We start from the raw sequence: 70,576 nt of genomic DNA on the forward strand, positions 1-70,576 counted from the left end.
GACACCGCCCTAGGGCCTCTCCATGATCCCCACCTCTCGAAGGTTTCCGCTGTGCCCTCTCCCGTGGGCACCCTGCGTGTGGCCTCTGTCCTCATTTCACCCCGTGGACTTCCGCCCCAGAGTCCTACGTCATCCTCCCCAGTCTTCTACCTCCTCCACGACCACATGCCCTTCTTCATATCTGAGACCGTGAAGTGGGCGGCGGGCAGGGCACTGCCACTCAAGCCCCTGGGCTTCCGTGGGCACTCTGTGGCTCAGGACCCGTCCTGCTGGTCCTGTGGAGGGCCACAGTGTAGACCCCGACTCCGTAGCCAGCTTTGAGGTGGTCGGGGAGCCCTGAGGGGGGTCAGGCAACACTGTGCGGGTCTGAAGTCACTTGGAAATCGGAAGTTAAACAAAAGTCACCACAGGGGCTTTGTATTGTTCAGTTTTGTCCACAAAAGGGGGCCACAGAGATCTGACATCTCATTTTCTTTCCAAGTCAGTTCTGTATCAAATGTGACTTCACACACCTACAGAGACACAGGAGCCACTGTGTGTGACAGGCAGTTGGCTAAGGGGACAGTTTCAGGGCAGTCCCCAGGCCCTGTGTGTCCAAAGGGCGGGTTTCTAAAGAGCCAGGCAGGGGCTCGTGGCGGCGACCAGGCTCATCAGCGAGCGGAGCTCCCCCCACCCAGCACCCAGCACCGGGGCTGGCCACCCCAGGCAGCCTCACCCACCCAGGGGACCACATCTGCTTCGCACCAGCGGGAATGAAAGAAACAGCGGCAGCCCTGGTTCAGGTGCATTAAGCAAAGAAATGGGAGGCACCAAATCCAAGTTCTTTAGAAAAAGGTTTTATTATTGCAACTAAAATGCAAACCCATCATTTATATGGCAAGTTGGAAAACTGTACAGTTTAACAGTTCTGTGAGGTCACAGAAGACCCTGAGACACGCCCTCCCCCCACCCGGTCATGCAGCCACGTATACACACCTGAAAAGGTATTGTAACCAAACACCTCGCTTTTTTTTTTGTTTTGTTTTTAGTTTTGTAAAAATGGTTTATTCCACAGCCATTGTCAAAAATAATGGCCTGATGAGTAAATGTTGGCTTAAGGCAAATAGCAGAGCAGCTCACTACCTCCCTAACCTACACTAACAGACGGAGGAGGCCAGCTGTCCTCCGCGGACGGAGGCCAGCCAGTCCACCGTCGGCAACGGCTACTGTACATACACACCCAGCTACACACAGACGCGGACTGTGCGACAAGCCCAGCCGAGCACGCGCAGCCTGGCCCTCAGCCTCACCCACGCCCCACAAGGCTCTGCGGCCGCGCCTTAGTGTCCCTCAGGATCGCTCTGCGCCGGTTTCTCCCCCGTGAAAGGCAAAACGTGAAAATGCTGGCGAGAGCAGCTCAGAGCCACAGCTGCCTTTTTTCTTATTAAAAAAGCCACCAAATATGGAGGTCTCAGTCCCCCTTGCAGGAAGAGTCGTGAGCACCATCAGTCCCAAGGGGCTCCGGGGGGGCGGGGGCAGATGCCCCCTTCAGCAGGGTGCCCCAGGATGGAGATGCAGCAGGCAGCTGGCTCCAAGGGCCGTCGCTGGGCTGCTCCAAGGAGGCGGCTCCTGCGGCTGCCTTGCTTCCAGTCCCGATCTGCTCGTCCCACGGTGGGGGCCCTGATGCCTAAGCGTCCAGAGCGTGAGGTGTGAACAGGGCTGGCCATAGCCTTGGAATGTCTGAGTTACAGCGGGCCCAGCAGGACCAGGACAGGCCGGGCCTCACCAGGAAGTCATCAGAGAGTCATGCCAGGAATTAGGCCCACGTCGGCTCTTGGGAACATCATCGGAACATCATCGCTGTCTTGCTAAAGGCGGCTCCTTCAGCACCAGCCTTAGGAGCCACAGCCACGTAACGGTCAGGTCATGCAAGGGAGACTGCAGCGGACGGCACGTCAGGAAGCAGGAGTCTAAGGTTCTGTTCCCAGCCCGCGGTACTTCATGGGACACGGAAGCCCTTACATGCACTCTAATACGCACAGGGAAAGTGGTGACCGAGAACAAGGTCCTACCAGGTAACGGGGAGGAGAAGCATGGGGACTAGGTCATCTCCCACTGTGACTCTTACTAAATACCAAGTGCTCAGCATCTACCAGCTGAGCACCAGGGGGCCAGCGCTCCCCTCACTGACCCAGTCGCTGCACCCGCTGCTCACGGCCGTCCTCCCGCCAGCACTGGTCTGAGGCGGCAGGCCCAGGGCAGTGTCTCGCGCTCCCAGTACTACCTGAGGATTGATTTATTATTGTACTTTTTGATAAAGCCCTTGATGCAAGGCTGACATCAAAAGTTTTAATACATTATTGGTTTAAGAAAATGCTAGTGCAGTATGGACGCCTTTGGAAAAATTAAAATAAATATGGAGCAGAGAGACTACTCCACGGGGCTGCGTGGAGGCTTCTGGGGAGGATGGTGCATGTCGCTGGCCTGGGGTGCACCAAGAGGGAGCGCTCAGGTGGGGCGAGCCAGAGACGGGCACAGGCCGCCACCCCTCCCTGCCACCAGCATGGTCCCCTGCTTTGCTCTCTTCAGAAGTGGGTTGGGATGTGGTACTCACAGGAAGGAGGGCAGGGAAGGAAGAAAGAGGAGCAGGGTGCAGGGCACAGGGCACAGGGCGCAGGGCGAGGCGCGGCCCGGGCTCTCCAACAGAATAGCGCCCCCTGCACGCGCTCCACGCTGCCCGTGGCCCTCACCCACCAGGCGCCTAAAGTCGTGGTGGGGGCGCTGAGAGCAGAGGTGGACAGTGGGCGGAGGAGGCCCAGGGAGGTCGGGCCATGCGCTGCTGCTGAACGGGAACTGGAATGAAGCCAAATAGGCAGAGGAGCCCCGGGCACAGCCAGAGCTGTCTGACCCGTGCACGCCCCCCGCCACCCCACCTCAGAGGGCACCATGATTCAAGGGGGCCTGGGGCTTTTGTTTTTAATGACAGGGCCCTCCCACAAATCACCCCCAAGGAAAAGATATTTGTATTTTGCTAATGCAACATGCACTCAAAGACGGTCACCTGGAAAGAGGTAAAATATTTAAAAGGATAAGAAGGTCACGTGGGGCAGTTTCCAGGGTCTCTGCGCCCCCCTCTGACCAGGGTGGGCCTCCCGCAGCACCTCCTCCCACGTGAGCGGGAGCCAGGGCTGAAGTGCCAGCAGTTACCCTGCCGTGCGGCCGACCCAAGGCAGAGGCTGCGGGAAACCCATGTACAGGGACGGGGTGACGAGGGCCAGCAAGTTAGCCAGATGACGGCCACACAGAGGAGCAATGGGGAAACGAGCTGCGGAAAACCAGCAGGGACACCCTGAGCAAGAGCAGAGGCGGGCTTGCTTTCTGGAGACGGCCTTGTGTTGTCTCCTCTCAACACAGGGAGGCTGGTGGGCACTGGCGGGCACTGGTGGGCGCCGGCGGCCCAGAGCGCCCACACCACAGCGCCCGGCCCTCTCCTCCAAGGGCATCTACATTCGTAAAAGTCTGGGATTTTTTCCCTGGGAAACCAAATATAAATTGTGAATCTGATTATACCGCCCAAGGGTATGAGGAAGTTTTTTAAGTGCCTAGTCTTCTTTCTTCCAGAAATAACCAAAAGCTGCTTTTTATAAAGGTTAAAAACAACAATGTGTTGTAATTCTATTTTTTTCAAAAATAAATGAACCAAAAAATAAAAAATAAAATAAAATTAAAAAAAATAAAGACAGAGAAAGAGAGAGAGAAAGACGTATTTGGCATTTTCTCTACTTACTCCTGAATAGTTGAGGCCCTGAGATTAGACTCTATGTCCTTGGGACCACAGGGCTCCTGAAGACCCCAGTGCACAACCCTGCCCTCTTCTCCTCAGCCCTTGGCAGTTCCAGCCTGAACCAACCCTCATCTGCTTCTTCTGAGACTGGCTCAGACGCTCCACAGAACGGAATCCCACACTGGGCTGGTGGCCAGTGCTTCCCGCCACGCGCTTGTCGCCAGCACCTCCGTCAATGAAAACATACCCTGTAGCAGAGGTACGCGCCGGCCGTGAGGACCGTGGCCATGCACATGTTGACCAGGAAGGGCTTCCAGTGGGTCAGCGTGGGCACCGGCGCTTCCTCCTCCTTCCTGGGTGGTGCCGGCTCTGCCTGGGCAGGGAAGGCCGCCTGGGTGCCCCTCGGGCCTCGGCCACGGATCCGACTTCTGACTTCAGTGTCTTGACTCGTGCTGAGGAGCAGGAGGGACAGGAGTGGTTACTGCCTCCAGGGAACGGGTGGCTGGACACCATGTTAGGGAGAGATTTTAGACAGAAACAGGCTCCCTCTTCAGAACCCAAACCAGCTTCCTGCCGCTTGGCTGGAGGGCCGTTAGAGCAGGCATTGGCCTGAAGCCCCCTGTCCCTCCCACCCAAGTGCCTCAGACAGCGCCTGCGTCAGGGAGGCCCCGTAGGGTGGGGCGGGGGGTTATGCCTGCTGCGTGTGCACCCTGCTTTCTCAGGCACTGGAACTTCTGTGCCTGGCCACATCAGGGCACCCAGCTCTCCTTCCTCAACAGCTGCAGAATACCCACCCCGCCCCTGCACAGCGAAGGAGCACGATGGCCCTGATCCCCAGACAGGTTGTGGCCACCTCCAATTCTACTGCCACAAATGATGCGATGTACCCAGTGACCTCACCTGTCCGCGCACCTTTCTAGACGCCCCACTGCTGGTTAAAGTAGCCACACATCTTAGCATCTACCTCCAGGAAGCAGGCACCCGGGCACTGCCACCGGTGTCCCAGGAGGGGGTACTCCCGCTCACTGTGCAGCTTCCTGCAGGGCAGTGCCAGCTCCTGGGCGGCTTCCCTGGCACCTCAGCTTCCCTGGGTTTTCCTTTCCAAACAAGATGGCCTGCAATGCAGCCCAGGGGCCACCATCTGGCTTTGGCTCAGTCAGCCACCACGTCAACAGTGCTCACGATGCTGGGGTCGACCGACATAGGAAGCAAAACGCTCCAGTGAATTTCAATGAATTGAGCCGAGATGCCACCAAAAGATCAGGTTCCCCGGAGCTGCACCCTGGGGACACCAAGCTGGACACCGCCTTTCAGGACCTGCCAGAAGCCTGGGGGTGGACATGGGGTGGACACTGTCCTCACAGGGCAGAAAGGCCCTCCCTACTCATTCCACTGAGCCCGCTGCCAGTGAGTACCACCAGGTGGTGCCAGAACCCTGTGAATCTCCTGTTCCCAGGGCCATTCCGGGCCCAGAGAGGCCTCCTCCATCCAGGAGAGGGCAGCTTGCAGGTCCCGCAGCCCCCTGCCCAGAGCCAGCGCAGCCACAGGTTTCAGTACGTGCCTGTCCCAGGAACGGCAGGGCCCGCGGCTGCCCACGCCAGCCTCTCACATTACCTGTCCGTGTTGTGGGAGGCCCTCAAGGGGGTCCTGGTCTCCTCCTTGATGGGGCCATCTTCATCCTCCTCAGCTTCGTCCTTCACCCACTGGTGGTTCGAGAAGAACTCCTTGCGTTTCCCGTTGTGGGGCTCCAGGATTCGCTTGGGCGGCCGGGGAGGTGGGGGCACGTGCTCAGGTGGGGGCTCCAGGTCCTCGTGGGACAGCTCCTTCCACTGGTCCTTCAAAGAGCAGCAGGAGGAAGGCCCGTCAGCCTCGCTCTGCTGCTGTGTCAGGAAGCCCGCCCGCCGTAGTAAGCAGAGGCGCTGGCCTGGCACGGGGCTCGGGCTCCCTGGCCCGCAGCCAGGCCCTTGGAAGGTGAAACCGTTTGAAAATCCAGCCCGTTCTTCCTGCCCTGGCTCTCTGGGGGAGCACCTCAAAGGCAGAGATTGGAACTCGGCAAAACCTCAACAACTTTCTAGCTATTTTAAACACAAAGGGCAGCTATTTCCTCTGACACCTGCCAGTGTTCGCACTTTATAGCTGACGACCTTCAAAGACAACCAGAGCGGGGGGCGCAGCTCAGTGGTGGGACACTGGCCTGCGTGCCCAGGGCCTGGTTCCGCCCCAGCACTGCCCACGCACGCGCACAGAGACAAACACTAAAGCGCAGCCGACCTGCACTGAAGAGTCTCCCATGATGAACTTGGCGCCTTCGATCACGGCCAGGTAGGAGAAGCGCAGCTGGTCGGCGGTCTGGATCAGCCCCATCCGGAACTTCCTCATTTCCAGCAGCACTTTCTTGATGTCCACAGAAGAAGGGTCTTTCCTCTTGTCCATCTGACCGTCAGAGGGGACACAGGATTCAGCCAGCCCCACTCCCCTGGGTGGGAGTGCTCTGGTTTGCCCCGGGGAAATCGCCGTGGGGCAGGCAGAGGAGTTCCAGGAAACAGGGAAAAATGGGGGAAATCTGGGCCCTCTGGACGGGGACTGGGGGGGTAGCGAACGAGGGGGAAGGGCTCTCCAGCTCCACCTGGGCCCACGGTGAGATGGGAACCCTCTGCGAACAGAGCCCTGAGGGACAAAGCCACCCCAGGGGTGTTACAAAGCCAAGCTGCCCTCACAGACAGTGGCCGGGAGCTGTGGCCGGGCTGGGGCGGGGTGGGCTGGGGCGTCCAGGGTGCCTTCCAAGACCTTCTCACCAGCAGGAGGCAGGTGTCGGCCAGGCAGAAGGTCCCCGACCTGCCGATGCCGGCGCTGCAGTGCACCACGATGGGGCCGTGCTCTGGGCTGAGCGAGCCCGACTCACGAACTTTGAAAAGGAAGTTCAGGAAGGAGGCTGGTGATTCGGGGACTCCGAAGTCAGGCCACGTGGTGTAGTGGAAATGTAAGATCTCCCGAGTCTCTTGATTCTGAAAGATAAAAAGACACACGACAGTGAGAAGAGTGTGGAGAAACCCAGCAAGCCCTCCGCAGCCTCCCGCCTGCTGACGAAGCGCAGAGCCCTGGGCCACCAGGCACCGGACGTAGACCTGCGGGCTGCCTCTGGGATGGCTCAGCCCCACCTGCTTCCCCCAAGGCCCCGCCTCCCCTGCCTACGTGGATACAGCCACCTTCTCTGGCCTCGCCAGCCACAGTGACGCGGCACTGCTCTGCCACCCGCAGTGACTTCATCAGAAAGCTTTTGTGCTTCCTGCAGAGGGTGAAGAAGCAACTGCACGTGTGGGCACCAGGCTGGGCCACCCGGGCCTCGAGGCTTCTGGGTGTGTCAAGGGATGGTGGGATCGTGGCCGTGTGGAGCCCAGCACCCAGCTCAAGAGATGCGCCCACTCTCCCCAGTTTCCAGAGTGGGCGGCTCAGGCTCTGAGGTGAGAGGCCCTGCTCAGAGCTGCTGCAGGAACCCGGGCCCTTGTCCCAAAGTGCTCCCCCTCCCTCCCCCAGCCTTCCAGTAACCACCAAAGGGTGCACAGCACACGCCACGTGCCAGCCCCGTGCAGGCACGATGGGCCCAAGACCCGGCTGCTCTCACAGAGATGCCAACTGTGACTGTGCCACAGGAAGCCATGGGGTCTCCGGCAGAGACACCTTCACATACGAGAGCCACGCGAGCCCGTCTACTCTCCTCCCGTGAAAAGCACCTCCATGTAACTAGAACAGGACTATTTTGGCAGATGAGAAAAGCACTTAAAATATACTTTAAAAATGAAGAAGAAAGCACGCCCAAGCCAGGCTTCCCTTAGTCCCTAAAGAGGTGTGGGCCCCCGGGGGCCTTCCTCCGCCCGCTGCTCTGCTGCAGGGACTCCATTCTCCTTCGGGGCCCCATTGGTCACCTAGTGCTAAGAAAGGGCTTTTAATTTTATTTTTTTACTTTTTGCTGCAGTGGGGAGGGGACCCGGGGCTGTGCACACGCTAAATAAGCGTTTGACCCGAGCCCCACCCCAACCCTTTAAATTTTTTATTTTGGGACAAGGTCTCACTAAGTTGCCAAGCCTGGCCTCATACTTAGGACGGTCCCGCCTCAGCCTCCTGAGCCGCTGGGACTGCAGGTGTGCCCGCCTGGCTTCTCAGGGCTCCTGAATAACACAGTGGGCGGGAGCGGACAGGTCCTCACACAAAACCCAGTCACAGCTGTGCACCCTGTGACTTCAGAATTCTGAGCTGCTCCCCTCAACCACCTCAGGCAGACACACAGGAAAAGGACTGGAAAGGTGGACTACTTCGCGAACAAGCACACGCCACCGCGGAGAAGTGACACGGCTCCTCCCTGGTGCACAGGGCAGAAAGGGCAGAAAGGGCAGGAAGTGCAGGCAGCTGTGCCGCAGCATCCAGGAGCCACACTGCTCCAACCTCTTCACTTCCCGGCCACCGGCACTCGCTCCAGATCTTACTTCAACTATTGATGCAGTAACAGGACCACGGGGCTGTGCTGCAGCACGTGAGCGCCATCACCAGGAGCAGGCCTGCTCCCCAGGCTCCCGTGGCCCCACCTTCCCTCACACTAACTGGACTGGCCTGGACAGCGCCACGGGACCACGGGCCTGCGTCCGCGTCACCTGCTGACCCTCCCTCCCATTCCTACCTCCCAGGGCCCTCCAGAGCCCAGTCTGACAGGATAGGAGGCACGGACACGGGGTGGTGCAGCCCCTGCCCCCAGAGTCACAGTCTGAAATGGCAGGGCTGGGACTCAAACACGGGCAGTTTGGCTCTAGAGGCGGTGGTGGCCACCGTGTTCAGTGTTGTCCCCGCTCTGTCTGGAGCCCCTCCCACTGTGCCCAGCACTGTACCCCTCCAGGTCATGATTCAGATTGCTCACAGGCAGGGCCCGCTGTGGTACTTCTTAACAGTGTCCTGCCACGTTCCAAGACAGTCTTTTAGTGACAGCAAGCAGCTGTGTTATGACTCTTCACAGAGCAGACACACCCGAGGCCTTGCCCAGGAGACCTGCACTGGCCAAGAGACCGGAGCAAGCCCGGGAGGCTCCTCGGAGGCCGCAGACCACAGAGGCGGCGGCACGCTGTGGCATTTAGCTTTCAGGTGGCCCAGGCAGGGACAGATCACTGGTAGATGAGAAGCCGTCTCTTCCCGGAACCGGAGGGCAGAGAGCTCCGTGGAGGGAAAGCACCTGACTCCCACCCTCCCGGGCGCCCCTGGCACTTGGTAGGTGCACGACGAGCTCTGCTCACCCCAAGACCATGTGCAGCGCAGGGCTCAGACACAGGGAAACGCTTCATTGGGTCAGGGAGAAGCAGCCCAACTAGCAAGTGTCCACGAGGTGCCTGAGTGCAGGTGGTCTTACCGCAAGGTTCTCCAGCTCCAACTGTCGCACTGTGTAGTAGGACTTGATGTCTTCAGAGATCAGCGTCAATTTCAAATTTGTGTCATCAAAGATCATCTCCTTTTCTTCTTTCTGCGGCCAATACTGTGCACATTTTAACTATGGAAGGAAATAAAGCTGAATCATTGTGAGCAACCAACTGTTTTCCCAAGACAAGAGGCTTGGAGACCATTCCTGAGCTTTATGACAATGTAAAGGCCTAGAATTTTCTGAGCCTGGAAGACACGGTCAGCGTAGCAGCCTGTTTCTTGGGCTTGGAGGGGCACTGGAGAGTGATGGGGTGGCCATGCGGACGGGGCTCAGCCTCACCACCCAGCAGCTCTGGGTCTCTGTAGCAAGGGGGTGCTCAGGGGTCTGACCCTTTCCCACCAGCTGTTCTGCCTCCTGCAAGGGCCTGTATGCAGCCGAACCTGACCCAGCTGCTGGTAGATGCCTCACCCCAAAGGAAACCTCACAGGAACTGAAAATGAGCCCCGAGGGACGTGAATAGGCCCTGGAAAGGCTGAGCCGCACAGGATGCACTGACCCAGAGAGGGCTGGAGGGCGGGCTCGGCTCACCCTTTCGTTCTGGTTTGGTTCAGTCCAAAAGACACTTCTTGAGTTCTATTTTGATAATTTCAGAAACTACTAGATGAGCTGAGGGTCAGTGGCCTCCGCTGCCCTTGGCTTCCTCCTCTCCCTGCTCGTGGTGGCGGGAGCCCACTCCGGCACAGGTGGCCTTGAACCACCAGGTCAGACTTTCCTGGGGTCCAGCTGTCACAGTGTGGGAGGGAACACGTTCTTGCCAGTTTGGTGTCAAAAGTAAGAAAACTTAACTCAGATTTAGTGGATACTTTGCTGGGACAAGTCCTATGTCAGTTAGTCAGGACGTCTCTGCTGGTGGGTGGCTGGGGTGCCCTGGACAGCAGTTGGGCAGGGCTGGGCGTGGGCCCAGCAGAAAGTCTGACAACCTGCCAAGGGACCCTGGGAGATCTTGCAATTCCCAACACAACACCAGTGTGTGCCAGTCACGCTCGGGATGCACACTGACCCCACTGGATGCTCCTCTGGGGCCAAGGATGATGGGAGCGCAGGAGCCAACTCAGGGCTGGCCTTGTCTGCTGGGAGAGACCACTTCTCCAGCAGTGACAAGGTGGACAGTGGGAAGGGCTGAGGGCAGAGCGCTGAGACTGTGTCCTGGCACTCAGAGGAGGAGATGTTTCAGGCCGGCTAAGGAAGAGCACAGAGGCAGCTCTGGAAGAGGAAGGTTCGGAGGGTGACCAGCACTCTCTGGGCAGTGACCTCCGAGATCCAGGCTAGGGGAGCAGCAGGAGAAGGGCAATGGGGGCCCAGAGCCCAGCTGGTGCTGACGTCAGGCCAAGAAAACCGCAGCCTCCCTGGGGTGGCAAAGGGCCAGCGGCTCCCGAGGAGGGAAGAGGGACGTCGACGGTCCTGCTCTGCTGAGGCTGGGAGCTCCCACAAACAAGACCAAAGCAAAGGCAAGAGACACCCATGAGACTGCCACCAACAGGGCTTTCTCCAGAGCCCGTCGTAAAGCTTGGGCCAGTCTCACCCACGTCATCCAGTCACCAGTGATGAGCTGCTGGAGATGAGACGAGACCTGGATGGGGCTGGGGGTCAGCACCAAGGCAATTCTGCCACACGGGACGTGGGCACGGGCCAGGAGGCAAGAGCCCGTGGAGCCCAAGGGCCAGAGGCGCGGGGAGCAAGACCTCCGCAGGCCTGGCCAGGACCGTTCCCTCCCACACTCTGACAGCTGGACCCCAGGAACAGACTGACCTGGTGGTTCAAGGCCACCTGTGCCGGAGTGGGCTCCCGCCACCACGAGCAGGGAGAGGAGGAAGCAGAGGGCAGCGAGCGCCCACTGACCCTCAGCTCGTCGGCTGGGCAGACAAGTTTTCCATCTCACCTCCATTTGGCAAGCACTCACTTTCAGAACTAAAAATAAAGCTTGATAAATCTTTATAATCTGGGCAAAAACTAAGATTACAGAGGATTTCTGGCACATGACCAAGCACCCGTCAACCAATATTTAATTTTAAGAACTCTTTAGGCTTCTACAGGAACATCTCTGTTGTTTTCTATAAAAGTTTTTGTTTTAAACACACAAAATAAGCACCCGATCACTACGGCAGATACCCTATTAAACACACCAACTTGAATGGGAGACTGACTTTTATGAGAAAATAGTTCGTCACTGGGGACTCAAAACTGAGGCCTAGCTGGGCACGGTGGCACACACCTGTAATCCCAGTAGTTCAGGAGGATCGCAAGTTCAAAGCCAGCCTCAGCAACTTAGCAAGGCTCTAAGCAATTCAGCAAGACTTTGTCTCTAAATAAAGTACAAAAAAAGGGCTGGGATGTGGCTCAGTGGTTAAGTGTCCCTGGGTTCAATCCCTGGTACCAAATCAAACCAAACCAAACTGAGGCCTATCTTGGTTGGCACCAGACAGAAAAGTGGTGGCATTGCGAGTAGCTGCCATTTCCACCATGAAGGCAGGTGTCAGTGAGGGTCCTCAGGCCTTCCTAAACAAGTGGCCAAGCCGTCGTAGGAACCACCTCTAGGAGCCAGTCCTGGACCCTGAGATGAGTGACGTGGTTTTCCCGAATATGAACAGAGAGCTGGTGCACAGAGCAGGAGGTGCATGGGCACAGGCCACACGACAAGATGCAGGTTCGTGTGCGTAGAAGCCCGGAGCCCAACCGTGGCTCCACAGGGTTTGGGAGAGAGACAGGCCAAGTTCCGGAAGGGCGCGAGAGACTCATGGAGCTCACTCCCTCTGGCTGAGCAACAAGCCAGCCCTCACACAGGCTTGCTCCATGTTGACGTGTCTAAAGTCAATTTTAAAATTGAACCAACAAGCACTTTGGCCATGTGCGTGACCCCATCCAACACACACAATTATCTTCTGCAAAACTGGCTTCCAGGAATGGAGGTCCCAGGAGGTCACAGTCAGGTCTGCCAACAGTAAGGGGGGAAATTCCTGGGCTATTGGTGAAAGAAGGAAAGCAGAAAGCAGATGGAAACTCTCTGTAAGCAGGTCACAGCACGAGGAGCATGGACGGGGACAGCCAGGTGAGAGCCATCCAGACCAAGCGGCTTCTCGGCAAGCCCCGACCCCAGCCAACCCTTCTGGAGTGATCCTGTTGATGCAGAACGGAAGACGCTGATCCCCAAGAAACATGCAGCGGTTTTTGTGCCAATCTGCATGCCTGAATAACCAGCCTGGACTGGACACTTACAGCAGACAAGGAGGAGCACTGCTACCTGTTCACAGAGAACCACCTCAGGCCACCAGCCACGGTTCTGACGGCCAATATTACTATATCTCAAGGGGGAACGACTGTTGCAGTGATCTGTGGTCTATTTATGGTCATTGCTGGGTAGGAAACAACAAGGCCCAGTGACGAGCATGTAACTATGGCACCCGACCCAGCTCCGTGTTGTAATATGACAACAGTTGCTAAAGCAAACTGTGAACTAATAGCAAAGAGGTTTTCCTGGAAATGAAAGCAACATTCAAATCAATCAATGAAAGGAAAATTTGATGTTTTTTGAATGAATATCTTGACTTAAAATCCCAACCCCCGGTATCACCCAGAGCAGTTCTAGCCAGCAGCAATCCTGCCCCCCAGGGACCCCGGACACCCGAGCCCGAGTGCCACATTTGGGAGATGGATGCTACTGGCACCTAGTGGGCGGGACCAGAAAAGCTGCTGATCATCCTAAAACACACAGGTCAGCTCATTCCAGCAGAGAATGGCCAGCCCAATGTCACTTGTGCTGAGAGGTTCCAAAGCTCTGGGTTCAATCACTGGCAGCTCCCCAGCAGAGCGCGCCCTGGGAACCTAGAGCTTGGTGTCCGGCACTGCTGACAGGAGTGTGGGAGGACAGGGCTAGAACCTCACCTGTAGTAATCAGGCCACAGAAGCAGAAAGGGAAGAGTGAAAAGCCACTTTCACCAAAAAAGCAGTCCTACGGGGAGAGGCGCAGGATGGTCTGAACCCGCGGGCTGGCCGCCTCTGGCACTGCGCAGACACTGAGCCTGTGTGATTCACAAGGGGGTCGCAGTGAACTCAGGCGAGGCCGCAGCGACTCCAGCCCAGGGCCTGTCTTTCAGGAGCTGCTGGGCTGCTTCCTCAGCAGGAGACGGTGGCACTGTGGCTGGTGCCAGGCACATGCTGCCCACTCCCTCTCTGATGCACGTCTTCTGTGCACTGAATTTTTACTCTTTGGAACATGACTGTGCTTTCTTTGCAGGGTGGCTTCTCTGTCCAAGGCAGCCAGGACAGCTATGAGAGCACCCAGCTGACCCCCAGGAGCACAGTGCCAGGCCGGGCAAGGCCCAGGGATACCCAGTTCTCTGGTCCCAGGCTGCACATCCCTACGATCCTCAGCTCATCTTCTCCGAGGGCCTCAACTTGACTCTGAAGCTGGGAAGCCCCAGAAGAGCTAGCAGAGTCAGGGAGGGGCGAGTGTGGGGAGCAAGGAGCCTGTGGCCCTGCTGAATGCCAGTCTTGGCCCTGCCTACGAAGCCACTCCTACAACAGAGAGACTTGAGGGGAAATTACAGCAGAGAGAAGGATGAAGAACGGCACAGTTACCACGTGACCTGGGGGCAGCAACCTGAGGATACCTGGACATGGGATGAGGGTGGCGCTGTGATTCAGACCCTTGGATCAAAGAACAGGGTTAAGAAACTGAAAGAGAAAATTTGTCCTGGCAGGAGTCTGGAGAGTGGGGACAGTGAGGTAAGCAGGCCTGAGTGCAGGGCTCTGTAAGTCAGCATGTGTCCTCCTGTGAGCAAGGAGAAACAGGGGTTTCAGCTGGGAAAAGGGGTGGTGAGCCTGAGTGAGGAAGAACATTCTGGAAGCATGGTACAGAATGGACTGAGGCAGCAGCTGAAGCAGGGGTGGCTGAGGGACAGACGTGGGAGGGGCAGGGCTTTAACAGGGGCACAGAACCCACGATGGCAGAGTGTGACGGTGCAGCGGGCGGCTCCCTGCTGGGCCTCTGGGCGTTTCTGGGCAACAAATCTAACCTCGAGGCCAGCGGCCTCCAGGGCTCCGCAGCCACCTCTGCATGTCCACAGGAGGCTCTCTGACCAGCCGGGAGGCAGGCTCCATGAACATGCACCGAAAGCTGCTTGTCAAGAACGGCGGCGCTCACCCGGCTCCACAGCAGGGGATGAGGAGCCCCGCATGGAGCGGGCAGCCCACCAGCGGGGGCCAGCTACGGCAGGCTGACTCCTCTCCCTTTCCGTTCAGGGAACTGATTGCTTACAACAAATGGGTCTTTATATATCACTTCTATGATTTTTTAAATGACAAATATGCTATGCAAAGGAACTACAAACGTAATTTAAAGTAAAAATAAATCAGGACCAATGGACCGACATCAAGAGGAAGCAGCGTGCGACTTACCGAGCCCTTCTCCATTACGCGGTTGAGCATGACCACGCCCCTGCTCTTCTGTTCCCACACCATCTCCCAGAAGTGCCCACACGTATTAGGCAAAGGACCCTGCAAGCACACAAGACCAGACACGGTGACGCGGGGACACCACAGCATGGGCTTACCTGTGACAGTCAGCAGTCGGGGGCACCCTCAGGTCTCCCAGCCCAGGCAGAATGGAGGCGAAGGCAGGAACAGGGCTGCCCTCCTAGCCTGGTGGGCAGCTGCCACAGTCCTGTGTCAACCACAGTGGCGCACCCCATGCAGGCTGCCAACGTGCTTCCTGGCTTGGGCTGGCTGAGGGGTTCCCGGGCTCCTCGCCAAGGGCAGGTGGGACGTGGGACAAAACTCTCGAGGCAGTGAGAGGCAGCAAGAATGTGACCAACTGTGACTCTTCCAATCATTTATCACCTTGTGACCTCAGGCAGGTGCCTGCGTCCCCCTCTATCTCCCTTGAGTGTAAACAGCTCCTCGTCCCAGGGCGTGTTCACAGCCGTCAAGGACTGAGCCCATGCTCAGGGGCACCCAGCAGAGGGAAGCCCCACTCTTACCATCACCCAGACCTGACCACACTCGGCCTTCACTCCTGGACCAAGGAACACAGGAATGTGGACACCCAGATGGTCATGCAGGTGGGCACGGGGACGCCTGCGGAGCAGCTGGCCTATCTGGCTGCAGCCCGCCGCCCAGTTGGCACCAGTGTTCCAGGATGTAGCACTGCCTGGGAGGAACGTCACCAGCGCCACCCACCAGGGCGAGCAGCTCCCTGGGGCCAGCACCACGTCTCCAAGAGTGCTCTGCCCGCCCGCTGGAGTCCCCGCAGCTGCCCCACTCCTCCGCCTGCCCTCCCTCCTGCAGCGGCCTGCCCTCAACAAGCTCCCTCCTTCCCCAGCTCAGCTCCAGCCAGCAGGGGCCTTCACACAGGCCACCCTCCCCCAGCTAACAAACATGCAGCTCCTGCAAGCACAGCCCTGGCTGGCCACTCTCTCATGCCCTGAGTCTGGCTCGGAGAAGGGCCCAGCCACACTGACTGGAAGGACCACTGTGCGGGAGGCTGTTTTGATTCCTTCTGAAAACCCCAGGGCAAGGGGACGCGTGAGCAGCTCACCGACATCAGTGGGCCCACCAACAGGACTGGCAGAATGTCACGGGTTCCAACAACTGCGAGGGCAGGGGGTGGGGGGAGGCACGGGAAACCCTTCAATGCTCAAGCTGACCCTACACGCCCTAGAATGGGGGACTAAAGTGCTTCCTGACCTCAGCAAGGCGACCTCTCACAGGAGAAGCCCTGGAGAGGTCCTGGGCCTCAACCCCGGCCCCCATTAGGCAGGCCCCACCTTCCCATTTCCCTGTTCCCAGAGGCCCAGCCCGACACCTAGAGGTGTGGGAGGAGCAGGGGCTGGGGCCTGGGGGCGGCTGGTGCACAAGCCAGGAACCCACTCCACGCCCTGCGGCCGCGCTGGCCAAGCTGAAGGGCCCCACGCTGACTGGGAGGCATGGGTCACGGGTGGGGACGAACAGGCGGGACAAGAAGGGAGGGAGAAGGGCCAGTGACACATACGCCCTGGCCCAGGTCCCTGTCCAAAGCACCTTTGTTCCCAAGGCTTCCGGCTTTGCCAGCACTTCCATTTTTACACAGCAAGCACAAGGTGCTCCGTCATCCCACAGAAGCCCGACGGCGAGAAGTGACCATCAGGAGAAAAACCAATGGGGAGCTTCAGACTCTTTAAGCCAGCCTCAGGTAACGGGCAGGACGGAGAACAGCGAATGACTCAATTAGCTGATTCATCAGTAAGAATAAAGAGTCGCTTTACCCAGTCTAGACACTTGTGGTCTTGGGGTCACAAACCATCAAGTGTTCACAGAGGCTCGGTTATCATTAAACCACCGCGCGCTCTTCTCCCCATGACGATGCCAAAGGCTGGTGGGAGTTTTCAGTGACTATTCGCGCCTGTCCCTGTTCTCTAATGACACTTTTCTCGGGGCCAAAAGAGGGGGCCGTGGTGAGGAGTTCCGCATGGCTCTTGGGACAGAGGTGACTGGCCTCCTGCCACCCTCTTGCAGAGGTGCTTGGCGCTGAGGCGAGTCCTAGAGAATCAGCATGGTACAGGCCCTTCTAGGCCGGGCGCCATTGCCCGTCCCCAGGCTGCTGCCAACCTACAGCCGCTTCTCTGTGCTTCCTTCCCGCCCTCTGTACCTTCCGGAACAGAGCAGAGTCACAACAGGCTGAATCTTCAAAGGAGGATGTTTTTCCTATTTTGCTCGTTGGTTTATTAAACACCTGAACTTCTAGACAACATGGCAGGCTTTGTTTAGGCACAGACAGTTAAACTCTTTTAAGTTAAGGTTAAAAAAATCCCAGACAACCTGTTTACCTGGGTGAGAATGTAACTCCTCTGGGCTTCCTCCATTGTTATCAAACTAGCGTTGATGTAGTCGTTCTCCTCCTGGTGCAGCTTGATCCGACTGTGGTCAACTGAAAGGCAAACAGAACCCAGTCCATCTGGGGGTGAGATGTCCACACAGCCCTGCACCCCACAGCAGAGAGGGGAGCCCAGGGCTGGCGGGCGCTGCCTGCCGTCTGTGTGGGCGACTGGCATCTGCAAAAGGCTTCTCTGAGCGTCTGCAGCTCCGAGGGAGCGGCGGCAGTGACGGGCCACACGAGGCCCTGCACAGGCCCCAGCCCAGGGTCTGCTCTAGTCCTCCCTCCTGTGACAGCATCACACTCCCCAAACTTGGAGGGCCACACTGGGCCACCAAAGGAGCCATTTTCTAATGCTTAACAAACTTTTACAGGGTAAAAAACACAGCAGCTTTAATCTTTTTTTTTTTAATAGATGGATACGATACCTTTGTTTTCTTTATTTATTTTCTGTGGTGCTGAAGATCAAACCCAGGGCCTCGCACGTGCCAGACAGTGCTCTGCCCCAGCCCCAGCCCCAGCCCCACGTGGCTTTAATCTTTGAAAGGGAACAAAATTTACCAAAAAATCCCACGCAGCCCTCCCAGCTGTCGCCGGCACAGTGAGCGACAGCAGCAGGAAGGCTGTGACCGCGCCTCCACCCAACTGTGTCCACAGGCAGGAGACTTGATGGCCCGTCACCCAGCGCCATGGAGGCGTACCTGGGATTCTTTTATGCAAGTTTTTTTTTTTTTTTTTTTTTTTAAAGTTCAAGTATAATTAACTTAAACAATTCAGGCCTTTCAAAGGTCATCATCAAAGACTTTAAAAAGAGAATTTGGCTGGGAAAAAAACTCCAAACCCAAAACACTACCAATATAGAAATGTAACTTTTAGATTAGTTTTTAAAAATAACCTCATTTGGAATTTCTACCCCAGGTTACTGGAAACCAACGCCACTTTCTTTCATCATGATTGTCACAAGAGCAGCGCCACCCTGAGGGCCACTCTCCTTATCATGCTGGTCCACGGGAGCAGGTGGGTACTTGCATTCCTGGCACAGCATAAGGGACAATGAACCCAGGTGACCCCCCCTAAATAGCACCTTCTCTCTGAGGCCAACAGGAGACGCAGAATTACAGGGAGGGTGAGTGGCTTGTGGCTTTTATTCTGAGAAGGGCTCCAGAGAGAGGGGAGCCTGAGCCCTGGCCACCGCTGCACCACAAGGGCAAGGGCTGGTACAAACTGCGACACCTGGGTAATTCTCAGTGGATCATGGAAATAAAAGATCTCAAAAGCAATCGTGTGACTGGCACTGCTGGGCTGGTGGACTCAGACCACACCAGGTGGCCCTGGGTGACAACTGGTCCCCTGGGCCTTGCATTCTCACTTGCCAAGTGCAAGGCTAACAGGAGTACTTCGGGAAGAGGTGGCCAGGGCATGTGAGTGCAGAGCTGAGCTCAGCTGCCGGCGCAGAAGAGTGCTCTTGACACCATCAGCGTCTTGAGTCAGGTGGCAGGTCCCCTTCCACCTGGACTCAGGCCCCCTTTCCCCCTAATGTGAACAGCAAATCACTTTTCCTACTGGAAGGTGAGGTGGGGGAGGAAAAGGAGGACAGGAGGAATGAGGTTGGGCGAAAAAGTTCAGGAATTACCTCCCAGGAAGAATGCGTTAAACATTGGAAAACTGGTTCTTAAACCATTTAGATAAGAGGTAAAAATGTAGCCAATGCATATCACAGACAACATCGCTCCCTGGTTCAGAGCAAGTACGGCAAAAGCTAGCGACCCAGGGTAACCTGGCACCATAGGAAAGAGGTACACCCTCACTGTGCCGTCCACTCAAATCAGCTCTCCAGAAGTTTCTGAGCAGGGCTTCACAGCGGCACCAACAAGGTTTATGGTTCTTATTCATTTTTTTAAAAAATAAATACTTATGCAGTGCCTCGGGCTAGACATGCTAAAACAAGAGCATCGGGTGCTCGGGCACCACCGTGGCACCTGAGGACCCAGGACTGCACTTCAGATGTCCCGGTGGTAGCGGTCTCCGCCTCGGCCGATGTTCACTGAGTGCTTTCTACGCCTGAGCAGGCCTGGGCTAAGCGGCTGGTGCGTTTCATTCCATCGTCACACACTCCCACAGGTAAGGGTGACCCCTGTCTCACTGGCAGTCAGAGAAGAAAGCCAGCTGCCGGAGCCACACAGTCCTCGGTGGCAGAGTGAGATGCAAAGCCAGCCGGGGAGCGTGCAGCGGCCAGGAGGCACGTGCTCCTCAGCAATTCTAGGTCCCGGAACCTGAGCACTGCCGAGACCCCGGCAGCCATCACCCTTCTGAGTCCCCTCCAGGGTCTGCAGACCCTGTGCAGGGTGATGGCTGCCGAGGTCAGCAAACAGTTCAAAGCACTTTTTTTTAGCTTGACTGTCTCCTCTAGGCCCAGGTCTTGAAATCAGCTCTGGTTTTTCTTGTTTTACACAAATTCTAACAAGTTCAGTTATTTATTTTCAAGATATTGGCATCCTGGGTGCTAGTCGCTCAGAAGGCAGGAGGGTGCCGAGGCCAGCAGGCGCACCCACACTGTACGAGGGAGCAGTAGTGGTGGCAGAGACGTGGCGGGGCTGGAGGGGTGCGATGCACAATTAGAGGCAGATCCACAGCCCCCACCCGACTGCCTGTGTGGGGCACCCTGTGGTTCAACATGAGGCTGGGCTAATAATACTGCTGCTGAGTCACCAGAAAGGTTCCATCAGGCCTGCTCCACTCTGCTTCAGCTGGTAGGGAAATGATTCATTACAAAACAGTCAAGCTAGAAAAAAGTGCTTTGAACTGTTTGCTGAATTTTCCAGAAATTGAAACCTTCCCTCTACAATGCTGGAAAAATGAGCCATTACTATAAGTCTCCAATGTCCCTGTTACAGCAAACAATCAAGTCTACAATCGATTTCTTGCAAGCCTCGGGGCGAACAGCGAGCTGACCCACAGGCCCTGCAGGAGGAGGGGAAGCGGCCTGCGGGTGGATACTTACAGGGACTGACATCTCGGTACCTGTTTCGGTTTTTGTTCTTAGGAAGCTTCGCCACTCTACAGGGGAAGTCACTGGCTTCATGTCGGATGTCCTACAAAAAAGGATAAAGAGCTCTCTTGAAATCTCTGGCACTGGGCATCCACCAGGACATCTACCTGCGGCCGGCGTGCCAGGCACAGACACTGCAGAGGGCCGGGCTGTGTGGGAAGGGCGGGGAGATAGCTCAGAGATGTGTTCAAGGTTCCAGGAGGTAAACAGGAGGACCGAGCCCAGGTCTGGGGTGGGAGGCAGTGACTTGGCTGGGAGCCACGGATGAGGACGGTGAGGACGGAGGCAGAGACAGAGGTGGGGGCGTCGTTCGCTTCACTCAGGAACACCCAGCGGGCAAAGGCTGCGGAGTCATCCTGTGCCAGGAACCGCGAGTGGGCAGTGGGAGGAACAACAGACGCTGGAGGACGCGGTGGGCAGGCAGACCTCCAGGAGCGTGGAATGCCAGGCCTCGAGTTCCACCGGAGCCTCTCCTAAAAGGACACGCACGCCAGCCAAATCCCTGCTCCCCCACTAAGGGGGGAGCCGCCTCCCTCCTCGATCCAAGAGACCCTCCTGGCCCTGCTCCAGGACGACACAGGCCACCCCGTTCCCTCCTCGTGCTCCCATCACAGGCGCATCTGCTCCAGAACTGCCCGAGACCCCCACACAGCCTGCTGCGCTCACGGCCACTCGCCTGCACCTGCAAGGATGGTTCAAGTGGTAGACTCTAAATTTTGTAGGTTTTACCACAATTCAAAAAACAAAAAAAAAAACCCACAGTGGACAGCAGCCAGTGAGACAATGGTGACAGGATTCTGGAAGCTGAAGTCAGGCCGTTAGGAGCGCCACTACCTGGGAGAGCCACCGACACATCAGCAGCCGGGCAGCCGGGGCTGTCCCCAGTCTGTTTTCTGTAAACGTAAACTGGAGCTGAACTGGCACAGTGAGGGGGAGATGCCCCGCCCAAGCCAGGGGGTGAGGGACACCCTGCAAGCTGCACACCAGAGCCGTCCTTCCCTCCAAAAACGCACAGCGCTGGCGGCCCCGCCCCTCCAGGCAGCGGGCTGGGACCAGACCCTCCCACAGCTGTGAAGCCCAGGCCTGGACGCGCCACCTGTGGGGCTCCCCATCTACCTGTACCCCCTCACAGGCAGACAGCACTGACGACAAGACGTGGCAGGACAGTTTCTAAGAAAAAGGCAAAAAGCCTCTTAAACAAACTGCGCGACCAAGGGCGGGGCGGGGCGGGGCGGGGCGGGGCGGGGCGGGGCGGGGCGGGCCCCTGCCTCAGCACCACAGGAACATAAAGGCTTTCTGTCCCTTTACAACCACAGGACGATTTTAGAATATGTTACCAATATGGTCAGAAAGATAAGAAAAGACCTATCTATAAATTCAGAACAGAATATTATAGAAACAAAATTTTCTCTTGGAATTAGAAACAAAATAACAAAATTGGTAAGTTCAGCTGAAGGCTCAGATAGAAGTAAAGAAAACACCTCTAAAAAGTAAAGCCAAAAACAAATCCTAGCTGCATGGCACCCTGAGTTTGATTCCTAGCCCCACAAACAAACAAATCTATAAAATAAACAAACCAAAGTGAAACTATAAGCATCAGAAAAATTTTGAAGGCAATTTCCCAGATTATCAAGTACTCACCATAAAGACAAAACAGACCCATCCTAAGGCACATTAATGAGCAACTCCAGAACATTCCGTGTTTCTGAGGAGAAAACAGCTCACTTTCAAAGGAGAAGGTGACCAGCATGGCTGTGGGCTGGCACGCGCACGCAGAGCTGGCCAGGAATGCCCGATGCCACCTAGAAATGCACCCCCAGCCCCACAGTCCACAAATGGGAAGGGACAACAAAATCACTCCCGACCCCTGCGACCCCTGCGTGTCTGCACGTCACCACCCACGCTCCTTCTCAGCACGTCCTTGGACCTGAGTGAAGATGGACAGACGGACACGGAACACCATCCAACCTCAGCACAGAGGCAAAGGGATTTCCACCCAACTCTGGAAATGGAGTTTCCTGCCAGTCTGACTCAGAGACAGCGGTGTCGGCAACACGCCTTCTGGCACCATCGTGACTGCCCCTAGCGAAACTACCAGAAGGACACAAGAAGATACAAAATTCAGGAAAAGGGGACTTTGGTGGAGAAAGCAAAGGAAGTCTTAAGATGACAGCTATGGGCAGCAGGTCCACAGACCAGACAGACGGACGAACCTCCAAAAGGAAGTCTCATGAAAACCCTGCAACAGAAAGCACAGAACCACTCTGTCCAGCACGGCAGCCGCTAGCCACACGGGCCAGTCTGCACAGAGAGGTTCTGCAAGTGCGAACTTCACTTCAGCATCTGAAGACTTAAAAAAAGCACAAAAAAACTGGGCTGGGATTGTGGCTCGGCGGTAGAGCACTCCCCTAGCACGGGCGGGACCCAGGTTCGATTCTCAGCACCACATAAAAAAATAAAGGCATTGTGTTAAAAAAAAAAAGCACAAAAAGCGAGTAAAAGCACCTCAGATATTTTAAATACTGATATTGATATTCGCAGAAATAATTTGGTAAAATTTGTTTAAGAAAAACATACCCTTAACTCCACCTAGAAAATTATTCTGAGATGCCATGAGAAGGTAGGGAACAATTAGTACAGGTACCAGGAAACCACGAAAAGAAAAGAGCAGCTATTAACAGAAATCCCAAACAGAAACAGCATGGTACAGCGCTATCTGAGCCTGCACGTGTCCCAAAACCAGGCATACAGCAAACATTGACTGAATCAAGAAGAGTCCTGGGAGGAGTGGGGGGGGAGTGGGTAGGAGAGCAGGGGAGGAGAGCAGAAGGGGGGAAGGGGAGAGTTGGGGGGAGCAGGGGGAGGAGAGCAGAAGGGGGGAGGGGGAGAGAAGGGGGAGGGGGAGAGCAGGGGAGGAGAGCAGGGAGGGGGGGAGGGGAAGGGGAAGGAGAGCATGAGGGGGAAGGAGAGCAGGGGAGAGAGAAGAGGGAGAGCAGGGTGGGGGAGGAGAGCAGGGGGGAGAGTGGTGGGGGGAGAGTAGTGGGGGGGAGAGCGTGGGGGTGATCTGGGGAGGAGAGCAGGGGGAGGAGGGCAGGGGGGAGGGAGAGCAGGGGGGAGGGGGGAGAGCAGGGGGAGAAAGGGATAAACAAAAGGGAAGGCTGGTGAAGAAAATGAAATCCAGGACTTCACAGGCGTCTTAATTAAGGAATCAAAGGTAGCAGTCCATCTAAAACTGGGACACAAACAAGCTGGAATCAGCACCTGCAGGAGTTGAAAGTTGCTCCCTGTGGGGAGAGACAGGGACTCCGCTGCGGAGGGGCACAGCAAACCGTGGGACCTCACTGCCAGCTCCTGGGACTGTTGCATGCTGGACCTTGGGCACATTCTACTTGGATTAAGGGAAGGAAAAAAAACTTGGGAGCACAGGCCGGTAACCCAGTTACTTGAGAGACTGAGGGAAGAGAATCACAAGTTCAAGGCCAGCCTGGGCAACTGAGTCCCCGTCAAAAAAGATAATAATAATGATAATTAATTGATTAATTTAAAGAGCTAGGGGTATAACTCAGTGGCTAAGCACCCCTGCTCAAACTCCAATACCAGGAAAAAGAGTGCTCATGTTCTGCTTCTCTATTTATTTACAAAACTATGAAAAGGCAGGAGGAGACTCTGACTCAGGAGGGACAAGCTAATGACCTCAATGCCTGGTGACAGATGTGAGCCTACCTGAGAACAAAGAAACGGACCCAGTTCCAACACGTCCATCCCTGTCATTTGTGGAAGAAGCTAAGCTTGTGGGGAAATGCTATCTGCAGAGCCCCAAATAAACCAAAGGGATAAAAACCCAAGTCTTCAGTTTGTTTTCTACCTATAATTGTAAGTGGAAGCCTTCAGCAATGGGGAGGAATTCTTGCGGTGAAATGGCCACATGGAAATGGAAGAAGCACTCACTGCGAGAAAGCAAATGGATATTAGTAAGTACTTTTCGTGTGTGTGTGTGTGTGTGTGTGTGTGTGTGTGTGAGAGAGAGAGAGAGAGAGAGAGAGAGAGAGAGAGAGAGAGAGAGAGAGAGGGAGGGAGGGAGGGAGGGAGGGAGAGAGGGAGAGAGGGGGAAGGAGGGAGGAAGACAGGCAGGCAGAAACAGAAACTTGGAGACGTCATTTAACAGGATGCTGGGAAACTTAACAGGGATCCACAAGATACTTTTTAAAAAATAGATCTTAAAATTAAGGTATGCTCAGAGCAAACTACACTGGTCTTAAGTTTTTCTAAGCATCTCTGAGGTAAAACTGACAAATAAAAAAATACCCATTTTATATGCTCAGTTCACTGAGTTTGAAGCAATGTCTTCAGCCGTGTAATTATCAATGTGACCTAGACAGAGGACATTTTCATCACTCCAGAAAGTTCATCTGTGCCCCCAGTCCCAGCCAGTGCAGACCTGCTTGGTAGCAACAAGTCTACTTTATTCCACAATTGACTGCTTCACCAGTTGCTAAGACAAGCGTGTTAAAATCCCAATTCTTTCTTTTCTCTCCTCCCTCCCTCCCTCTCCTCTTTTTGCAGCATGGGGAATTGGACCCAGGGTCTCAAACATGCTGGCCAATCATTGCACCACTGAGTTACATCTCCAGCCCTTCAAAAAAAAAAGATAAGGTCTTATAAATTGCCCAGGCTGATCTTGAATTTGAGGTCTTCCTGCCTCAGCCTCCTGAGTACCTGGGATTACAGGAGTGACCCACCACACCCAGCTTTGAAATCCATTTAATTATGAATGTCTCCCTCTCCTTTCAGTTCTTGGTTTCTGCTTCATTTATTTGGAAGCTGTTTTGAAGTACACTTGCATTTAGGACCAAATGTCCCTGACAAAGTGATTCCCTCATCATGAAACATCTATTTATCTCCAGTAACATCCCTTATTCTAAATTCTGATAATACAGTCACTCAGCTTTCTTCTGATTAGTGTGTGCATGGTATATCTTCATCTACTCCTAGCTTATTTATGTCTTCATTTTTAAAATGAATTATTGTATATACTATAGAGTAATTCTTGCATTTAAAATCTAATGTGATAATCTTCATCCTTTAACTCAGGTATTTAGACCATTTATATTTAATATAATCATTGATGTGGTTGATCAGAAGCTATCAGAAGCTGGATGTTTACTTGTTTTGCATTTGGCCCGTTTGATCTTTAGTCTTCTTTCCTCTTTTCCTGCCTTCTTTTGGTTTGTCCCCTTCTCCCTCTTTCCTGACATTCCATCTAATCTCCACAGCTGACGTCTCCCTTCAGTGTTTTGGTAGTTCTATGGGGTTTATAATATGCATTTAACATAGCGGTCTACCTTCTAATATGACACTTTACCAACAATGTGAGAAAGGAATATTTCTATTGCCCCTACTTATCCTCTGTGCTATTGTTATATTTTACTTCTGTTATAAATACTGCAAGGTCCCTTTATTTTTGCTTTGAACAATTATCTCTTTAATTTTCAAAATGAGAAGTATATTTCATATTAATCTAAACATAGGCCAGTTCTGATACTCCTTACTCATCTGTTAAGATCCTGTCTCCTCTTGTTTGGAGACTCTGATGTATCTCTGCTAGTCAGCTGGCAACAAATACTTCCATTTTTTCCCCTAGAAAAGTTCTTTATTTTGATTTCATTTCTGACAAAAATTTCACTGGATATACCTTGACAGTTTTTTCATTTAAAGTATTTGACAGAAAGCTCGTAGCTGTCTCCATCTTCCTGGTGTGTGGTGTGGGTGATGTACACACAGACACAAGCTCACCACCGCTGGTGCCTTTAAGCCTTTCTCTTCCTCGGTGGTGATTTCCGTGGGCCGCCCTGTCATTTTCTTTGTGTCTATTTGGCTTTAGCTTAAGGTTTACTGAAATTCTTGAATCTATGGTTTTATATTTTTCATTAAATTTGGAAAAAAATCTGGACACAATTCCATTAAATATTTTTTCAGGGAATGCAAACTACACTGATTTTGAGATTGTTCATTATTGTTCCACAGGAGACGCCTACACCCACCCCTCCTGTCTGTATTTCACTTGGATGTTCTGGTCAGTCTGTCTTCAAGTTCACAGATTCTTTTTTTTCTCTTATGGGGCCTTAACTGCTGTAAACCCCATTCAGTGAAAACTCCAGCTTAGATGCCACTTTTTTCCTTCTTTAGAAGTACTATTTGGATTCCATTTATCCTCTCATCATGTCACCGTTTTCTTTAAGCCTTTAAACAGGGAGTTATTCATAATAACCTTACGTCCTTACTTGCCAACGCAGCATCTGTCGAATTTGTGTTTGTGCCTGAGTTTTTTCCTAGCCATAAATTGCACTGTTTTGCCTTTTTTGTTTTATTTGCATATCTAATAATTTTTTGTTGGCTACTTCTACTGAATGACCCACACTTTACAGCGGTCTCTCCATCCTAGATGACATGAACCTGAATGAATGCTGGGAGCTGTCCCCACAGCTGTTCTTCATCCAGGCTCGGGGGCTCCAGCCGAGGTGTGCACTGTATTGAGCCAAGACTCACGCAGCCCTTCAGAGATGGGCGCACAGATCCTGCCCGCTCTCACCCCGGCATGCTCCACTCTGTAAATTCCAGTCATCCTGCTTCTGTGAGCTCCTAACTCCGTCTCCTGAACTCAGTGAGACCACCAGGCAGGAAATTAACCTCTGGGCCTAGCTATTTATATCCCTCTCCAGTTTATCCAGGTAATGTTTTAAATATCTAAGATTTTAGTATTAGTCACTAAAAAAAAAATTAGATTTTAGACTATGAGCATGTATTCAACAAGTATACAGGGTCCACCAAGTGCCAGCTGTTGTGCTGGGTTCAGCTATAATAAAGAACTGTTAAGTGGCCTTGTTTCACAGAACTTACCTTCTACAAGGGAAAAGAGGGGCCCAGAGTCTGTCAGAGGTCAGGCAAGGGCTAACTTGGAACTACAGCAGGGAAGGGGCGGCAAGGTGGGCGGACTGCTTGAGCACGGTGGTCACAGAGACACCAAGCAGACACAACAGTGTGGGAGGGACATGGTGGAGGCAGGAGCGAGCTGGGTGCTGGGGACCGGGGGCAGGCAGGAGAGCTTGGCCGTCTGAGGGGCGCGGAAGCCCTGGAGGCAGGCCGAGCGGAGGGAGCCGGGGAGAAGAGTGAGCTGAGGGAGCATGCCCGGCAGCGATTCTAAGCACTTTGGCTTTTATTTAGAGCCACCAAAGGAAGTCATGGAGGATCTCTGCGCACAGCAGTGACAGCATCCCTCTTGGCTGCTATTTGCAGGAGAGACTGCAGGGGTCGAGGTAGAAGGGAAGCCTTGGTCAGGAGGCTGCCGTAACCACCCAGGCAAAAGATGATGGTAGCCTGAAGCTCGGCCATGCTATCAGAGGTGGTGAGAAGGGGACAGTTCCTGCATGACTTATTAGGAATCTCTCTCTTGGGTGACTCTCTCTCACGGCCCTCTACTTTAGAGCGGCACAGGGGAAAATCATGCATGCTCTGAGTGCAAGTATTCCTTTGTTTAGTAAGATAAAATGCCATGGTTGGGGTCTCAGGACGGGATGCAACACACCTGGACAGTCCCAGGTGGACCTCGGTGGTCTGGAGTGGATTGCCCACTGGGAAGCTTCCAGATTTACAGCAAAACAAGGCTTCCGTGTTCTAGAACTCTACTGAAGGCAGCTAAGCTTCCAGCGGCTGTGGAAAAGGCAGATTCCCGACTGGTGAACAAGGCACCAGATTTGCATCCCAAGTATACAGTACCCCTAGAAGTGTTTTCTATTACGTCCACCCACGATCAAATAAATACTCCTAATCCACCAAGTGTCCAAAATCTTCATAAAGAAAACAAAATAAAGGCCCTAAAAGGGATGGGAAGATGAGTGCTGGGTAAATGCAGTGGCCAAACCCAAAATGAAATATCAAACTTGCTGTGGAGCCGGTTTCCACAGTGTCCCCTGAACCAGACTGACCACGTCAGGACCATCAGCCTGTGCTCCGCATTCCAGGGTGGAACACCCGAGCGAGCGCTCGCCAGTGGAGAGCGACACACCACTGTGACCACGGGATGCTCTGCCCCCCTTCCTTACAGCCCCTCCTTGCTCTTGCTACGTAGAATTCAGAAACGTGACAGACTCGAACGTCACCTGTGACAGGCGTCAAACGTGTGTGCTCTCTTAGACGGCACGCCTGATGCTGGGCCGCCGGAGCAGGTTTGTGTTTGGTCAAAGCTTCCAGGTCAAATGGCTCCAGTTTCACCAAATCATTTCATACGGGCATCGGACTCCAAGAGATGTGGACCAGCCCCATGAATCTAACCCAGTGAGAGAATGAAAGCAAGTTCTTCCTGAGTTATGCCTGAGGTGGGCCAGAAGGAGCCACCAGGACTCAATGGCATCTACACAGCGCTGCCGAACTGAGGTCTTCACAGAGGCAAGAGGGCGAAGGAGCAAAACCACGCGCCCTGAAGAACCCCGAGTGGCAGCTCCTGACTTCCTCCCTCCCTAAGGTGACTACAGACGACCTCCCGGGGGCAACTCAGTGACAAAATTCTAGTGACAGAGCAGTAGAGCAACTAATTTTTACATTTCTTTAAGTGTATACATTCATCATCCAAATTAACCCCCAAATCTAACCAGGCAAACAGCTGACACTTGCTGAGATTTCTGTTTCTCTAGAAAATGCACAGGCGTAACAGCCGGCTCAACCCCACAGGGAGGCTTCACTTTTGTGGAGCGCACCCCTCAGTGACGGACAGCAGCCTCCCGGGCTCGGACAGCCTCTCCGTGCCGCGGGCAGCTGCGTGTCCGCCACTGGCTCCGCAGTAGACTCCTCCTCCTTACAGGACTGCTTGCCCGGGAAGAGGCAGGGGCTGCTTGCCACCAGCCTCAGAAGTCTGATAGGACCTAGACCCTCACCTTTGTCACCTCCCAGCACAGGCCCGGGCCCAGAGTAAAAGCATCCCATGAGACTCTGGGCACTGAACTGGAGGATGGTCCCACAGGCTCCCGAAGCGTGGTCCTCGACTCGACACCAAGGCGCTCCACGTCACGGTCCACGTCACGGGGCTGCAATGCGCCCGAGAGTGTGCAGCAGATGCGGCCCCGAACTCGCCTTCTCCACTGTCCCCGAGGGAAGCTGGCGAGGGTCTGCTTCTGTTGGCAGCTGCCCCCGCAGCCTCCCGGCGAGAGGTCACAGACGGCTACCAAGACGTGGAGGCAAAGCAGACAGGTGATCCCCGCACCGTGACCGCGCTCTCCTGATTTAAGGCTAAAGGAAGAGGAAACTCCAGTGCACCTCTCATTCGCTGGAACTCGGAGAACTAGAGAGTCCCTTAGCAACTGTCACATGTTCTAAGGTCCCCCACCTCCCGAATGACCATCCAATTGAATCTGATCCATCTGAGTCACTGCCTAGTACTTGAGGGCAAGTGCTGGTCCTCAGACAGGGACAGGCCGAGCTGGACGGAAGGGAAACGAGAAGCACAGAGAAGGCGACGGCTTTAAATGCAACGAGGAAGGCCACAGGGTGCGCCCCTCCCGGAACTCCTGTGCCAGCCGGTGAATAAGGAGTTACATACACAGTGGGCATCTGTGTTGGGCTCGCCTGGCATTTTAGAAATGAGATCCTCGAAGTAATGTGTGTTGAACAAATTTAGTTAATTGTAAATCGCATTATAAACGGGAACATAAAACTTCTGTACAGCAAAGCATACTCTGAAAAACCATTAGAGGTTCAATGTCTTTCAGACGGAAAGCAACGCTACACCTTTATACTTGGGAGTTAGCAGGGAAGCATCATCCTGCAAAGCCTTGCAGGGTAGCTCCCTGGTACAGCCCGGCCTAGCACGCATGAGGCCCTGGCTCCATCCCCACCTCCGCATAAACACACACACCCCATTTAGAAACCCTAGGAGGGCTGGGTCGTGGCTCAGTGGCAGAGCGCTCACCTGGCATATGTGAGGCACTGGGACCGATCCTCAGCACCACATGCCAATAAATAAATTTTAAAAAACACCCAGGAAACAAGTAGTAATAGCGTTCATATTGTTAATTTTTCAGGTAAACTAAAATGCCTAAATAATAAAGCTTAAAATTTAGCTAATTAATATGAAGTCAGTTCTGATTTGACTTTTAAAGTGACTATGTATTTAATAAAAATAGATGCTAAAAAATAAACCAGGCACTTCGGAATCTCACATAGCAGTTGAAAGAGAAAGGAGGAGGAAGGGACAACACTGGTCAGGCAGCAGGATATGTCATCACCCCTGCCAGCTCGGGGTCACCTTGCACAGTGCCTGGGCCAAGGTTAGAAGATAATGGAATTACAAGTCACTAACAGAACAGTTGCACACATTTGTAAAACCGTATGGAAAAAGCAAGTCAGGGGAGGAGGGAGGGAGGGGACGCAGAATCCCTTCACAGGGTTGGCGCGGGAGTCTCGCTAAACTGCCCAGGGTGGCCTTGAACTTGTGTCTGCCCCCGCTCCTGGCAGTCACTGAGAACATAAACCCTAGACTGAACACAGGGAGAGGACATAGAAATGAAAGTGACCGTGAGGACTGCCCCAGGCTCGGCATGGGGGAGTAGGAGCAGGAGGGCCCGTCCAGGGCACGGCGCAGCGTGGCAGGGAGGGGAGCGCCCAAGCCCAGCCCATCAGCACCAGGGCCTGGGGGAGGGGAGGCTGCAGATGGGGGGCACACAACAGAGAAGCTTCAAAGTAAATCACAGCGCTGCCTGGAAACTTTTACCAGAGTTTTCAAAGTGGTAACTTACTTAATTTTCAAAACCTGTGGCCGGGCACAGTGGCACACACCTATAGTGCCCGTGACGTGGGAGGCTGAGATAGGACTCATAAATTTGAGGCTGGCCTTGGCAACTTAGTGAAACCCTGTCTCAAGACAAAAAATAAAAAGGGCTGGGGACATAGCTCAGTGGTGGAGTGCCCCTGGGTTCCCTCTCTAGTACCAAAAAACACTGGTTGTATAGCCCCTGAAAATAAAAATCCTTAAAAATATAAAAACAGGCCTGCAGTCACTGGTGGTGACCGGAAGTAACTTAGGAGAAAAGTCACTTTCCACATTGGTGCTAACAGCTACTCTGATCCCCTAAGCTCTGAGGCAGCTTTAGCTGAAAATGGTCCAGCTGCCACAGGGGACCCCTCTGGAAACACCGTGGCTGAGGCAGCGCAGGATGATGGTGGTCAGGACAGAACCCTAATGCGGGTAAGAGGGAAGTGCCTTAACCAGAACTTAGGAGCCCATTCTGAGCTCAGCACAGTAGGCTCTTAGAGCCTGCCTACGTGGAATTAGGAAAGAATCATTAACAAAGAAGTTTAAAAACTGCTTATTTAAGTGTCCCTGACTTTAAACCTTATTTTTACAGTCCTTCATATAAGTGTCTGTTTTTTAAAAAATCACTTATGTTTTCTGTTAAATGTCATGAATTTCACCTTGGGCAGAAATCAATAAGCAGAAAATGAATCAGACTTACAGTAACTGATGTCAATAAAACATATTGGAACCAGTATCTTTTTAAATGCTGAGAACCGCAAAACTATTCCTGTAAGAGAACAGTCTAAAAAAATTAAATCTACTTTCACTTCTGTTTTGTTTGCCTTCTGCTTTCCATAAGGACAGCTTCAGAACCTCAGGCCCTGGGGCTGGGCTGCTGCCAGAGGACACTGGTACAGCCCACTTAGGACACAGTGGCTGGCGACGTCTGAAAGTGGAACGTGCCCAGCTTCCCTTACTGGAACCTGACTAGCGACCCGGGTTTCCTCCCTCCAGATCCCAGGGAGGGACGCAGCACAGACCACGAGAAACACCACAGTGGCCCTGAGGTAGCAGAAGCAGTCCCTGTGAACCTGGCGCCACTTTGTGCACCATTTAGGAAGGTGACGGGGAGAAGACAGAACGCCGAGATAAGGTGGCTTTGGTTAAGAAAGTCTTGGGACTCCCCACTGATCACAGCCAGCCGACTCCACCAAGTGCTTTCTAGATGTGACACACTCCTCTATATGCCACCTGAGGGGACCCAGGATGAAGACGGAGCGAAGAGTAAGTCAGGACCAGCACCTGAAAGCATCTGAAGTGATCACTCGGGAAGCCACAAAATCAAACAACTGGGGGAAGCCCAGCCCCTCCTGTGGCTCGCCAAAGACTCTGTGGGTGAATGGATCAAGGTTTAGAGGTCACGTTCAAGTCCCTCGGACTCATCCAGGTATTGACTGAGCGCTGACGACAGGGCAGGCCCTGCGGATGTGACGATGGACAAAGGAGCCAAAAGTCCTGCCACCGTGGAATTCATGCTCCAGTGGGGACGGCGGCTCTGAACCAGGCACTGCTATAGGCAGCCCGCACAAGCAGATCCTCACGAGGCATCAAGGTCGCAGGGGACCAACAGTGGAACAGAACAACTTGTCCCAAGCAAGTGGACACATCACCTACAACCTCCCCTCCCTGCTCCCCAAGCACCAGGGAGCTGGTCACTCGCAGAGGCAGAGGTCAAAGGCCATGGCCTCTACCCGCACCCGTGCCTCTCTCCCGTCTCGCTCCTGGGGATCAGATGAGGGGCCCAGCACTGATGCAAGCAAGGGCCACGGGCAGCCCCAGGCGGCGTGCCTCGTGGGAAGTTAAGGACAACCTGGTCTGCACACAGATTTGTTTTCTTTTTTAGACCCTAATCCATGAATAAGATGCAGCTCCTCTAACAAAGCTAATTTAGGGTGTTGTTGAGAAAGCAGCAGAGATCTTGAGGGCTTTAGAAGAAAAGTGCACACGCGGCAGGCAGAGCACACCCCGCAGGTCCTGCTCAGCACCCAGTACACCAAGTCCTACGGGACGCCCCAAGACCAGACCAGCTCAGCCCACAGGCTGGAGTTTTCTAACTGTTCTCACCATTAGGAAGTCACACAACATTCAGGATATCTGAAATTCCTACTCAAAAAAGCCCTCAAGTGCACTCAAGCGAAAAGGCGTTATGGAAACACCCTCCCGGCCTCCCCTTTTTTGGCAGGGGCTGGGGGGGGGGTGTTATACGGACGGGGATTAAACTCAGGGGCACACGACCTCTGAGCCACATCCCCAGTCCTTTTTTGTATTTTATTTAGAGACAGGGTCTCACTGAGTTGCTGAGGCTGGCTTTGAACTGACAATTCTCCTGTCTCAGCCTCCTGAGCTGCCGGGATAATAGATGTGCGCCACGACCACTAAAATGGGCATTTTTAAGGGTTCTGTCCCTTTGCCCTCTAGTCACAGCCTTGGGGAACAGCTGCTCAACTTCTGGGGTCTGCCCTCTTAAAACTGAATACATAAAAAATACATTATCTGCCCAACAAAGGCAGGCGGTAAACCTCTGCTAACAACATATGATCAATTTGATCGAGTTATTTCAAGTAGCTGATTCACAACACTGGCATTTTAATACCATTAACAAGAAATGGCAGTGGCATACATTGTACCTGTCACAAAGCATCTGGACATAATGTCACTGCTACAGGCAACAGGAGCCCTTGGAGGGTTTGCATGAGGGGGTCACTCTGGTTCCACCCCCACTGGATTACACAGGACACCCCACTGCCTGCAGGAGCCCTGCTCCACCCATTCCACTGGAGACCACTGCTGCTCAAGGTCTCCAAGCTCTTGCCTTTTCCAGAAGCCACACAGCTGGAATCATACCATATGTAGCCTTTGCCCGTTTTTAAATTAGGTTGTCTGCATTTTTCTTAAGGGTGCCCAGTGCTTCTTATGTATTTTGGGCACAAGTCTTTTGACAGTCAGATGTATTACAAATATCTTTCCGGCTTAGCTTGTGGCGTGTATCTACTACCCGGAAACACAGCCACTCATAACTGCCACCCCGCATGCTCGTGACTGTGTCAGGGGCCGTCTGGGCTGTTTGGGCGGGGTGGCCTGGAGCTGGAATGTAATGCTAGTGGCCCAGTGGCCTCGCCCACATACCTGAGGTGGGGCTTGCCCACATACCTGGCTGTCAGCGAGGGCTCTAGTGGTGCCTGGGCCACAGGCTGCCCATCACCCAGCAGGCTCACTCACAAGGCAACTCCAGAGGAACAAGATAGGGCGGCCACACTATCCAGTGCCTTTCTGGGACTCTGCCTAGGTCATGACCCCAACAGAACATTGGCCAACCAAGTCACAGATTCCATGCAGAGAGAGACCGCACCTCTTCAAGGCACTCACACTCAAAGGAGCAGGCAGACAGGGTGGGAGGTCTGTGGCAACTGCTGCAAGCAACCTGACCCATGTGTCTTCTGATGACCAACCCCTCTTATTTAAATGTAGTTCACTGCATCCGTCTTTTTCTTGAGAGCTTTTTGGAGATATTTTATTTAACAGCACCTAGCCCAGGCTCATAAATACCTTCCCTTATACTGTCTTTTGAAAGTCTGTTCTTAAAAGAAAAATAATTTCTGCATGTTTTAATTTAAATCTTGATCATTCTACCTCGAAATATAGCAATCAAATAACAGATAACGATAAAAGAAAAGTCGGTCCCTTTTAACAGCTGATTCATGCACAGGAAGAGGCCCAACCTGGCTGGCTCACAGTGAGTTGTGACGTCTACGGGGTGGTGCACACGGAGCATCTGTCCCTGCTAGTCTTTTGGAATATTAGTGTTAGTCTTACTCAAATAAGATCTTTACATATTTTAAAGTCATCAGCTGTTTTTGTTGGAAACCACTTTCCTAAGTTACTTGCACATTAAAAACATCTCAGGTATGGGAAATTAAATTGCAGCGTGGGAGGAAAGAGAATCACAAAGCCGTGGATGACGCAGTGACGACAGAGCTGGGAGTGCTACCTGGGCGATTTTTATCTTCTATTATTGTTCAATTTTTTGCTTTGCCTGTGTAATAAAAAGTAATAAAAAGTTTAAAATGCGTATGGATTCCCACCCCCCGAGCCCCCCTCCTCAGGCTCCTGGACTGCACGGAGAGGTCGAAAGTCTTCCTCAGGAGGAAGAGGTCACCTTTTATTTCCTCACACACTGAACCTTACCTCCCGTGAGCTGTGTTCCTTCTGCAGCTCTCACTTCTGCCTAAACCACCACCGCCTTCAGGTCCTGCGCTGCTGCAGTGGGCAGCTGGGGAGCTCAGCTGAAGGCCTCCTCTCCCCCTGCCACCTTGGAGCCTGACCCTTATCACAGCTCACAAGGGGCCTCCTGCTTCTTCCCTAGGTTCAGATAGTAGCAGTGGGCGCCCGGCAGCTCTGCTCTTCCTAGAAGGCACAAATCGCTGTCGGAGATGCACAGACCTCACAATCAGAGAAGACAATGGTGCGTCTCAGTTCATGTCTGCAACCATTTAGCAAACTAAAGGTCAAGAGGAACCCAAGAGATTAAAAGGCAAGGAATTTTAAAAAGCTACAATAGCATTGCTGTTCTTAAAAATGAACATTGTTATTTTGTTCTTCTTCCTGTAAGGAAAAGAATGAGCAGAAAGAAGGCTCTGGAACAAATGAGGACCAAGTTTATCTGGCATATTTTACTCTGTGTATAGCTTGCAGGAAAATTCAAGAAAATATTAGAGACATTAAGTCATTTCTGTTCATCTTGTTCATAAGCAGATCTTGAAAAAAAAAAAAAGTAGAGTTTTCCATTACAGTTACCTTACCTTTGACCTCAAGTGAAGCAAATTTTATTAAGTAAATTTAATTGATATTATTTGAAGTAACTCCTTCAAATAACATCCAGCATAAAACAGCAAAATCTCAGCATGTTAGCACACCTCACCACCTCTGCAACATGTTTAATTAAATGGGGCGTCTTTTGGGCTAGAGTTGTAGCTCAGTGGTAGACGCTCAAGGCATGGGTTCGATCCTCAGCATCACATAAAAATTTAATTAATTAATTAAAGATATCATGTCCAACTTAAAACAAAATGGGCACCGTTTTTGACAGGGGCTGGGGGGCACGTTATATGGGGATTAAACTCAGGGGCACACGACCACTGAGCCACATCCCCAGTCCTTTTTTGTATTTTATTTAGAGACAGAGTCTCACTGAGTTGCTGAGGCTGGCTTTGAACTGACAATTCTCCTGTCTCAGCCTCCTGAGCTGCCGGGATAATAGATGTGCGCCACGACCATTAACATGGGCATTTTTAAGGGTTCTGTCCCTTTGCCCTCCAGTCACAGCCTTGGGGAACAGCTGCTCAACTTCTGGGGTCTGCCCTCTTAAAACTGAATACATAAAAAATACATTATCTGCCCAACAGAGGCAGGCGGTAAACCTCTGCTAACAACATATGATCAATTTGTTGAAGCGTCTGAAAGCTAACAGACGCCCGATCCTTCCTCAGGAGGGTGTGCTCGATATCAACGCCAGGGCTGAACTACAGAGGAACTCTGATCCCGACTGCTGCTGGAATCCTACTGTCAATAGGTAACTAGGGCCCTAGACAGAGGTAACACCCTTCAGGGAAGTAGAGCTATGGCACACTCTCCCTCCAGGGCTCAGGAGATGAGCCGTCTGAGGCAGGCCAGCAAGAAAACAAGTCCCCAGAGCATGTAAGACTCAGATGAGCCAGGAACCTTAGAAACACTCTAGTCACATTTTAATGCAACGATAATTCACGAGGTTGAAAGAGATCACTACTAGGACCCAGTGTTTTCCCGTCCTACTAAACCATCAGTTTCCCAGGAATGCTCAGAGTAAACAGCACCAGATTTCAGATGTGTCCATTAGAGGACAGACTAGGTAAAAAGCCAAAGCTGTAAAACTCTTGGAAGTCACTGGATTACCACCTAAATATAAGCTTTAAGGTGACAAGTCGCTGAAGCCAACAGGCCAAGTGTCAGCGGGGCACAGTCCCTGTACAATGAGCGCCCACCTCAATGAGGTGGGTCGCTGTGGCCACCGAGGTCAGTAGAAAGTACCGGGAGGGGCGTGTTCTCCGGGAAGGCAGCGGAGGCCGGCAGTAAAAACGAAAGCAGAGCTCGCAGCCACCCAGCAGCCCCGTCTGGGCGGGGCCAGAGAGCTCCTAGGACACAGCCTCAACCGCTGGCCTTGCAGGCTTGGGCTGGCATCGATGGCAGGACGCAGGTCGTGCCGCTCTGGCCAGGCGCTTCCCCGTCGGGGAGCCAGGTGCATGGCCAGGCTCCGAGGGGGCACCAGGCACACACAGCTGCTGAGCCTCCTGCCTCTGCCCCCGGGGCTGGGGGACATCCTTTCCAGAAGGGGCCAAATGAGACCCCTGCCCCAACAGCAAGCAGTCACTGGATAAGTGTCCTAAACTGGTCACAAAGAATCCAGGTGACAGCCGTGGATTTGGATTAAGGAAACACACGGCATGAGGCTGGCAGTGAGGAAAAATAATATGTGCACAGGAAAGCGCCAGTGACCACGCCCACTCGGAGAGCGCCACCTCCGTGACCTCTTGACAGAAGGCTCAGGGGCCATTTGGGCAATGAGCAATTTCCTGTTATGACATCCAGGGAATGCTGGGTGTGAGAGAACAGATTCTCGGAAGAACGTGCCCCTTCCCCTCCGCTTCTCCTGAAAGCAGCAGCATCTTCCTACAAGGCCCAATTCTGGAGAAGGCCATGTTCCATGTGACATGGAATATAGGCCCCCACAGCTTCTCTGTAAACTAGGGGAGGAGCAGGCCCACAGATGGACACATATAAGATTTTACGGGGAGCCCTCAGGCATGGCTGACAGGTCCTGAAGTGGCACCCCCTTTCTCCACAGAAAAGCCCCCTTCACCGTGGCTGATTTTAGGACTGTCAGCAAAAGAGTCTCTGCGAAAGAGTCCAATGTAGATAAACTTCCTATTCTCTTGTCACCCTGTTTACTTGGCCACTGGCCGGGAAGACACCGGCACTCCAGGGGTTGGACACCCCTTACTAGTTTTTCACCAACATGTATCCAGTATAGTAGTTTGTAGAAATGTGCAAACAAGGCCTCTGGCCTTGAGCTGGGCTTCACAGAGATGTCTACATTTTTAAGATAAAAATACAACTGGGCTCCATGGTAACAGCTGGCAGGGGGAGGAAAGAAAGGGGAGAAGAAGCTCTCCCCTTCTCAGGTGTTGTCCTTGAAGAGTTAACCTGCCCAGAACAGTGAAAGAAAAAGCTGCTTTTATGTGAACTCCTGCAGACTGTGGGCTTCTGAGCCCCTCCCCTTGCATGCTGGGTATAAAACTCTGAAACTCCCTGGACTCGGGGTTCAGGGGATTGACTGATTACAGCAAAGGCTGTGCCCTCTGAGCCTGGCTGCAGCCAAATAACACTGTTTCCTGCTGTCTTCGGTGCCTGCCTCGTTCGTCCCTACAACAGTACCAGCACAGCACACAGCACTCCCGAGTGGCAGAAAGGCACGGCCAAGACCCACCTGAGCTCTCTGCTTCGAGCACGGCCTCATCAGCACTGTGCCTAGGAGAGGCTTTGTCCTAAGACGCATTTGGGCTGTTGTTCTGAGCATCCCATCGGGCGTGGGGCCAGCAGTGCCAGTGACCACAGCCACTCTGAGAGGCCACCATTCCCACCTGTTCCCCAAAGGCTGGACGTTGAGGGCGTTGCCAGCTGAGGGGCACCTGGGCAGTAGCATCTTCTGTTCTGGAGACTTCACCCTCCCCCGAGGCCACACTAGACATGGTCATGGCTCCTCTGATCCCAGAACATCTGATTTTTTCTTCTTTGAAAAAAAGGTATTGTTATGGTGCTAGGATTTATTTCAAAACAAAATAAAACTAGGAGGGGGTGACAGGTGGGGTACAGAGACTGCCGAGGGCCGCGGGGTGTGCAGGGGTTGATGGTGCTGAGGGCTCTACTTCAGTGCAGGTGAAGGTTTCCTAGAGCAGAGTCTTAGGGCAGGGTGAGGATGTCCGCGGGCCTGAGCCTAAGCAACTCCAATTTACAACCCCAGTTTGAAACCTGCAGTCTCACCAGGCACACCTACAAGCCCTCACTTCTCCCCACCTGACAAACTCAGAGTGAGGCCTCTGGCATGTTGTCCTCACCCATAGGGGGAAAAGGCAAGAAAATCAGGGTGGGGACCTCCAGACCAGATGCTTTCACCCCAGGGCAAAAGACTTCACGGAGAAATCTGGTAGCAGCTGATAGGGACTGAAGAGGGGTCAGAAGCCCCAACATTTAGAATAAATGACGGAGCTAATGAACAGACCTTCAGCCAGCCAGCACTGATGCCCTCATGTCGGAGAGCCTGATGAGGACCTGGACTGACATCTAACTCTTCTTATTTTGTCTATTTGTTTGCCTGATCCTCTGCATCTTCCGCACCACTCAAACTCTACGGCCACACCTTGACCCTGGTGAGAAGAGGACTTCTCCCTAGGACCCTCCTCAACCAGCCGTCAGCTCCACCCAGGAGAAGCCTGCCTTGGTGCCTGATGTGATGACCGCCGTCTGAGTGAGTGGCATCTGCTGGACTCGGAGCCTAAGGCTGGAGACTTCTGATTGACACTTGAGCTTAGCATGCAGAGGGAATGTCTGTCATGAGCCCGTCATGATTCAGTGTGTTTCCAGTGCCTAGAATTGATCAGTCTAGAACTGTGTGCTGAGAATTGATTATGGCTACTGCAGTGCCTCGCATCATTTTCTTGATTAAAAACCTATAGAGTGAAGTTGTTTTGAGTGAACTGAATTGGGCAGAAGCGCATGGACATTCCGTATCTCTCCCCTTCGACTGCGTATGTCACACCTTTCGCCCATCACGACAGACAGACTTGGAAAGCAGGAGAATAACCCAACCAGATGTGCACTTCTGAAAAACCGCTGTGGCTGTAGGAGGCAGGCGACAGGGCGAAAGCAGTGGCGCTCCACCCCAGGCCCAAGGGGATGCTCAGAACAACACCAAATGCGTCCTAGGACAAAGCCCCACACTGGAGAGAAGCTTCTGAGAGTAGAACAAGTTGAGAAAATATGGACAAAAAGAGGAAAAGAACAGGCTGAGACAAAAAGTGGGACGGCAGGAAGTGCAGGGCAGGGGGGCAGATCTAGGAGAGAACAAGGGCACTGCAGAGGGAGTGAGCGGCCTGAGCCGGAAACCCCTCCTGACCCCCCTTCCTTCCTAGGAAGCTTCGGGGCGCCTTCCAAATGCTCAGCAGAAGAGGAGCAGCAGCACCGCAGGAGGAGGAGGCAGAAAGGACATCTCTGCGGACAATAAAAGCAAACTCGAGAGACGCCCCAAACAGATGAAGACCAATCACACAAGCGAAAAGAAGTGAATGAGAACCTAATGAGAATCAACGAAAAAGAGACTAGAAAAAGATTCTAAAACAGGTGAAAGATATCAGGAAAACACAAGAACAAAAACAAAACAAACTTCAGAAATGGGAACAAAAGGAAGAAGGTTAGAGCAAATTAACACTGAAGGCTTTAAATGTTAAAAAAAAAAAAAAAGGGTGAATTTTTCGTTTTACTTTTTTGGGGTCCTGGGAATCGAATCCAAGGGTGCTGTACCGTGAAGCTGCATCTGCAGCCCTTTTATTCTTACTTTTGAGGCAGGGTTGCCCAGACTGGCCTTGAACTGGCAATCCTCCTGCCTCATAAAAAAGAAATTGATTCCTCATACGATTCTTACAATTTCCTATAAATTTGAAGTTATGTGAAAAAAATCTTAAATGAAGATAAAGCCCTTGAGAGGAAGTGAAAGAAACAGAAGACATGCAGAGTAGAGCCCAGCTCCCCGGCAGGCTGGGCTCCTGGAGAAGGCACGAGCCAGGGACAGAAGGAACACCGGCCCGCGGCCCAGGACTGTCCGTGATCCAACACGAAGAGATCTGAAGCCACACACTGAAAAAGCATGAAGATTTTCAGAGGCCGCTGTCCCAAAATGGCCAAGACCAAGCACAGCTTGATAAAGTACTAGACTTCGAAATAAAGTTAAAAACAAGAAGCTTTGGGAACCTGGGGGGAAAAGACTTGAGACAAGTCATCACGAGGGAAGGACACGCCGGTGGGCAGGAACTGGCAACACGGCGTGGCTGCTGCGCTCGCGTCGCGGAGGCCACAGCTGCTCCGAGTGTGAGCTAGGGATTCAGAGCACAGCCTCCTGGATGCTTCCTGGGGAGTGTGGTGCAGGACCATCTCCAGGAAACCACAGTCACCAGAGACGCGGAGAACTAACTGGGAGGGAGCGGTCGTCTTCACCAGGAGGGTTAGGATGAAAGGACGGTCACAGAAACAGACCAGGGACCCTGGCTCTAGCTGCTGACCATGCAGAGTACAAAGGCCAAAGATGGAGGGGCAAGAAGAGAAGAGTTTCTGAAAAGTGGATCCATCTTCCAAGTGGTTCTAGATGCCAACCTACAAGAGTTCAGATCAGACTCTGAGGGAAGGCGCTTACTAGCTAATTTCAAGATTGTTCAGGGGGCATCCCACCAACGCCCAAACCGAGGGCTCGAGGGTGTACAATAAAGATCTTAGTACAGAAGCAACCAGTAGAAAATACAAGGATTCCTAAATACCAAAGGGTTTACTCATATGTAAAATTCCTCCTTGAAAACTATAGAAATAACATGCCCATCATATCCACTACAAAATACAACGAAAAGAACTCAACCAATGTTAACAGTCTAGAAGTATCTATTCTTCCACAATTTTCTCCAAACACATGCAAACATAAATAATGAATTATTCTTCTTGTTTTCATCCAGAAAGGAACACGCTATCCAGATTGCTCTACCGAATGACAGAGCGCCCTGGGTATCAGTCAGCTGGCCAACGAGTCTCTCAATCGTTCAGCTGTAACTTCGTTTCCTTACCTTAGTACCTTAGAAACAGCTAAAACTCATTTCAGTGTCTTAACTGCCCAGCTTGATAAACAGGTCCTCCCCTTCGAGAAGGTCCCTTCTATGCCTGTTTCTGCATTTTAACCATGAGCAGCGCGGGGACAGGTCAGCCAGGGCTGGTGACGCGCAGGCCGTGGAGCAGAGGCATCCTAGGTGGCAGAGCCCCCTCCCCTCACCCCTGCGTTCTACTGCAGCCATCAGCCCTCGCTGGTCTCTCTTCTCGGGGCTCTGGCCTTCAGGGCCCCCCGCTGGCTCGGCCCTCGTTTCCTTGTGGTTCGGTTTGGTTGTCCGTGGACCTATGTCTGCTGGTTTCATGCTGAGGGCCAGCCCAGCGCCTCGCACTGCTGGGCAGGAGCCGTGGCCCAGCCACGGGCCTGGTTCCACCATGGCTCTCCTGGGAGCAGATGGGATATGTCCTGTCCCACTCGAACAGGGAGAGGCCTGCCCTACTCCTCCTCGTGTGCCCTCTTGTCTGTGGTGTCCCTGGCTGCCTGGACGAGCCCCCCACTGCGCTCCTCCAGAACTGCTCTGCTGCTCCTGCATCTTCTGCTGCCAGCCGCTGGCACTGCCTCGTGGCCACCTGTCTGCTGGGGACCCACCTGGGCGCTGAGCGTCTTCCAGTGAGCCCGCCCTGTGGACCTGGGACAGCTTGGCTGGGAGCAGCTTCCCCGGCCCTGGGCTGTTTCTCCAGGAGTGGGGCTCCGCCGGGGCAGGGGCCGGGAGCCAGGCGAGGGGCAGTGCGGGGTGACCCCCAGCCTTCTCGTGGCTTGGATTCAACTTTCTTAGTGGGAACGCGGGGCTGCCCTTCCCGTGCCTGTGTCCTCAGCGCCCCAGGTGCCTGGTGTCTCCTGGAGCCTCCCTATCTGGGTGGGTGGACCAGGTGTCCCCATCTTCTGAGAGGCGAGAGAGCAGCCCACCTCAAGGCAGGGCCAGAAAGCCTCAGCTCTCCAGGAGAGCTTACAAGAAAGGACTTCTCTGTGGAAATCCCGGGGCTGCCACCGTCACCAGCCAGGGCCACACCTCCAGCACCAGCACTTTGGCAGCGTTCCACAGACGATAAAAATGGAGAAGAGGCTGAGTGTCTGTGGGTTTGGGGAAGAAAATATAATACCTGTGGGAGATGAGAGCTCTAGAGATAAACCACTTTGTCACCACACTGCCAGGCCCAGGTCCAGCTGTGTCACTCAGATCCGCTCCAGGTCCCCTCTGCGACGGCCTTGTGCTACTGGTCTTTGTTCTAAAAGGTCAACTTCCAACCAGGTCTAATGGCATACACCAGTAATTCCAGCTACGTGGGAGGCTGAGGTAGGAGGATTGAGGTCAGCCTCAGCAACTTAATGAAACCCTGTTTGCAAAAAATTTGAAAAATTTAAAAACTGGGGGTGGGGGTGTGTTTCTGGGGATATACCTCAGTAGTTCAGTGGTCAAGCACCCTGGGTTCAGTCCTCAGTACAATAAGTAAATAAAAGGTCAACTTCCTTGTTACCATGTGAGGCACAGAGGAGTCATTGGACCACAGGTTTACCCAGGCTCGGGGCAGAAGTCCTGGACTCTGAATCAACAGAGTGGAGGGTCTTACAGCTTTAAGCAGGGAGCCCAGCCAGGTTCCTTGTATTCTCATGTAAACGCCTTGAAAAAAGATCTTAAATAAGAAACAGCCAAGGGAGGCAAGAGAACCCCCAAGCCACTGTCCCTGCAATGTGGCCCCTGGTGGGGGACCAGGCCGAGATGCAGAGCCTACCAACCTTACTCAGTCCATGGGAAGCTGCCAGAAAAACCCCAGAAAAAAAATCCTGGGCAGGTGAAGCCTTTGCATTTGCAGCTCAGTCCTTGGCTTTGTTTAAACTTTTCTTACTTGCCGTCCTGGCTTCAGCCCGAAGGCTGCTGTGCTGGTTGTGGTTCTCCACTGTCCCGTCGCCGCCCGTCTTCTGGGCCTTATGACATGAGCAGCGTTGTGTGGATGGAGAAGAGGAGGCAAGGCGCGGGAAGAGACTCAAACCCTGCTCCTCCCAGGCCAGCTGGGTGCCATCGCTGGGGGACACCGCTGCTGGGTGAAGAGGGTCAGGGTTGCTCAGGGTGGGTGTGGCCGCCTCGTTACCGCTGAGACATTTGTTCCAGGTTTGCTTTTTCATTGAGTTTTTGTGTGATGGTAATTAAATTAAGAATAAAAGCACTCAATTTCACAATTTGCAGAGTATTCTTCGGCCCTGTTTTTAATAGCAGAACCCTTGTGTAAACGACTTGGAGCGGATTGTTTTTCAAGTGAACTGAGAGCCGCTGTGGTCACAGAGCAGACCTGGGGCCCAGAGGGAGTCCTTTTCTTCCTGGTCCAGCGTCCTTTGCTCTGCCATGTGACTTCCTGAAGTGCTCAGAGGAGCTGAGTTCAACAGGGTGCCCCTCCAGACCGCTGGGCTCACCGGTGTCATTCTGCGCACCTCTGTTGGCGGGACTGGAGTGTTCTTAAACATAGACGTGCCTTTTATCAAGACTGAAGGCCTGAGCCAGAACTGTTGGGAGCAAGGTGGAACTGAAGCTCCAAAGACAGGTTCAGTGGCAGGAGCTCGGGACTGAGGCTGCATTTGTGACGGGAGCAGAGGGCGCTGGTCCCCGGAGGCTGGCTTCCCAGGGGCTTGCAGACCCCTAAGCCCATGCGACTGAGCCCCCACCCACAGTTGGACTCCCGGTCCCATCTCCCCTTCTCTGCTTCCCTGCTCACTACCCTCTTCCCACGGCTGCCGCAGGGACCTAGCAGCTGTGGTCGTGTGGGATCCTAGGGCATGTGGCGGTGGACGTGTATGTGGGGACCCTACTTGGTGGGTTCTCCCGTGTGTCTCGTGACACTCTGCTGACTGCTCACTAGCAATGAGCTGCTGTGTCTGGTGTCTGCTCTGTCTTGGTGGCTTTCTACCTCCCAGTACCAGGGGAGGGCCGGAGGCTGTCCGTAGCCTGCTGTGCAGGTCCTGGTCGGTCGCAGAGAAGGCTGGAGAGCTGACTGCAGAAGCCATGCTCATCTTTGTTTTGTTTTGTTCTGAAACATCCTTGCATAATCTGTTTTATATTCAGAACCTTTGGGTGAAAATAAGTCCCATTTTATGAGTCATGGGATACCTGGCCTGTGAGGCTCAACGTTTATTACTAAGAGTGTCCCTTTAAGTCCTCTCTGGGTCAGTTCACAGGACAGTGTTGAGATGGACTTTGGCTGGCACAGGGTCAAGGGGTAACCAAGCGTGGAAGCACAGGCCGTCCCTAATACCCAAATGTGCCATGCTCCAGACGCCTCGCGGTTGACTGTCTGGGACTCTGGGTGTGTTTTCTGTCGAGTCACTGTTGTGAAAGGTGGTCACATTCCACGCTGCCCAAGAAGCTGAAAATCCAGGGTACACTGGGGTCCTTCTGATAATCTGGTGTGACTTCCCCAGGTCACTAGGTGAAACAGTGATCACTACCCATAAGGTTAACGCCACACTCGCTGTGAGCTTCTGAGCACGACCATGTGCTGGGGAGCGCTCCCTGGCCCCCAGCGCACCCCGACTCCCGAGGGCGCTGGAGCACAGGCTGGACTGGGTGCTGGCAGTCGGGGGTGTGATGCAACCGGGCCCCCAGGGCTGGAGCACGGAAGTCGCTCCCAGAGATGCTTCTTGGGCCTGGCTGTCTTCCTGACCCCCTTTCGTTTGTTCCGGGGTCCCCAGGGATAGGCCTGCTTTTGTTTCTTAAGTCTTCATTTTTTGCTTTTGATCAGTGGGGTTTTTTTGTTTTTTGCCTCAGATCTATAAATATCTTATCAGTCTCCTTTTTTAAAAATACTTTTTGTGTGTAGATGGACACAGTACCTTTGCTTTGTTTATTTTCATGTGGTGCTGAGGCTGGAACCCAGGCCTCACGTGTGTGAGGCGAGCGCTCCGCCACTGAGCCCCAGCCCAAAATCTCAGGAAATTCCAAACAAATGAAATTCTAAAGGCAAATTACTAAAGAAAAACGATCTGACTTTAGACATGAGGCCGCCCCTCCACTCTCGCCCAGTTCTCGGCCTCCTGAGGACCCCCGACCAACCACAAGCCACGTGCTAAGGACAGCTGGGCTTCCTGCAAGGCGACTAACTCCCTCGGCTTCCTGCCAGCGCTGCCAGCACCAGCTTCCAAACTTAGGAGGCCTGGGCCAGGGACCTTGTCCCACCGCCCACCAACCCACCGCCCGACCACCCGAGAGGAAAGTGCCCTCAGGAGTGGTGGGGACAGAACCAGTTGATGGAGAGGAAGGCAGGTCACAGGAACTCAGCTCTTCAAGTCCCGTCTGAGCTAGGACAGCCCAGGATGTGTGAGCCACTGTGGGGCACGCCAGGAACTGCGCTCGGGCCCCGCCCAGCCAGGCTCCCAGAAACGAGGATAAAAGGGACAGAGAAGACAAAGTGTCTGCTAAAGGACGGCGGGCCAGTGACATGGTTTCACAACACCAGAACCCTCCTTCTCACCCGGTGCCGTTCCTGGACCCTCTACACAGCACAGCTCTTCTATTCACTCAGGAACAACTCACTGGGCCTGTCCACAGGCCAGGCCCCATTTGGGGGACTAAGAGACACAATGGCTAAAATAAAACCTGCCCCCGCCATAGGTAACCGCAGCAGAACAGTGGGTGCAACAGCATCACCACAGGATGGCAGGAGAGGGACAGTCCAGGGGACTGTGGTGGGACCTAGAAGACGCTCCTCACTTGGGCCTGGAAACAAAAACATGAGAGAAAGCATCCTGAAGAGAGGCCTGCAAGGCGCCTGGAGGGAAGAAGAGGCATGTGCCAGGTGGAGGGAGAACGTTCCAGAAGAGGAAGCAGCACTCGCCAGGCTCCAGAGCGCCAGCGCCGCCCGGGCAGGAATCAGAGCCTCTAAAGGCTGCAGAGGCGGCACAGGGCCACACTCTGAGTTCCAGGCCACTGCAATCCCTGGGTGAACAAAGGAGGCAAGAGTCGGGGGAGGAAGAAGAGCTGGGGTGCAGCCGAGGAGCGCCCTCAGGGCCCAGCTAACAGAAGATGCCAGCAAGCCCAGGCTGAGCTGAGAAGACGGGAAGGAAAAGGAACAGCGAGAACTGAATCCCAGGGAGAGCACTCAAGGAGCAAGGAGAGGTCACCGTGTTGAATGGCACTAAGGACGCCGCGTGCCCACTGGCTTAGCAGGAAGGAAGCCGAGGGGCACTGGTCAGAAGCCACCCCAGCGGCTTGGTGAGGGGAGCCCGGCCTCCCTGGTCAAGGAGTGACAGAGGTGAACAAAGGCCCAGGCACTGACTTATCTTTAAAATAAAAGAGAAGCCAACTACACTACAGCGCAGAGGCAGGAGGGCGGCCCATATAAATGGCAATAGAGAGGGAGGGCTGAAGGGGACATCCTAGGAAGGTCATCAGGCCACGTGGGCAGGATACCTTGAACAGGCAGGGTGAGAGGGTGTCTATGCTCAGACCCTTCTTTAGTTTTCCTTTTCGCCAGTACTAGGGATGGAACCCAGGGGCACTCTACCACTGAGCCACATCCCCAGTCCTTTTTAATTTTTATTTTGAAATAGGGTCTTACTAAGTTACTGAGGCTGGCCTCAAACTTGCAATCCTCCTGCCTCAGCCTCCAAAATTTCAGGGATTACAAGCGAGGTCCCCATGCCTGGCTTGGAGCCTTAGGTAGAAACAAAGCCTCCTTTTTCCTTATGACATAACTGAAGCAAGGAGGATGGCAAGTCACTTCAGGCCTGAGGGTCAGAACCGACGGAGACAGACCTGAGATCAGAGGCTGGGCTACTCGCGGTCCCCTCTGCCAGCCTGACTTCCTGCAGCAGCACTGTGAAGTCAAATTAAGGGCTATCACTCAGCCTTAAAAAAAAAAAAAAGATAATTATCAGCCATCTTAGGTTGTTTTACAAGATAGTTGACTTGAAAGACTCATTCATACAAAGCCATTTGCACAGTGAGAACTGTTATACCCAGACCACAAAACAGGACAGGCCAGCCAACCTCACAAAATATGCTCTTAAAACTTGCAGCAAATGCAGGAGGCCCTGACTCTCAGCATCAGCTAGAGGCCAGGGGCTACCTGCGTATTTTCAACGTATTCTTAAGACAGGCTAACATCTGAAGATTCTTTTTCAAAATTTCTAATTTACATACCAAAGTATAATTCCACTTTTTCTGCAGACTGAAGTTTCTCTGTGCACATACTTGGCTAAAAGTTTTACTTTATTTCCACCAGCACCTGTGGTTTTGGTGACAGTGAGACACACACATTTCTCCCTTCTCCGCAGGGAGAAGCCACCCAGACGCCACCTGCAGGGAGAGGTCACTGAGGATGGTCTTCCACTACCCGGTGGCATAAGGCACAAGGTCCAGGTCCCAAGGTAGTGCACTGGGGGGAAGTTCGGACCACAGAGGAAGAAGCTGAAATGTGATCCCAGGCGGTCAAGTCAAGTCCACTTACCAGGAACGGAGGAGGAGGACAAGGGTGAGGTGCAGAGAACACAGGCTTACTCCTCCTTCCCTGCCCCTCAGCTCCACCAAGCGCCTCTACAGCCCGCCTCCGCCTCCTGGCTTGCTCCCAGTGACACTCAGCTCTCCCGTGGAGGATCCGAAGGGCACCAGGCCTGGCTGCACCTGGCTCTGAGCTGGGGTCTCCCTGCGGGCCCTCTGCTGCCCGGACAGGGCTCCACTGCCCCCCGCTGCCCACCACGGAGCCGCTCCACCTGGCTGCAGGGTGTGTGCTCAGAGCTGAGTGATCGGCCCCCCCAGGAGAGAGGAGGGAATGGAGGTTGGAGCCATCGGTGTCCAGCTGATTTTAAATCTACAGACCTGAAAAAGCAGGAAGTGCCTACGCCATCTGCCACAAGACCCAGGAGTGCTGACGGCCACCCGGGTTCCATCCTTCTGGGATGCAGCTTTGAAGGGCAAGGAACAAAACTTAGGCCAAAGGCCTTGACTATTTGGCAAAGAATCACCCTGACCTACTGGTCATTCTAATCTGTCACACACAACATACTCTGTGGACCACAGAGGTTCAGAAGGATCAGAGATGGAGCACACAACACAGTGACACTGCTGTCCCAGCAGGGACCCGGAAGCCCTCAACCCTGCGCATTCCTGTCACCTGACACTGTCTTCTTTTAATTGTGGCACCATTCACTGAATCCCCAGGCAGAGTTGCAGGGAGAGAGACCATCTAGTCACGGCCCAGTCACAGGACAAACGACACCGCTCTTAACCCTAAAACAAAGTAATCATGAAATAAAACACAACCGCTTAGATTTCTCAACAGGTACCCTGGGGCAAGTTATTCTTTTTATCAATTCCTACAGGGCCACTGCATTTAACTTGTAAGTCGGTCATCAAAAATAGTTCGTGGAAATAGCTGAACATGGGACAAAAATACAGTCACACTCAGTTGCCAGATGTGGAAAAATATGGCAGTGGCTTCCAACTTCCTCAAAACAGCAGGAGGGGGCTAAGGCAGCTCTGTGGCTCCATCCTGGACCAGGGCAGAACGCCAGCAGGCCCTGGAGCAGAAGATTTTGGTCCGAATACCAAGCCCAACAATCTCCCTAGAATAAGAAGGGCTTCAGGGGAACTGTGCGTTTGTCCGTGTGGCTCTCAGCCCTCTAACAATCTCGTCTATGCCCTCATTTCTAAGGACATAGTGGGTTCTTAAAGCTTTGAGTCAACGTGAAATTTTAACGCTTTGCCCACTTTTAAATGAGGGATCAAGGGAGTGCCACACAAGTCCACCAAATACAGCATGAGTGGGCCATGAAGCCCCATTTTTTCCAGAAAGGTCACTCTCCTCATGGGCTCTGCACTTGACCATGGAGTTGTGTCATGCCCATGCCCTCAGGCTGTCTGGTCTGTCCACCCCATTTACAGATGTGGGTGCATCTAACTCAAGGTCACACAACACCAGAGGCAGATGCAGAGCCTGACCCAGGCTCCGAATCCTCTTTTTGCAAGACTGCACATGTCCTCAGGGTGCACGTGTGCAGGGTGGATGGGGAAGAGCAACCCAGGGGCTGTGACCTACAACTGTTCTGGGTCACACTAACCAGTATAAGCACAGATGGGGTCCTGCCCTTGAAAACAAAAGGCTCTATCAACCTCTATCAAGGGGACAGGGTGGGGATGGCTCCTGTTCACCACCAGCAAAGCCTTACTTGAGCAGGGATGGTCAGAACCTTTTAAAGCCATCTGCCGTCCACCTTGCCTTCTGAACCACTGGCTTGAAGCAGCCGTTCCAAACCTCTGTGAAAGAAGTTTGTCTACTTGCTGGAAAAGCAAGAGGTGTCACTAAGCAAAGGAATCAATGACTTTAAAATAACACTGCTGTACCTCAAACTGTCTAACTTGCAAAGCGCTGAGAAAACATGTTTTGAAATGTAGCCAACTAGAATATAGATCGTGTCCTACATTCAAAATTTGTCTTTCTAGAAAGCATGTTTTCATGGCAAAGGATATAAAACGAGCTGTGAACAAGAGACTAAAATTAGCTCAAACCACAAATAACCTGCCCTGCTTATCACTTCCTCAGGATCAACCTACAAAATTCAACACTAAAGGCGTTTATAAAACTAAAGGTGGGACGCCACTGAACCCTGGAGCTGCAGTTGTCTCCTTCTTCCCTCTAAAGAAGACGTGGCACTCAACATTACCAAAGGTGACATTTTACTAATTTAAAGGCAAGTGCAGGGGAAACCATCAGAGCCCAGTTTTGCCCTGTAAATAAAACGGCATGTTCCAGGCAATCCTTAAGTGGCTGGGCGGTCAGCCACCTCCCCAGACTCAAGACAGGAGCTGTCAGGAGCTGTCGGCTGGCCGCGCCCAGCTCCAGCTGTGCTTGCACCACAGCTGAGGAAATACCAGCCTCCTGCTGCAGACCCCAGCTCGCCTCTCCAAAGCCATTTGTTTCCTACTTTCAAAAGTGACATCTTCCAACAAAGTCTGTTGGGAAACACAAAATTTGTTTGTCACTATCAGCAGGGGAACAAGTTGCAAAAGGACGCTTAGTTGACAAATATGCACGTGAAAAAAAGGTACGAGGTTTGTTAAACTTCACCTTCCTTCACAGCGACTCCCTCTGCTGGGGTGAGCTTCATGCTAAGTTTTTGGGGGAAAATTCAAGATCAGGAAAGGAGGAAAGCCAGTGGTTAGGGTGAGCAGGGAGCCTGCCAGCTGCCAGCGCCCACCCCGCAGCGCCACTCCGCACATGCCAAAGCATTCCCGTTAGCCCGCGGGAAGACTGGAGCGCAGCGGACCTGGAGGTCAGTATTTGTGCTGTGAACAGACCACATAAAGTACTGCTCCTGGCACTCACATCTCTGGATGTATTCAAGAGAAAGTGCCAGAAGGATGCGAGGGAGGTTTGGAAATGCTGAAAACCCATGTGACCGGATGCCACCTCTGGAAGGACCCAGCACCACTCTGCTCCACTCCCCCTAGAAGGGCGGCAGCAGGAGGCGGCGTCCAGGTGGCGGAGAGCACTGACGGTGATGCTAAGGCGACTTGAGGGAGAGCCAAGGCCAAACAACGATGACGGGACAGCAGACCCCTCCCTGCCAGAGACCACCGGTACCTGGGCCTCCCCATCCGCCAGGGCAGGCCTCGTGCTGGTGTCCTTCCAGAAGCAAACAAGGCCCAAGCTGACGGTTGGAATAGTGAAGTGACAGGATCAAGAGGGTAGACACAGCAGGGACAGGTGTCATCAAGGGAACTGAAAGCCCATCCACCACAGTGCGCTGGAGGCAGTGTGCGGATCTGCTCCACGGAGCGAAGCTCTACAGAAGTGACTTCTCCCTTTGACATTTTTAAGTAACCCCTGTTCTTAAGAGAACCCCAACAACGTGGAGTGACTCCCAATGTCCCCTTTCCCGTAAGCAAGTCCACAAGTGTATGATCCTGAGCGCCCCATCCTCGTCCCAATAATAGAGGACAGGCTGCTGGTGGGAACCTGGTGTGGCAATTTTTAAATGACACTCTCCCAGAGGAAGAAATGTGCCAAGAAGGTCCATTAAGAAAAAGTGTCAAGGGAAAAACGTTTCATAACAAGAGGAGGAAAGGAGTGTTCCTTCTCTAATCACTAGCTAATAAATTTTAAAAATAGAGCTTTGGGAACCTAGTTTTGTTATGCTCATCTTGTCTTTGCAAGCGGTGCCACTCACCCACAAAAGCCACAGACCCGGCCCAGGCTTTTCCTTCTTGTCTTAAAAGAAAAACAGGTCTCAGAAGTAAAAGAGAAAGCCCGAGGAACACAAGACCACGTGCACCCAAAAGCTGACTCCAACAAGTCACCCTCAATAAGGACTCAGAGTGTCCCAGCACAGACTGATGAAGAGCAGGCGAGAACATGCTACTTTCTAGAGAAAATTTAGCCCTTGTCACTCTGCTGACAAACCTACTGTTGACTCTGAGCCCCCACCGCAGGCGGGCTGCTGAAGCACTTCTCCCCCACACCGGGGGCTTTTGTGTAAAACTGCCTTGGCAAAATCGGAAGCATTCAGAACTGAAAATGCCATTTAAAAAAAGAAGAAGAACTGAAAGTCCTTCATCACAGTTACTATTATTTTATCAGCAGTGTAGTGCCTCAAGGTCAACATTTTGGGGGACAAGATTTTTCTTGAGCTGCTGTGGGGGAGCATCTTCCCTGTGAAGTGGTCTTGTTTCCAGTTTTCAGACATTCAAAATGACAAACTGCCAACAAGACACTCATGATCAGGTCAAGCTGCCCTGAAAAAGAGGAAGGGGCAGCGCTGAGCTAGGAGGACGCCCTCCGCCGGGTGAGGCGCTGTCTCCAAGCGCTGGGGATCTGGGTACTTTCTTCTCAGACACACAGATGTGTAAACTATCCTTTTATTCAAATGAAGCTCAGACCAGCTGTAGGTTTCTTTCTAAAATTACAACATAAAGGGCAACTGCTCTTTGTGTATCTGGCTGGGGTTGAATCTTTCGTAAATTCTCAAGAATCAGTTCCTCTATCTTTTACAGGAAAACCACCCAATTGCCAGTTATAGGAAAACTGCAGCGAAACTACATGTCGGGACTACTCATTTTCCCACATCACCAGGCTGAATGAACCCTACTTTTAAAAATGTTTAATGCCCCAATTCTTTTGAGTTGTTGGCTACACTGACAAACCTGTAAGCTTTTTAGCCTAAGTGTGCCTACCCCACCTTACGAAACTGAGGAACCACTGCAGCTTTTACAAGGACTACTTCTGGAACATTAAATTCTCTTTGTGAGTACGTTAATGACTTTTATTACTTGACTCGAACTTAATGATCAGTTAGTTCAGGATTTAATTTTACACAAGAGACGAAGGAACCCACTCAGCACTGGTAGTGTTATAGCTAGGACTACAACCACAGCCAGACGCCCAAGACACCAGAAAGAGCCACAGATTACCGTCTCCTCTTGGCACTAAGGGTGATCTGGTCAAAGGCCAAAAAATGCTTGCCTTTACTGGTTACAGTCTGAAAAAAAAAATGTCTCTGTAAGGGTTGCTACTTTGTGGAGAACCATATTTTATAACCCATAATCAGCAAATATTTTATGCCTGGGCACAGTGACACACACCTATAATCCCCGCTGATCTGGAGGCTGAGGGGGGAGAACTGCAAGTTAGAGGCCAGGATGGGCAATTAAGCAAGACCCTGTCTCAAAATTTAAAAATTTTTAAAGGGCCAGGGATTGGAGCTGAGTAGGTCGAGTGCTTGCCTAGCTGGATCAGGTCCTGGGCTGATCCCCAGTATGGAGAGACAGACGATTATAAAATGAACCAAGTTCCCCGAAGCCCCTCTGGAAGGCTTGAGAACAAGCTAAGAGTGATGAGATCAGAGTAAATGAACACTCCTCCGAGAAAGTCATTATCACCTCCCACTGCCTGTGAGGTGGTCTCACACCAAGAACGTTCAAATGTGTGGTTAAGTGCAAAGCCAGGGGAGACCAAACTGAGAACGTCCATCCCTTCTGGGTAGGCATTCCAGCTGTCCTTCCAAAGCCACAGAGCCAGCAGCACGTAGGCCATGACTCAAATTTGGTAGTTTTCTCCCAAAGTGGCCGCTACTATGGTTTCTCTCACTCTCCCCCACGTGCAAAGGGACTTGGGAACCATGTCTTCTACATCCTTACACATGGCCAGGCTAGCACAGCTGGCAACCAACTCAGTCCCAACATCTGATGGGCACTTCTTCATGCCAGGTGCAGGGGACTCTAAGATCAATGAGACTGACTAGGTGACCTCGGAGAGCCTGGCCTCCAGAAAAGACAGACCCAAGATGTAGAGAATCAGCCACAACGAGAAGAGCACCTCAGAGCAGACCAGCCTGGACTGTGTGCAGCGCAGAGGGCAGAACACGATTCCTGTGAGAGGACTCGAGCTGAGGTGCCTGTGGGACAGCATCCTCAAGCAGCGCTGGGGGTGGGGCACAGAGGAGTGAAGGATGAGGCTGGGTCTGGAGAAGGATGCACCTGCCGGTGGGACTGAACAGAAGCCCTTGCAAGGGGGAGACGTAGTCAGGGCAGGACTGCGACCCGGCTGCCCTGCTCAGGAGTGTGGACCTCAGCAGGCATTAGGAAAGCACTCACAGTTACACAGAGGAGTGGCCGCTCAGGCTCAGCTCTGTGTTTAAAAGGAGACTCTAGTGATAATGAGAAGAACATGCACGGTGAGAAGGGGGAGGCGGAGAGTGTTGAGGGACCAGATTAATGGGTCACCAATTTCGCTCATTTCTGCAGTGTGACGCTACAAACAACTGCGGTCTCATGCAAAATTTGAGAGCCTATACCCCTGGGGTGGATGTGGTGACCAACCAATGAAAGGTGGAGAGGGAATCACAGGCTAGTGTTAAAGTCCCCAACACTCCTAGGCACTCAATGTGCACAGGGGTGCCAAGTTTCACCATCTGAGAACAATGACCCAAGCAGAATTCCAAGTTCCCTGAGCATGGCAGCATCAAGGAACATGCCCAGCCTATCTGCCGGTATTAGCTGTTACTGGGAACCAATTAACATAAACACTGCAGGGAAGAAGGCCAAATTGAGCAAAATACACGAGAACTCAGGGAGGCACAAGAAAAAGTATCAGTGATTAAAAGCACAGCACAGAACAAAAATTGCCAAAGGATTCTGCAACCAAAAAAATCAGGAAGGGGAGGGGAGGGGAAGTGGGGATAGGAAGGGCAGCAGAATAAAACAGACATTATTATTGCTGTATATATATACATGACTGTATGACCAATGTGATTCTGCAACCTGTACACTCAGAAAAATGAGAATTTATACCCCATTTGATTCAAATGTATGATATGTCAAGATCATTGTACTGTCATGTGTAACTAATATAAATAAATAAATAAATAAATAAATGTCAGGAAACAATTAAGGGACTAGAAAGAAAAAAAAAGAGAAAAGAAAGACAAAGAAAGACAGCTATTTCAGTGGTCCATCATCTAGGAATTTCCATGGGAAATTTCTTATTCATTTCTACCATGAAATTCAGCATACATTCAATTAATTACATTATTCAATGCCAGGCATGTCCTCGAGGTTTGGGGAGCTAATCATACTAAAATGGATCCTGACAGCAGGTAGCTAACTGGCTGCCAAAACCCATTTGCTTTTATCCATTTTACCATTACCTCCAGCTGGCTTTTTAGAACCATCTGACACGGCTTGGTGACCTCCAGAAGTCCCAAGGACACCTACAAATAAGCTGGTAATGCCAAATGATGATAACAAAAAGTTCTTCCCTCCCATTTTTCCTACTTGAGCTGCCAGTTAATTCAGTACCAGTGCAGACGATTACAAAGGCCTTACACCCTTTCCAAAGTGGCGTTCAGACACCTAAATTTAGTTCACTCAAACCAGGGCTAAACAAGAACGCTTCCGTCTAATGGGTCACTCAAATGACTAGAACTTCCCAACCTCTCCATGTCATTTCCGTTTGTCTTTTTTCTTTAAGTAAAGGGAGTCATTGTGTATACATCTTTCTCCTATGCGCAATACAGATCCTTTTTTCCTCTGGAAAAAAAAAAATGGCGTTTGGTAGACATTATTGGGAAGTTTGATATTCATCCTCTTGGACTATAACAAAAGCTGTAAGCCAGGATGGACTCTGAGGGCATTACTGTTACACCAGGTTTGAACCTAGGCGGGCACTGGACTGTATTTCATAATGAACACAGCTCTAAAACCAAATGCCAACCAGAAGTAGGCCTATTTACAAAGCCTGACTCTAACACGAATAAATCTTTCCTTCAAGTCACAAGCTACTGTAGCAATCTCCTTCATCCCAAACAATCAGATCATTCATACTGAAAATAGTGAAGTGCGACAGAGAGAATCAAAGACAGCAGAACACCTGACCCGCGCCTCTCCACCACAGAGGATCTTTCCCTCATCAGAGCCGCTCGCCACCAGCCCCTTGTCCTCATCTGTGCTGCCTGTTGGACACAGGACCAACTCAAACATGAGGCTGACTGCCACTTTTCAACCCAGATTCCTTCAAATCATTTAAATACTAAAAAACAATTTTAGAAATCAGTAACATACGCCAGCATTGCGGACTTTCTCTACAGCTAAGTGCTTCCTGGTACCTATGCCGTCTATTAGCACTGAAGATTAAGGACGGTCCTGCTGCTTTATCAAAGTGAGGAGCCTGTTTCCCACACTGCCAACTCACCCACAGTCAAAGCGCACTTCACCCTTTGTTCAGGTTTGTGCATCTTTTTGTTTTAATTAGAAGACAGAATAACAAGAAATTACCATGCTGCCTTATTTACAAAGTTTTAAGCAAAAATTATATATTATTTTTCTGACAATAGACTAGACAAGCTCAAAGTATGACTTTGTATAAGGCTCTCCTCATTATAACATGCGATGAAATACTAGGTCTTTAAACTTCCATTTTCTACCAATCATAAACACATTTCTTCGAATTCTTAAAATTTAATGGTTTTGTGAAACTGGAGTTGTGATTCAGTGGTAGAGCACTTGCCTAGCATGTGTGAGGTACTGGGTTTGATTCCCAGCACCACATAAAAAATAAATTAATTAATTAATAAAGGTATTGTGTTCATCTACAACTAAAAAAATTTAAAAAACAATTTCATGGTTTTGGTACATTGACATGACCTTGGAAAATCAGCCACTTTAGATTAACCCAAGGTTACTTGAATTCTACATTTTTAGAAATGACACAGTAATAAAAATTTAAAATTTACTTTAAAGAGTCACTTTAAAATTTAAAAAGAAAGCTTCTAATTTCATTTTTGTGGTTATTGTTGTTGTTGTTTTGAAATTGAACCCAGGGGTGCTCTACCACAGAGCTACACCCCCAGCCCTTTCTATTTTTTATTTCAAGACAAGGTCTCAATAAATTGCTGAAATTAGCCTTGAACTTGAGATCCTCCTCTCTCAGCACGCCTTGAGTCACTGGGATTAGAGTCTCTGGGATTACAGGCTTGCACTTGTGCCACCACCCGGCCACCAGACTCTGATTTCAATGTTAGAAAAGAAAAACATTTCCACAGCAGAGGTGAGAAAATCTCACAGTGACAATTCTTTAAGATCAAAGGAACCACCTCCAGGAATGTGGCAATCCGGTAAGAGGCTGGAAAAATATTAACATCTTGACTAATTAATGGGATTAAATGTGGTGAAATTTAAGAACAAAGAGGGAAATTAACTGAAGACCCCATTCAATGCCACTGGGGTTCTTTATTTTAACAATGCACTTGGGGTCAGGTCAGGCCGCTCTGACCTAAAACTATACGAAATCAAATTCAATCATAACCTATTTATAATATGGATTTGTTGCCAATTCAATCAGTTTCACTACAAAAAAGATTTCCTCTTACTGTGATGGAGTAGACCAGTATCAGTTCCAACACTTCTCACCAATTTTCGGGGAAACACACTCTGGACTCTACTGAATTAAATCCAATACAAAGTGTCCACATACTCTCAAAGTCACTGCTGGAATTCATTCAACTAATTCAGAGACTAGATATGGAATACAAATTTTATATATTGATCAATCATACTGAGGTAGATTATAGTGGTTATACATGTTAGTCCACCAGAAGCTAATATCCATTACAGTCCAAGTAAAAAGAAACCTGTCAAATAAATTTAAAAACCAAGGCTACCCCCAAAAAAGGTTTTTGTTAGCCAAGCATACCAAAGAATTGCCTAAAGCTTTCCTCTTTTTTTAAGTGAAGCTCAAAATAGACTTTAATACTAGTTGATGGATCTCACAAGTTGCCTTTTGAGCCTAGAAGCTGAAAACAGAACACCCTGCCTTCTCCCTTTACACAAGCAACAATCTATTTTGTACATGGCTTATTTAAGATACTGAGCAAGTGTGGTTTTGGTTAATCCTCACAACCCCCGCAGTGACATTTAATCGGGAGTACATATTTTCTTTAGAGGATTTAGCTGCTTGTGAAAGAAGAACCTCTTCATGTTTTCAATCTGTGGTGGTAGAGGTATGTGGGAAACCGTCCTAACTTCATTCATGAACCCCTCCTAACCCACAGGCAGATAAGGTCTCAGGAGACAAGAGCACCTCATCCCTGACCAGAGGAAAGATGCCACTTTAAGAGGGTTGAAACGTTTACCTTCCCTGCTCCCTGCCTGGCTCCCGTGGGGTGGGCACTGCAGGTGGCTGGTTCCTTGCCCTGATGCTCCCAGTTGCTGCTCCTCCACCTGAGCCACAGACCTTCCCGGACTCCCTCCTCCAAGGCAGGGAACCCTCCCAGGCGGTCACCCTCCACCGCGACGGGAAGCTGCTCTCTCCGCAACGCTTGTCACCACCAGAAATCATTTGCTCTGTGTTCCTGCTGGACTCCAAGCTGCACTAGAGAGGGTCTCGCCTGTCCTGTCCAACCTGGAGCCTGCAGGGCACAGACTGGCCAGTGCACACCCCACAAATGAATGAACAGGAAGGGGGCAGGGGACCGTCCTCGCGGGGACTGGACGCTCACCGAGACCCAGGGAAAGGAAATGTGAAGGAGGGAGGGGAGCAAGCCTCTCCCCCAGGAGACAAAGGAAGGGCGTCCGAGGTGGTCCAGCGCAGAAGAGGAAGTCGCGGGGGCGTCCAGCCACCCGGGAGACAAAGGGTGGGCAGGCGGGGGGCGGGGCCGGGGCGGGATCGCGTCAGGGGCACCGGCGGCGGCCCCAGGTCACCGGCCGAGGGTCCCCCGCGGGGTGGGAGGCCAGGAGGGGCTGGGGGCGCGGGCGAGTCGCAGGCCCACGCGGCGGACAAAGAGAGGGGGTGGCCCGGCCGCCGTCCGGTAGAATCCCCGAGCCGAAGGGCCGCGCGGACGCGTGACTGGGGCACCCGGGGTCCAAGGGGAAGGTCCGCGCGGCCTAAGCCCGGGCCTGCCGCGCTCCGGGCGCTCCCGCACCTGGTAAATGGCCGCCCAGCTCCCGGCCTTGTCGATCTGCTCGAACTCCTTCTCCATCTCCATGACAGCCAGGGCGGCCGCTGCGCCTCCCACTCGGCCCGCCGCGCCGTCCGCCGCTCTAGGCCGCCCCGCGCTCTGAGCCCCGAGGCCCGCTACCAACCCTACTCCCGCCGCTACCGCCGCCCCAGCAGCCGCTGCTACTTCATGTCAACCCGGCAGCCGGAAGTACGCACGGCCGGCCGCGAGCTCCGCCCCCGGGGCCGCGGGACCAACCAGCGCTCGGGAAGGTCGGCGAGCACTTCCGCGGGGCGGGGCCGGGGGCGGGGCCGGGGAAGCGGCCGCAGCCCCGCGAGACATCCGGCCGCGCGCGCTCCCGCCTCCCCGCCGGGCTCGGCACGGGCGTGGCGCGCGCCGGTTGCCTAGGCGACCCCGGGCCCCGCCCTCGGCTCGTGGACTCGCGAGGCGCGGGCGGATCTTGAGTTCAAGGCGCGACCCGGCGGGTTGAGTCACGTCGTGAGTGACCTTGAGAGAGTCGCGCGTCCCTCCTGCAGCGCCGGCGCCCTGGCCTCAGTGCCGCCAGTGGGGTGGGAGTGCGGGCAGCGTGCTCCGTTGTTTGCCTCGGCTGTAGCCCGATGTCACCCCTTTTTCGTGGAACGTAACACACTTCCTGATGATTCGGGCCGCTGGAGACGCCACTCGGTTCCCTTGGGCGCTGCAGGAGCGGACGGATGGGGTCCTGCATGGTTTTCAGTATTCCCCGAAGAATCAGACTGAACTCAGTGGACCTGGGGAGTGTGCCCACGCCACAGGGTGCAGCAGCCTGACCCGGAGGCCCGGGCACCGGCGTTCCTCGTCCGCAGCCCCGTGTGAGCAGGGCTGGTGAGGCTGCATCCTCCCTGGGCTTCCGGTTACCTGGATGGTGGACTCCGTGGGACCAGAGGACCCACCGTATTAACTCAGTCGTCTGTTCCCTGTTCCCTGCACAAGCCTGCCCAGGGCAGCTTCCTCGTATTAGCGGTTGAATTCTAGCTCGCTCCTTGGGTGCTTGTGGCAGGCACTGTACCTGGCGCCACCACGTCCAATAGAGGCATATTAGTCCCATCTTAGAGTTGAGGAAACTGAGGCCCAGAGCCGCAGAACCACTTGTCCAGAGTGGCACTGCAACTTGATTTCTAAGCTGGTCTTCCCAGGAAGCTAGCTTTGGAGCCAGGCTCCTGGTGTCCAAATTCCTTGGGCAAACTACTGGAAATCTCTGTACCTCTGTTCTCCGCTTTGTAAAAAGAAGGCAATAAAAGTGCCCACCTTATAGAGGTGCTGTGCAGAATGAATGAGTGCGTGCACTCTTAGAATAGTGAGCGGCTCAATAAAAGTCTGATCATTATATACCTTCAGATAATAGCAAATGAGCCCTGCATGAATTCTCACCAAATAAATGCAACTGATAGGCTCTGTGTGTGTGTGTGTGTGTGTGTATTTTAGTTCAGACATAAGAAAGGTCTGTGGTCACCCATTTAACTGGGGAGATGAGGAAGGGGTGCTGAGGAAGGGGTGCTAAGGGAGGGTGAGCAGGGATCAGCCTCATGACAGTCAATATCTTTTACTGAGTGTTCCATGGGGGGGGTGACAAAAGTTGCTTGAACTGGTGGAAGTTTAGGAGCCACACACAGAGACTGCCTTATTCAACTCTTAGCCCATGTAAGCAATTCTCCAGTCCATGTGCCTTTTTTCTGCCCTTATTTAAGTATTTAAAGATGAACTTGGTGAACTTGATGAACTCAGTTGGCAGAGTGCTTGCCTCGCATGCACAAGGCCCTGGGTTCAATCACCAGCAACACACACACACACACACACACACACACACACACAAATTCAATTAAAAGATCAACCTGGGGCTGGGGATGTGGCTCAAGTGGTAGAGCACTCGCCTGGCATGCACGGGGCGCTGGGTTCAATCCTCGGCACCCCATAAAAATAAAGATGTCGTATCCCCCAAAAACTAAAAATAAATAAATAAATAAATATTAAAATATTCTCTGTCTCTCTCTCTTTCTCTCTCTCTCTCTCTCTCTCTCTCTCTCTCTCTCTCTCTCTCTCTCTCTCTCTCTCTTTAAAAACAAAAAAGAACCTGCCTGGATCCCTAGGGCCGAGAGCTCCCTGGGGAAAGGAGAGCGGAACTGTCTGGTCCCCACCCTTGTGTGCAGGTTAGGGAGTCGAGGAGTCAAACGCCCATCCTGAGCCCACGTGGCCCTGAGACCTGCAGGGGTGCCACCCAGTGACCGCCTGGCCTTCGATAGGGCCAAAGGTCCAGGCAGGATTCTGTGGGGAGAGTGGGTGCAGGCTGGGCACTCCAGTGGCTGTGTACTTTCCTAGGGCTGCTATAACAAGTTACCATAAATTTGGTGGCTCTTGAGGCCCCCAAGTCTGAAGTCAAGGTGTTGACAGGATCGTGCTCCCTCCCAAGTCTCCAGGGAGAACCCTCCCTGACACCCCCAGCTCTGGTACCCCAGTCATTCTGTGGCTTGTGGTGACGTGACTGCCACCTCTGCCTGGTCTTCACGTGGCTTTCTTCTCTGCTTCTCCGCCTGTCAAATCTCCCTCCGTCTTATTCTTTTTTTCTCTGAGGAGTTAGGGATGGAATCCAGGGCCTCGTGTGCTAGGCAAGATCTCTGCCACGAGCCACATCTCCAGTCCTTTTTAAATTTTGAGATAGGGCCTAAATTGCTGAGGCTGGCCTCGAACTTGAAATCCTCAGGCCTCAGCCTCCTCAGTAGCTGGGATTACAGGCTTGTGCCACTGCGTCCGGCTGGCCTCAGTCCTATAAGCACACCTGTCGTGGGTTTAGCCCACCCCAATCCAGAGTGATTGGCAATTCCAGGTAATCCAGACAAGCTCATCTCAGATCTTTAAATTAATAATATGTGCAAAGATCCTTTTCACAAATACGGAATATGGTCACATTCACGGGAACTGGGTGTGAGGACTTGGAAATGACTTTTTGGGGGCCCCGGGCCCCACCCACTGTAGTGGCAGAAGGTGAAACCTTATTACAACAATTAATCCTGAATGAAATCCCTAATTTCAGGTGCCAGCTCATTTGCCCTGGGTTCTATTTTGCACATAGCAGCAGCAGCAGCCAGACAGAGCTCTAAATATTGGATCATGAAGCCCCCACCCCTCACCCCACCTCATGCATAATCCCCCAACAAAGACTCATCCTACTTAAAATAAAATGTCCTTCCTAGCCCAGGCTTGCAGCCCACCTGACCTGGCACTTGCCTGCCTCTCCTGTCCCCCTCCTCTGCGTGCTTTGCTCTGTCTCACCTCCTTCTTCAGTTCCACCCCAGGACCTTTGCACCAGCAGGTCCTTCTGCAGGGGTCACTCTCGCAGATCTTTTCACCCTGCAGGTCTCAGGTCAAGTGTCACTCCCGGGACAGGTGTGGTTGTCCCCCCCAGGCATCCCCTTCTCCCCACCTGGCTCGTGGGCATCTTCTTTCCTAGCTGCCTGGTTCCCCCAGCTCCGCCTCACTTCTGTCCTGTCCAAGAAGCTGACATTTGGTTGGGAAGAGGGACGCAGGGGCCCGAGTCTTCTGTGACGTGGAGGCTGGCTTTCCGTCTAAAGCTCCCTGGTTCCCAGGGGACCTGACCTGAACTGCCTAAGCCCCAGGGCCCCCAGCCGTGTGATGACGGTGACCGGAATCTAAGTGACGACGGTTAGATCACCATGTCCTCGTGCGGGTGGAACCTCTTCCCGGCAGGCGTGCCTGGGGACGGCCCTGCGTGGTTTCTCGGCCTTTCCTCCAGATTTAGCTCAGGACTACAGAGCAGTGGCCAGTCAGCCTTCCTGCAGGTCCCGGAGCTGTCATGGAGGAGGACGGCCCGTCACCGAGCCTCCGGCGGGTGGCTGACCCCTGACAGCACTTCAGCGAGCACCATCCGGCAGAGTGGGTCCTGTCCTCCAGGGAGACCAGCAGGGCTCCGAGCCCGGCCCCCGAGGGACCAGGCGGGACTCTCGCGAAAGGTCATTTGTGCTGAGAGGCCCTACTGACCGTCCCCTGGCCGCGGTCCTTCCTAGCGGTGCGCCTGATGACGTTCTCTGCCTGGCGTCCCCCTGTGTCACCATGGTGTGGGTGTCCTCTGTCTCTGCTGCTGCCCAGGAAGTGCACGTTGCGGAGAGGCACAGCTACCTGAGAGGGGCTGTCTCCCTGCAGGTCACTCCAAAGGCCCCAGTCCTGGGGACAGAGGCCAGGGCTCTCTGCCCCTCACGGCTCTGGGCTCCAGGGTCCTCAGCGTCCTCCCGCTCCCTTGGCCCACCCTTGGGGCACACAGCCAGGAAGGGAGGGGGCCCTCCCCGAGACTCACACGCTCTCCCCACAGGCTGTGGGCAGCTGGCCTGGGTGGCCTCTGGGGACAGCCCAAGACCCCCTTGCCGTAGAGTGACTGAGAGTGAAGCCGAGGCCCAGAGCCCGAGATACGGGCGGCAGAGGCTCGGGCTCCAGCCTCCAAGGGGGCAGCTCAGTCAGCTGAGGATTCTATTCCCAGCAGCAGCGCCACGGGCCTGGCATGACTGCATTTTAAAGATGCAAAAACTGGCTGCCCAGGGAGGGCGGACACAGGAACTCAGTGAACACGACTACAGGATGCTGGCCTGGTGGAGAGGTGGGGCACGGCTGGCCGAGCTGGATCCTGTGTGACCCTAGCTAACACTGACCTCTCGAACTTTCAGGCCTGGGCAAGTTGCTTAACCTCTTGACATCAACCTAGATGCTTTTCTGTGAGAAAAAAACCCAACTTATGTTTTTTGCAAAATGGAGACTGGCTTTTGCAAAATGGGGAATTCACTGGCTCATGAAAATGGGAAATCCAAAAGTGGATTGCTTCAGGCACAGTTGGATCCAGGCGCCATGTCATCGTGACTTGTCTCTCTCTGGCTTGCTGATCTGCTTCCCTTTTGCTGGCTTCACTCCCAGGCAGGCTCCTCCCTAGATAACCAGGATGGCCCCAACAGCTCCAGGCTCAGGGCCTGCTAGCTCAGCAACCCCAGTGGAAAGAACTTCTTCCACCCGTGGTCCAAGCACCTATCTGGCCTTGACTCTCATTGGTCCAGTTGAGACATAGGTGGCATCTCTAAGCCAATCTCTCTGTCCAGGGGAAAACTTGGCCAATGAAGAAACTGAGGCTCAGAGAGGTCAATTGCAGCCAAGGTCAAGGGCAGCTGGATTTAAATACAGGCATCTGGTTTCAGCATCTGTGTGCTCAGCCAGGATGCTGTGGAGTCTCCCCAAGAACTCCCAGGAGCTCTAAAGATAGCAGTAATGACAATGAGGATGACACTGATCATGACAGTGACTCTCACTTAACAACTCTGTGAAGGCTGTGCTGTTTTGATCACCATTCGAGGTCCATCACAGAGAGGTTAAGTAACTTGCTCCTGGTCACACAGGTAAGAGGCGGTATGCTCAGGACTTGAACCCAGTCCAACTCTACATGCTGCTTCTGGTTCTGATGTAGAAGTTCTGCCCCCAGAGCTCAGGGGAAGGTGCAGCCCAGGAGCTCCGCAATCACCTCCTGTCTCACTGGGCTCTTCCCGTCTCTCCACCCCCAGAAAGCCCTGGAGACACCATTCCAAGCCATTAAAAACGGTGCCTGAGTACGGTCCGAGCTGGCTGTCTTGTGACTTCCCAGGGGCAGGAGGAGGGGCCCAGGGAAGGGAACCGCCTGTGCTCCGAGAAGGTGGGTCGGAGGCCTGGGGAGGATTCTGGGAGGCCCTCAGGAGCCAGCCTGGCCTCCGTTTCCACCAAAGGAGGCGTCTGGGGAAGGGCTCAGGGGCCACAAGAATCTCCCACCCTCCGTCACAGGATCAGGGGCAGGGACGTTTGCCTGCCCCGTGGTTCTGGGTGCGGATTCTGTCATCTCTGGGCAAGTCCCCTGCCCTCGGGTCCCCCAGTTCCCCATCCCCTGCTTCCGTGAGGCAGGGCGTGGCGCTTGGGTGCAGCGGGGCCTGGCCTGGCCTCTGGTTTGTGGTGAGGCCGGGCGCCCTGCTGTTCTGCACCTCAGCCTTCCCCGGCCTGCTGCTGGGGTGGAGCGGGGCGGCTTTGAGGGTGTGTGCACGACCTGCGCCATCCCACGGCCGCCCGGTGCTCCACCTTGGGTGACGCTGCTGTCACTGGCTGAAACCCTGAATTCCTGAAGGAGGCTTTGTCCTGGGCCTCCCAAGCCTGGAGCTGCTCCTGGAGGTGGGTCTCATCTCCGCGTTCCCCCAGGGGGTTGGCAGCAGCCTCTGTCTTTGGAGATGGAAGTGGTCTCGCCCCTTTGTCCTGGAAGAAGGCGCCACTCTGGGGGGACACCCTGAAACAGTGCCACTATCCAGACGCAGTCTCCTGTGTCCCGTTGTTTGGTGACAGTAAATGTGACAGTGCCAGCTGTGAGCTCCGTGCTAAGCAAGCACTCTATCACCACCACCTTTCTAGACCTCCCCAAGGACCCCGGGAAAGGGACTCTCAGCAACCTCCTTGCACACTGAGGCCCAGGGTGGCTAAGCGACTCACCCCCTGCTGCACAGCGCTGTATGTGAGTCGGACCACGCTGTGGAAGGATCGTTCCCTGATAGGACAAAGGACTTCATTTCTTTCTCTTTGGATTGAACCAGGGCCTCATGCATGCTCGGCAAGCGCTCCACCACTCAGCGACCTCCGCAGCCCAGGAAAGTCATTTCCAAGTGTAGGTTTAGGTAGCCGTGTCCCTGGACCCCTTGGGACAGCTGTGTCTTTGTAACAAGCTCTTGCTCCAGTCGTCTCCGTGTTTAAAGATGGAGATGGTCTCTGAGATCCGGTCCGGTAGAGAGCGAGGGGCTGGCCTGAGCTTGCCCTTCCCCTGTGTTGGAGGGACGCAGGCCCAGGACTCCCATTGGTGTGACGGAGAGCAGGGACCTGGACGTGGCCTCACCAGGCCCTGGAGGTCCACATGGGGACGCTTTCTGAAGGCCACCGCCCATGTCCTGGGACAGGCAGAAAGCCAGGCTCACTGTGGGACAAGGAGGGCCTTTGGCTTCATCGGGGCCCACCCTCGAGAGAGGGCCAGGCAGCCTCCCTGTGGGGCTTGGGGGCCCCAGAAGGAGCTCGTCTTCTCATTCGGGGTTTTCCTTTTCCACCTTGTGGTTCCCTCCTGCTACCCCCGAGACTTCAGTAAACTTTCCTTCGCTGCGTGGGCTCCTCCAAGCTCTCGGGACAGGCACTGACTGTCCCCAGTATCAGATCTCTTGTTCTTGCATAGAAATAGAATCGTAGCTGGGCACAGGCCTGCCCAGCTGAAGACGACATCTCCCAGCCTCCCTTGCAGCTACAGTGCCATGTGACCACCTGCTGACCCATAGGACGTGAGTGGGCGTGCGGCAGGCCACCTGAAAACCAGCCTTAAAGGCGGGTGGGTGGGCCTGGGGCCCTGGGTCTTTCTTTCACCTTTTCCTCGTCCTACTGCCTGGACTGGGACGTCGGGGACGTCCACTTGAACTGTGCAGACAAGGGCTGGGTAGAAGGGGTGGAAGAGAAAGAGATGGGAGCCTGGGACCCGGAGCCCTAGACCTGCCCGCCTCAGAAAACCCGCCGCTGGGGTCAGAGCTGGGCGCTCACTGGCCCTCGCAGAATGGCCTCTTCTGCAAGTCACCGTGGGCGGGGCTCGTGGCAGTACTTGAACCTGTGTCTACTCAGTCAGCCAGGTTCTGGGGCCTGCTGAGGAACAGGGCTGGGTGCCTCTTCCAGATGGGGATGGCGTTAGGGCCGGGGCAGCACCAGGGTGCTGGCCGCCCAGAGCAGACCAGGGCCACCGAAGCCCTGGAGAAATGGCCTGAGGTGGCTGCCAATGGACCGTGCGGATGGTCCCCAGGGCAGGGGAACACTCCCCAGAGATTCTGAGTAACATCCTGCAGAAAGAACCTGGGGGAAGTCGGGTCTTGTCAGAGTCGCGGGGCCTGAGATCAGCTGGATACTGGAGAGGAAGCTGGAAAGTTAGGGGCAGCCTGGGCAGGCAGGCAGGCGGACGCTGTGCTCGCCCGGCAGCCCATCTCCCCTTCCCCCTTTCTTGGCTGGCAGAGGCGGGACAGTGACATGGCCTCGTCCACACCTCTTTTGTGTGGGATCGTGAACGATGGCTGATGGGCACGAGGCACCATCTGCCCACGAGCTCCAGGGACAGTTCCCCCTTCCATAAAAGAGACACCTGCAGGAATGTCCTCTCCAGGCTGAGATGCAGGGGCCAAGAGAGGGCCGCCCAGGTCTGGAGCCACCCGGACGGGGACTTGTTCAGGGACCAAGGGACCGTAAATGCTTCCGTGTCCACACCTCTGGGCTTGGTGATCTCTGTGGCCTCGAGGCTCAGCCTCCTCTACTGCCTCTACCTTGGGGGCACAGTAGGGCTGGCTCACAGCCACATTCCTGCCCCCAAGCCGTGGGCGGCTGCTCTGGAATGCAAGATCTTTAGGAAACCACCAGCAGGACCCGGTCACCACTCTCCTAAATCAGAATCTCCCTGCTGGCTCCGGACTTCCTCATTTCGGGAAGGAGATCTGCATGTGGAGGGGTGAAAGCAGAACTCCAGCCTGCGTGAACCCCCGTCTCCGGCGGCTCCAGGCTCTTGTGTGGCCTGGCCGGTCCGCATGTGCGTCCAGCCCTCGCAGGCATGACCACACGGTACCCATCATGGCCCATCCCCAGGGCTGGCTCCGGGCCTGGGCAAGAAGGGGCTTGCTCCGAAATTTCACCTCCTTCATGAGCCAGTTCCCTGCCCACGGGCCTCCTCCGTCACCCTGTGACAAGACGGGTCTTGCCCAGAGGGAGCCGCGGGAAGGGGAGGCCAGCCCACTCTGGCTCCAGGCAGCTCTGGCCAAGGGTTGCCCTTCCTCTGCCCCTGTGGACACCAAGGTCACTTGACTGGGTCTTCTCCAAAACAGGAAGAAGGAAGAAGGAGGGAGAGAGGGAAGAAAACAGTGAACCTCCATCATTTTGAGAAACACGGAACCCGAGAGGAAGCAGCGTGGCTGGGCCTCCTGGCTGGGCCTCCTGGCTGGGCCTCCTGGCTGGGCCTCCTGGCTGGGCCGTGGCTCTGCACCATCAGGAGGTCGGGCATTTTTGGTTCTCACATATTTTTTTTTTCTAATCACAAAAGTAAAACACAATGAAGAAGACAATTTGGAAAGGGGAGTGAGAGAGGCACGAGTCACCTTCTGGTCCCTTGTCTCATGGCGTGCTGGTGAGCCGGTTTCCACGGGGTCTCTGCTCCTCTCCATCTCTGCGTCTCCAGCGCCAGGTGTCCCCTCCCCAGCCCTGACCCCCTTGCCCTCCAGTGGCCTGCCCTCCCCAGCTCCCTCTCTTCCCGTCATGAGTTGTCACCCTGCACAGGGGACCTGTCTCCTTTACCAGCCAGGCCACACGGCCCAAGCCCTATCTTTGACACCACTGGAAAGAGTCCCTGCCCCCGCGCGGTCCCTGAGACACCTGGGAGTGGACGCTGTCTGCAGACGCAGCTGGTCACTCGTCCCGCTCAGTGCTGTGGCCCTGACCTCTCCAGCTTCCGTCCCCTGGACATCCCGGGATGCTTCTGCTGCGGGCGAGTCTCGGGAGAGCAGCTTCAGCAAACCCAGCCAGCTTCTCCCCAGGACGATGACCCCCCTGTGCCTGTCAGCCCTCAGTCTCTGACCAGGCCCCTTCTCAGTCCCCTGGGTCGGCCCTGTCCCCTCGGGGCCTGGCCAGGAACCCAGGCTTTAGGAGCCGCCTCAACAACCACCAGGGGACACAGTGGGCGGCCACGGTTCCCTGCTCCGTGGGTGGGACAGCTCGAAGGACGGCTCTCCCAGAGGTCCCCTATGAGGTGGCGTCCCATCTGCCTAGTGACAACCCGCTGGACAGTGTCCCACCCTGGTCCATTCCCACCCCTTAGCTGGCCTCTCGATGCCCCGTTGCTGCGCTCATGTCCTGGCCTGGGGGTGGGCTCTGGGAGGACTCTGTCCAGGACACAGGATTTGGCCTTTTCTTTTGCTGAACTAAAGGCTTGGGGGAATGTCCTCCTCCACCAGCCCCGAGCCCCAAACTCTCGGGAATCATTAACAGCAGTTCATCCCGACGTCTCCTCCTCCAAACAACAGGAACCTTGGGTTCCAGCGAGAGCCCCCGGCACACCTGCTTGGTGTCAGGCACTTGGCATGTGCCATAAGGTGGTATGGGGGTCCTGAGTTCAAAGGTCATCCAGCAGTTAGGGCCAGCCACCTCCCTGCTGCCCTCTCAGCCTCCCCCACTCCCGCTGCCCCGGGGTAGACAAGAGGAAAGGGCACCCCTGCCCCTTCCAGTCCCCTCAAGCCCAGACCCCAAGCCCCTAGAGCCAGGGTCCAGCTCCTTCCTGGGGGCAGTTGGGGGGCAGAGAGCAATTTCAAATCAAATCTGAAATCAAAGTTGTTTTTTAGGAAATGTTTATTGGGTTATAAAACATGTACAGAAAAGCATAATATCTATGTGCACATGGACATAGGTGTATCTGCTTACGATACACGGATGGCGGCTGCATGTCATGAGAATACACGCATGTGGGTATGCCAACACGGGTCCGACTTTTTATTATCGCATCTGCATATGCTTTTCTGCTCACGTCTTATGACTCAGTCAACCTTTCCTGGAAAAACAACTTTGACTTCAGACTTGATTTAAAACCCCTCTGTGCCCCACCATGATTTAGGTGGTTCTTAGGCAGAGAAAGTGCTCAGCTCAGAGGATTCCCTCCAGCTGACAGGCTCCTGTGCCCAGCGTCCAGTTCAACACACAAAACTCTCCTGACCCCCAGAAGGCCACCTGGCCCGGCTCCTGCCCCTGCCCTCCTCTGCCGTCTGACCCTGGGTTTCCTGGTTTGACTCCCGTGATGGGGGGTGGGAGGCACCCTCTGCCTTCCTCTGATGGCCCTTGACCGCGCCTCTCATCTACGGTGGGCACAGCTGTGGGCTCATTCGTGGAGACTGGCGTTTTAATTGGAGGAGGTTTGAGTTTGAAGAATGAAAGATGAGACAGCTTTGGTGACCAAAAGAGCCCGGCACGTCGTGGACGAGAGAGGGCGCTTTGGGGCCACCCTACAGGGAGGCGAGACTTTGGGGACAGTCTCTACTCTTTGTTCCTCTGTTTCCGTGACATGGAGGTAATACTGGTTCCCGCCTGGGAGGTCACTGGGGGAATTCTGAGAGTCAAGGTGCCCCGAGCTTGGAGGTGCCTGGAACACAGGAGGTCCCCGAGGGAGCTG

At 53.4% G+C, this 70,576-nt stretch overlaps 1 protein-coding gene across 1 annotated transcript; it reads right to left on the reverse strand.

Moving 5' to 3' along the window:
- Window positions 1–949: 949 nt before the first annotated feature.
- Ptpn1 (protein tyrosine phosphatase non-receptor type 1) lies at window positions 950–59,518 on the reverse strand. Its single transcript, XM_026390963.2, has 10 exons — window positions 59,308–59,518; window positions 20,069–20,159; window positions 17,021–17,121; window positions 14,616–14,714; window positions 9,153–9,290; window positions 6,559–6,768; window positions 6,035–6,196; window positions 5,378–5,598; window positions 4,011–4,215; window positions 950–2,263 (listed from the first exon to the last, which is right to left on the reverse strand). The coding sequence occupies exons 1-10, from the start codon at window positions 59,368–59,370 to the stop codon at window positions 2,129–2,131; spliced, it is 1,425 nt and encodes a 474-aa protein (XP_026246748.2). The 5' UTR covers window positions 59,371–59,518; the 3' UTR covers window positions 950–2,128.
- Window positions 59,519–70,576: the final 11,058 nt, after the last annotated feature.

This window comes from Urocitellus parryii, chromosome 6 (assembly GCF_045843805.1).
Source record: "Urocitellus parryii isolate mUroPar1 chromosome 6, mUroPar1.hap1, whole genome shotgun sequence".
NCBI lineage: Eukaryota > Metazoa > Chordata > Mammalia > Rodentia > Sciuridae > Urocitellus > Urocitellus parryii.

What these genes read in the sequence shown, in the direction of transcription:
- Ptpn1 (XM_026390963.2), bottom strand. Translation starts at nt 59,370, where the DNA reads ATGGAGATGGAGAAGGAGTTCGAGCAGATCGACAAGGCCGGGAGCTGG. An exon ending in GGAGTTACATTCTCACCCAG is followed by an intron (nt 14,715 to 17,020) that starts GTAAACAGGTTG and finishes GTGTGCTTGCAG; the next exon opens with GGTCCTTTGCCTAATACGTG. An exon ending in TGGGAGACTCTTCAGTGCAG is followed by an intron (nt 5,599 to 6,034) that starts GTCGGCTGCGCT and finishes TGCTCTTTGAAG; the next exon opens with GACCAGTGGAAGGAGCTGTC.